The sequence below is a fragment of the Prionailurus viverrinus genome, chromosome B3 (genome assembly GCF_022837055.1).
Source record: "Prionailurus viverrinus isolate Anna chromosome B3, UM_Priviv_1.0, whole genome shotgun sequence".
NCBI classification, from domain to species: Eukaryota; Metazoa; Chordata; class Mammalia; order Carnivora; family Felidae; genus Prionailurus; species Prionailurus viverrinus.
The window spans coordinates 27317044-27385608 of record NC_062566.1 but is presented as its reverse complement, the minus strand read 5'-3'; the positions used below and the strand labels follow the sequence as shown (position 1 = coordinate 27385608).

At 54.1% G+C, this 68565-nt stretch overlaps 3 protein-coding genes across 7 annotated transcripts in view; 2 read left to right on the top strand and 1 right to left on the bottom strand.

Moving 5' to 3' along the window:
* Positions 1-4100, top strand: part of ISLR2 (immunoglobulin superfamily containing leucine rich repeat 2) — a 6551-nt gene extending 2451 nt beyond the window's left edge. For all 3 annotated transcript variants that reach the window (XM_047860985.1, XM_047860984.1, XM_047860986.1), the window contains one exon: positions 615-4100. In XM_047860985.1, the coding sequence (XP_047716941.1) occupies positions 615-2875 (2261 nt within the window). In that variant the 3' untranslated portion in view covers positions 2876-4100. The remainder of the gene's footprint in view (positions 1-614) is intronic.
* Positions 4101-35853: 31753 nt separating this feature from the next.
* ISLR (immunoglobulin superfamily containing leucine rich repeat) lies at positions 35854-38961 on the top strand. 2 transcript variants are annotated; one of them, XM_047864673.1, is made up of 2 exons: positions 35854-36159; positions 36962-38961. In XM_047864673.1, exon 2 carries the CDS (start codon positions 36970-36972, stop codon positions 38254-38256), a length of 1287 nt encoding a protein of 428 aa, XP_047720629.1. In that variant the 5' UTR covers positions 35854-36159; positions 36962-36969; the 3' UTR covers positions 38257-38961. The 2 variants fall into 2 exon arrangements, with proteins under 2 accessions (XP_047720629.1, XP_047720630.1); XM_047864674.1 differs by lacking the exon at positions 35854-36159 and adding an exon at positions 36640-36760.
* Positions 38962-41434: 2473 nt separating this feature from the next.
* STRA6 (signaling receptor and transporter of retinol STRA6) lies at positions 41435-65462 on the bottom strand. Of its 2 annotated transcripts, XM_047864635.1 has the most exons (20): positions 65394-65462; positions 63757-63795; positions 61631-61814; positions 58110-58176; positions 57710-57795; positions 56379-56518; positions 55719-55742; positions 55346-55512; positions 53894-54016; positions 51661-51728; positions 51414-51490; positions 51081-51142; positions 49972-50134; positions 46768-46843; positions 45629-45762; positions 44383-44500; positions 44198-44299; positions 43335-43498; positions 42927-43076; positions 41435-42298 (listed from the first exon to the last, which is right to left on the bottom strand). In XM_047864635.1, the coding sequence occupies exons 3-20, from the start codon at positions 61741-61743 to the stop codon at positions 42150-42152; spliced, it is 1983 nt and encodes a 660-aa protein (XP_047720591.1). In that variant the 5' UTR covers positions 61744-61814; positions 63757-63795; positions 65394-65462; the 3' UTR covers positions 41435-42149. The 2 variants fall into 2 exon arrangements, with proteins under 2 accessions (XP_047720591.1, XP_047720592.1); XM_047864636.1 differs by lacking the exons at positions 61631-61814; positions 63757-63795; positions 65394-65462 and adding an exon at positions 58310-58422.
* Positions 65463-68565: the final 3103 nt, after the last annotated feature.

Here is a 68565-nt window from a genome sequence, read left to right as displayed (position 1 = left end):
AACAATGAGGTCTCCAGAGTATAGTGTGTCCATGTCTTTGTGTTTTTGTGCTAGGAAATGTATTGTGAACCCTCTAAAAGTTTGCGGTTGGATGGCAGTGCCCCAGCGTGTGTTTGTATTGCTGTGTGCTGTCTGGGTGTGTGCGCGAGAGTGCTGTGCGTGGGACAAAGAGTTGGAGGAAGGATGACAGGTCATGGACAAAAATACCTTCTCTGATTCTCCTCACGGGGTTAAACGAAGGCTCAGAAACACACGGGGCCAGGGTAGAGCCCAGAGCAGACAGGTGAGCTGCAGAGCCTCTGGAAGGACCACTGCTAGACTGAACGAGCAAGTAGGGGGGTGGAAAGCGAGGCATAAATCGGCTGGAAACGGAAATCAGGGCCCTGAGAGAGCATGCATTGAATCCTGAGATTTCCATTGAGCCCCATTCGTGTGGGAGAGAGACTCCTGAGCACAGAGGAGATTACCGGAACCCCAGGGCCTGCCCTAGATGGGTTTGCGGAGGCAGCGCTTAAAAGGGGAGGAAAGCTGGGGCTCTTAAGTCACCTTCTCCCCTCTTCCCCCCCCCCACCCCCCCCCCACCCCCCCCCCCCCCCCCCCCCCCCGGCTTCCAGCTGCAGGATCCGCGATGGTGCGCCTGCGGGCTCTGTGGCTGGCCTGGGCTCTGCTAGGAGGGGCCGCAGCTTGCCCGGAGCCGTGCGCCTGCGTGGACAAGTATGCACACCAGTTCGCCGACTGCGCCTACAAGGAGCTGCGCGAGGTGCCAGAAGGACTGCCGGCCAACGTGACCACGCTTAGTCTGTCGGCCAACAAGATCACCGTGCTGCGGCGTGGGGCCTTCGCCGACGTCACGCAGGTCACGTCGCTGTGGCTGGCGCACAATGAGGTGCGCACGGTGGAGCCGGGCGCGCTGGCGGTGCTGAGCCAGCTCAAGAACCTCGACCTAAGCCACAACCTCATATCCAGCTTCCCGTGGAGCGACCTCCGTAACCTGAGCGCGCTGCAGCTGCTCAAAATGAACCACAACCGCTTGGGCTCGCTGCCCCGGGACGCACTGGGTGCGCTGCCCGACCTGCGCTCCCTGCGCATCAACAACAACCGCCTTCGTACACTGGCCCCTGGCACCTTCGACGCGCTAAGCGCGCTGTCACATCTGCAACTCTATCACAACCCCTTCCACTGCGGTTGCAGCCTTGTGTGGCTGCAGGCCTGGGCCGCAAGCACCAGGGTTTCGTTACCCGAGCCCGACTCCATCGCGTGCGCCTCGCCTCCCGCGCTGCAGGGGGTGCCGGTGCACCGCCTGCCCGCCCTGTCCTGTGCACCACCCAGCGTGCGTCTAAGTGCTGAACCACCGCCTGAGGCACCGGACAGCCCCTGGCCCGCGGGCCTAGCGCTCCTGCTACACTGCTTCGCGGAAGGACATCCCACGCCCCGCCTGCAATGGCAACTTCAGATCCCGGGTGGCACCGTGGTCTTAGAGCCTCCGGTCCAGAGCGGGGAGGACTATGCGGATGGGGCGGAAGACAGGGAGGAGGAAGGAGATGGGGACGGGCCAACGCAGACGGAGGCCCCAATCCCGACTCCAGCACCCGCTTGGCCCGCACCCCCAGCCAACCCACGCTTCCTGGCCCTCACAAACGGTTCCCTATTGGTTCCGCTCCTGAGTGCCAAGGAAGCAGGTGTCTACACCTGCCGTGCCTACAACGAGCTGGGTGCCAACTCCACGTCACTACGCGTGGCAGTGGCGGCTTCTGGGCCCCCAAAACACGCTCCTGGCTCTGGGGGAGACTCTGATGGGCAGGCCCCTACTTCTGAGCGCAAGTCCACAGCCAAAGGCCGGGGCAACAGCGTCCTACCCTCCAAACCCGAAGGCAAAATCAAAGGCCCAGGCCTGGTCCGTGTTAGCATCCTGGGCGAGACGGAGGCGGGGCCGGAGGAGGAGGAGGAGGAGGCAGGTGAGGGAGAGGAGTCAGAAGACCAGGTCTCTGCAGATCCGGTGGAGGAGCAACGCTGTGGCCACGGGGACCCCTCGCGGTACGTGTCCAACCACGCATTCAATCAGAGCGCAGAGCTCAAGCAGCACGTCTTTGAGCTGGGCGTCATCGCGCTGGACGTGGCGGAGCGTGAGGCTCGGGTGCAGCTGACGCCGCTGGCGGCGCGCTGGGGGTCTGGGCCCAGCGGGGCTGGGGGAGCCGGGCGGCCCGGGCGGCGGCCGCTGCGCCTGCTCTACTTGTGCCCAGCGGGGGGCGGCGCAGCTGTACAGTGGTCGCGAGTGGAGGAGGGCGTCAACGCCTATTGGTTCCGCGGCCTGCGGCCTGGCACCAACTACTCAGTGTGCCTGGCGCTGGCAGGCGAGGCCTGCCACGTGCAAGTGGTGTTTGCCACCAAGAAGGAGTTGCCCTCGCTGCTGGTTATCGTGGCGGTGAGCGTGTTCCTCCTGGTGCTGGCCACCGTGCCCCTGCTGGGCGCCGCCTGCTGCCATCTGCTGGCCAAACACCCGGGTAAGCCCTATCGTCTTATACTGCGGCCCCAGGCCCCTGACCCCATGGAGAAACGCATAGCCGCAGACTTTGACCCCCGTGCGTCCTACCTCGAGTCCGAGAAAAGCTATCCGGCAGGCGGTGAGGCAGACGTCGTGGAGCCCGAGGAGACTCCCGGGGAGGGCCTTGATGAAGACGCGGAGCAGGGAGACCCAGGTGGGGACCTGCAGAGGGAGGAGAGCCTGGCGGCCTGCTCGCTGGTGGAGTCCCAGTCCAAGGCCAACCAAGAGGAGTTCGAGGCGGGCTCTGAATACAGTGATCGGCTGCCCCTGGGCGCGGAGGCGGTCAACATCGCCCAGGAGATTAATGGCAACTACAGGCAGACGGCAGGCTGAACCCCCAGCCTGACTGGCCCGCCCATTCCCATCCCCCACCTTGGGTACCTGGGAGCTGAAGCCTAGGGCTGGCAGGACGTAAGCCTCCCCACCCCCCACCCGCGACCTTCACTTACTCCGCCCCTTTACCAGACCCAACCTTCACTACTGGGGACTTCTAGTGGGGAGTGGGGCAGCTTCAGCAGTCCCAGGCCACCCACTACTGTCATTGTCCTTGTGGGTTCAGTTCCATTACCACCGCAAGCACGGTTACTAGCTGTACCCACGGACTGTGAAGCGAAATCCACACCTCTCCATTCCCACCGCAATTGTTATCTGCCAAATCTGCTCTGCAGCCTGCCCCACCGTGGGCTCTGGAACCAGAGGAAAGGGGAGAAGACGTTGGAAACATCCGGTGGTAACGCTGTGGCAGGGAGTCATTCTGGGACCCTCAGCAGATGTCCCTTTCGTGGACGGCTGTAGGGTCCTGCCTGGACCCCTATTCCGCCCTTTCCGGGGTGCATGTCCCAGAAGTCAGGACTCCGTAGCAACTCCCTAGTTTTAGTTTCAAAGCCCCCTTCCGACTCGGAAACAAACCCGTCTTCCCCCCCCCCCCCCCAATCCGCTTCTGATCAGCTGGAGCCAAGCCCGGTGCCTGGGGCGCCTTTCAGCTGCGCACTCTTTCATATTTTCGTTTTTTGTTTTTTTCCAAAGGACAACGACACTCCGGGCTGGTGCTAACACTCCCTTCCCAGCCTCTGGGAAAATTGGGTGTGTGTGAGAGGAGGGGGAGCGGGAAATCCGTTTTCTCTCTCCCTCTCTGCTAACTTAAGCGCCGCGGAACCGCCCTCCCTTTTAATGAGGAGCGTGTGGGCTTGGTCCCGGGTGAATTTCGTTGTGGGTGAGTTGGGGGTTTCGGAGATCCAAGCACTCGACAGCTCCGCTTCCGCTGCTGCACGTGGCCCAGACCTCGGTTCGACGGGGCGGGGGCGGGGGTGGGGGAGTGTGACAAAGGAAGCCCACTGCGGCCTCCTGGACGCGGTCTGTCTTAAGCGCTTGCACCCTGTTTCGCACAAAGCTGGCGTGTGACAGCGCAGCGGGATCCGGATGGAGAAAAGCCCCTAGGTCCTCCAGTCTCCCCGCCCCGCCCCTCCTTCCACAGGAACAGTTTTTGCCTGGCGTATAGTCCTAGACGAGCGTGCTCTGTAGGAGAAGTCTGTGTTCTGTAAAGTGTGACCGTGTAGTGTAGGGGGGCGGGCGGGCAGGCAGGTGGGCGGAGAGGGAGGGGATGGGAGGGTGGACGCGGCGCGGCGACTGGGGCGGGGGGGGGGGGGTACTTTTTTCGTTCTTGAAGGAACGCGTCGGGATTGGGTTTGGGGGGTTCGGGCGTCGAGACCGCCCCTGTCCACGAAGCGCAGCACAAGTGCGGCCCGGGGCGGAGTAGCCCCCCTGGAGCCCGCGCCCTTTTCTAAAGGCGTCTGTATGTAAACAGTCAATAAAGCAATCGATTTGAACTGGGCTCGGTGACTCTTTGTCGCGGGACAGTGGAAGGAAACCTGGGGGGGGGGGGGTTGCTGGAGGAAACCGCAGAAGGAAGGAGCCCCTGGATCCTCTCACTGGGATCCTTTGTGTGATTGCCTGTCGGTTTGACTGCCCTGTTGATTTTGCCAGGTGTCTACACCCGGCGCCTGCTCTTTCTTGGTGCCTCCAACTCCGGGATGGAGGGGGAGAAACCACGTGGGATGGGGGAGGCTGGAAATGAGTGGAGAGGGCTTGCGGGGAGGGTGGGGTGGGTCTCTGCAGACTGAACAGGAGGGAGCCCCGGGGTGTGTGCATGAGGGTGTTGTGCAGGTGCAAAATCCTCCATGGGTTGACACTTTTACTAGGATGGGGTGTGGTTGTGCGTGTGTGAGAGAGAGAGATTGAGAGAGAGAGAGGACTGTCTCATTTCTGTCTCAACTGTCTCAACCAGTCCCTCAGTTCTCTGAGAAGCCAGTGGGGCATTCCTAGGGGCCAGACTGCTGTGGCTGGCACAAAAGAAGTCACAAATAACGCAAACTACAGAGCAGGCAGACGGTGGAGAGCAGAAAAGGGGAAACCAGGCAGGATTGGTTGCACAGGACAAGTTGGCACCTTTAGTGGAGGAGCCGTGTGTGCATTGCCAAGTGCACGCCGTGGGTGTGCATGCGTTTGGGGAGGGGGTGCCTGTGGGTGTGCATGTGTTTGGGGAGGGGGTACTCAGTGAACGATGGACAACTGACAAGGTCCGTGAGTCTCTCGGGGTGGGTTGAGGTGGGTGCACATGTAGAATCAGGGTTGAAAGCACACTGATTTAATAGTCCTAGAAATGAGGCTTCTTGTGTGGAGAACAGGGGAAGAAACAGAGGGATCAAGAGTGCTCCTGACCAGCCTACGGTCCTGGGGTTGGGCTGACAGTGTTTCAGCTGAATCTCAACCCCCACACACACCCCCCCCCCGCCCACCCCAAACAGGGAGTGGCCAGGAAGGGAGGTGTAAGAGGAAAGAAGAGTTCTTTCAGCTTCTCTGTTCTTTCAGCTTCCGATCTCTTTTCCTCCGTCACCCTCTCTGTGAGTATTAAGTCTTCCTAATTGGACCAGTCTAGGCTGGAGACTGGGCCCAGGTCCAGACACCCTGTCTCCCATCCTCGCCTGTCTCCTGGCAGAGGCTGTGGCTGAGATACTTCCCAGGGCCAGAGCCCTGATTGCCCGCTCAGACTGGCAAACCTGTGTCCAAGAAAAATTCCTCTCTGAAGAGTGACAGCTCGAGAGCCCTGCCCCTGCACCTCACCCCACTGTGTCAGAGACGCCCCTCAGAAACACAATCTTTTATTGTAAAAGCTTTGTTCTACTTGAAAATGCTGCCTTTGAGCAGGGGGCAGGGACTGGCCCAATTTCTATAACTGGTTCAGGAATCCACCCACATGATTGCATTTGGCAGAGGCCTGACTGGGCGGATGAGTGCTTAGCAGTTTTGGTCTAACCCGATCCTTTGGTCATGGGTATGGAGGGAGAGGGAAAAGAAGGGATCCTTCCTGCCCTCTCTGCCTGAGGATTGGGGGTTTTCCTGCAGATCCCCTAGGATCCTTAGTGCCCCAGAGGATGTGCCGAGTGGCTGAGAGTTCTGCCCCTCCTTTGTCCTGGGCCAGGCTTCCTACTGGATGAACATATGCTGCTCAGCTGGGCCTTGTGCTCTCAGGGCCAGGCCAGGCCCGAAGTCTCGGCTCTCAGGACAGAAATAGGTGGGTGCTGGAGGTGGAGGACCAGGAAGGGTGCTGTGACTCTGTTGACTGCCCGTCAGGATACCAGCGCCCTTAGGCTCTTACCAGCTTCTCTCTGTACTAACTCAGCACAGGAGCAGAATGGTTTCCAGCCTCTGGCCTTCTTTCCCGTCTCTTTCAAATTTTATTTCCATTTCCTCCCCATCTCTCTTCTCTCTTCTCTGTTCTCTTTTTTTTTTTTCCTTCTTCTCCCTGATTTCTTCCTCAGAGAGTCTCATAAAATCCCAGGGTTGGAAGGGACCCTGAAGACTTGCCTATTTGAGGCTCAATTCTTTTCTACAGAGCCCTCGTCGGGTGGTTGCAGGACCTCCACTCGTGCTTATCCAGAAATGAGTGTGGTGTCTAAATGGCATGTCTGCGCCGATCAGATGAGGGTCCCTGAATGTGGGATGATGATCGGGTGGCACCCAGTGGTGCGGGAGGTGAAAAGAATCCACCTGAGGCAGAACAGAGGAGATAGAAGTTTATTGAACACACTGCAAGGGAGCTGTGGACAGGACCGCAGAAGAGAGGCTGCAAGGAGGCAGTGGGTGTGGCTGTTTTTAAAGAGGGAAGATGAGGGGGTGCCTGGGTGGCTCAGTCGCTTGAGCATCCGACTTCGGCTCAGGTCATGATCTCGCGGTTCGTGAGTCCGAGCCCTGCGTCGGGCTCTGTGCTGACAGCTCGGAGCCTGGAGACTGCTTCGGATTCTGTGTCTCCCTCTCTCTCTGTCTCTCAAAAATGAATAAACGTTAGAAAAAAATTTTTAAAAAAAAAAAGAGGGAAGATGAGGAGGTAGGACCATGTATGGAAGTTCGGGGCTCGAACTCACAACCGTGAGATCATGACCTGAGCCGAAGTCGGACTCTCAACCGACTGAGCCACCCAGGCGCCCCCAGATTTTTTTTTTTTGAGTGTCTCCAGCTACTGTGATAGCTTAGTCCTCTCTCCTGTGTGTTTTGTAATAAAACTTACCTGGATGGGACGTGGGAATGGGGTCCAATAAGTTGGGGAGTGTGTGTGTGTGAGCGTGTGTAAGCGTGTACTGGGGGGACCTGGAAAATGCTCAGAAAATGCAATATGACAGCAGTAGCCTTGGAACTCAGAGCAATTTATCAGGAACAGTAATTCTTTGAGCTACAGAAACCAGATGCCCAGGATGTGGCCTTGAAGCAGATTGGAAACCTGTCTGCAGAAAGGTGATTTGAAGGGAGGGCCCTCCTCCCCAAGTGTCTCCTAAAGATCAGCTGGAATGAGAACCCTCTTGAAGATGGTTAGAGAAAGTCCATTAATACAAAAAGACAAAGGGAGGCAGGGCTGCTTTGAGGAAGAAGCAGGCAGTGCAGGGCAGGGGTGGGAGTGGGGTGGGGGTAGGGGTTCAGTGTTTCCTGATATTGTGTTTGGAATGCAGTCCTCTACCCACGACATTGGAATAACAACCACAACTAAAGCTAACATTTCTAAAGATTAGTTGAGTCAGTAAATGTTTGGACAGTGACTCCCTGGTGGGGAGGCTGAACTTGATTTTCCCTCTTCCATCTCAGGGCAAAGCACTTTGGTAGGTAAAGGAAAGGGGGTGGCATCTTGTTATGGCTGTCTTCTTGCCCCAGATTCCTTAGTATGAGAGCCCCAGTTACGATATACTCCGCAGGGAAAGAGGGCTCTTCTGCATAACAGGAGGCATCATCTGCAGAGAAAGAACCATGATGGTTGAGCCACTGAGCAGGAGAAACTCTGGGACCTTTACCTTTCAGGGATGAAGTACATTCTCTGCCGAATAAGCCCAACTCAGGGACTAGGATGTAGGAAAGGTCCCATGCAGAGGCCATAAACTGTGAAGTCTGACCTACCAAATACCTTTACCTTGTAAATCGCCGACATAAAGATATTGACAAGAGCAATTCTGTTGGACAATTGGGGATGGAGCAAGGAGAGCCATTTCAGCTGTAATGTGTCAATTAATTGATTGCATTTGCAACGCACCCACCCACACATGTGTGTTTGATGACAAGATTTTGCCTTAGGACTCAATAGAGAATAACACACTGAAAACGGGAGATCTGCTGTGACTGGCATATAAAAGAGATTGAATTAGAAAATGTCTTACAGTATTAGCATTTAATTCAAAATATGGCCAGTGTTCCTAATGAGACTTGATATGGGTTTTTTAAAAAAGCCATCCCAAGACCCCATGATGGGCAGAAAATAAAACCAACTCGTTGGGTTAAATTAGTTGGAAAGACTTTGTATCATCCCTTGGTTGAATAAGTAATTTAGGTAATTTGAAGATGATATGATTTTTTAAATTGTGCTAATTGCACGTGCTTTGTCTGGACATGTGAATGTGAGTTTAATAATTAAGTTTCAGCCCGCATGGAATAAGGAGAATAAATGTTTACATTTTTATCAACTGTTTACTGCTTAAACATGTCCCCTTGTGGATTAGGAGTTAATTTGGTTTTGGCAAATTAGATGTACTTTCTCTTAGCAACATTCTAGCAAACTGGTTCTTAAATTGAGTCTAAAAGCCATTCAAGGCGTCCAGCCATCTGAGAGAAAAACTGCCACAATCATACACATCAGAAAGGAACTTCATAAGAATTGATCAGTGTTGAAATAGGGAAAGAACGGGAATGGAGATTATCAATTTTTCTTTTAATAGAAGTGGCTTATTATGTATTTAGACAGGCTAAACATGCTAATGGTCACCAAATAAATATTTAGTTAAAATTAATTGAAATTATATTAAATTAATATTAATAATACCACCAACAACTAACATTTATTAAAAGCTTGCCATATTTCAGGCACATACTATGGAATTTATAAGCATTCTTTTATTAATCCTTACAATGATCCTGTGCCGTAATAATATTATTATTCCAATTTAGGCAAAGAAAACAAAGAACAGAGAGGGTTAGTAATTTGCTGAAGGTCACATAGCTGTTGGTTTGCAGGGCTGAGGTTTTTGATTGTCTGACTTCAACAGAGCTCTTCACCACAAAGCCAAACCTTCTTCTGATACCTGTATGCATCAATTTAAGTGAAGGATAATATATTTCATATATTGTTAAATTTGCTGCCGATTATGAAGTTCGTCTAGAAAGAGTTTCTCTTGCCCTCTCTTATATCTCAGAATAGCAAAATTTTCCCCACTTATAAAAGTTTTATGCGTGATTTTTTTTAAGTTTATTTATTTATTTTGAGGCAGGGAGAGGGAGAGCATGAGATTCCCAAGCAGGCTCTGCGTCATCAGCACAGAACCCAAAGAGGGGCTTGAACTCACGAACCATGAGATCATGATGTGAGCGGAAATCAATAGTCAGATGGATGCGCGACCAACGGAGCCACCCAGGCGCCCCTAAAAGTTATGCGTGATTAAATGTAAATGGGTATGGCCACTTTGGAAAAACATTTGCCACTATACTAAGGTGAAGGATACATTATCTCTCATGGCTCAGCGATTTTGCTCTTGGGTTGGTACCCAATAGAAGTGAGCGCTTATGCCCAGCAAAAGACAAATGACTCTTTCGGTGGACACAAGGGCAAAAATGTTGGTAATGGCTTTATTTGTAATACCCCAAATTGAGAGTAACCCACGTATCTGCCGAGAGCAGAATGGGGAAAAAACTGTGGTATATTCATATAATACGACACCAGACAGCAATGAAAAAAACCAAATGACAACTACATACGACCACATGGATGTCTTAATGTTGAGTGAAGAAGCCAGGCACAAAAGAATGTGTAATGTGTGATTTCAAGGCAGGCAAAATTAATTTTTGGTGAAAGAAGTCAGAATAGCGTTGGACGGTACTGACCAGGATTAGAGAGGGTGCTCAAAAGAGTGTTCTGAGGCGCTGGAAATGTTCTCTGCCTTGCTCTGGGTGGCGGTTTCATGGGTGTATACATATGTAAAAATTATTCAAACCATATATTTAAGATTTGTGCACTTTATTGTACTTGTTATACTTCAATTGTTAAAAATGGAAAAATAACATAGGGCGCCTGGGTGGCTCAGTCGGTTGAGCGTCCAACTTCAGCTCAGGTCATGATCTCACGGTTTGTGGGTTCGAGCCCCTGTCGGGCTCTGTGCTGACAGCTCAGAGCCTGGAGCCTGTTTGGGATTTTGTGTGTGTGTGTGTATGTGTCTCTTTGCCCCTCCCTCGCTCACACTCTGTCTCTGTCTCTCTCAAAGATAAACATTAAAAGAAATTTTTAATGGAAAAATAACCCCAGGAAATAAAGCAACCAAGTAATATGTACTCAGTATAGAACTGTACTGTCCAAGGGCTCCTGGGTGGCTCAGTCGTTTAAGCGTCTGACTCTTGTTTTCAGCTCAGGTCACAATCTCACAGTGGTGAGATCAAGCCCCACATAGGGCTCCGCGCTGACAGCGTGGAGCCTGCTTGGGGTTCTTTTTCAGCCCCTGCCTTGCTTGCACTCTCTCTCTTTCTCTCTCTCTCTCTCAAAATAAATAAATAAACTTAAAAAAAAAAAAGAAGTGTACTGTCCAATACAGTAGCCACTAGCCAGTATGGTTATTTAAATTTAAATTTTAATTAACCGAAATGGGATAAGATTGAAAATGTAGTTCCTCAATCACGCTAGCCACATTTCAGGTGCTCAGTAGCCACACACGGCTAGTGGCTACTATATATTGAGCATCAGAGATACAGAACATTTTTGTCACCACAGGAAGTTCTACTGGTGGTATTGGTATAGAAAAATAAAAAACACAAAAGTGTGTAGAAAAAATGATCTGTTACTTAGATAAACCCCATCCAATGAAAACCAGAGTTAACATTTTATATTCCTCTCAGTCTCTTTCTTCAGAAGTTTTACTGAATTACACGAGTAGCATATTCTTATCCTAAGATAATCAAATACTGATTAACGGAAACTTCCTTGACCACCAACCTGCATTCCCAGAGCTCTCCCCAGTGGTAATCACTCTTACCAGGGTAGCATGTATCTTTTCAGACCAATTTTGCCCGCATTTATAAATATGCACGTATCTGTATGGAAATAGAAGCGGTGTCATTAACACCGCCCCAGTCTAGGCAGCTTCCATCTGGTTCAGTTTAGCCTCCCCAAGTGAATGTGAAGGGTGTTATCTCTGCCATCCGCACCCCACCGGGGGCCTAGGACTCTACTCCCCTTCATCTGGCCCAATGTGGTCCTGGGATATTGCAAGAACTGATGTCACCGGGGACAAGACAGACAGGGGACGAGGCACAGTCTCCGTGCAAGGCTGACAGGTGCTATTCCTGTTGGGTGCTCCTGGAGCACGGTGCTGACTGTAAATTAAGTGGTTTACCCCATACTGACCGTATGGAGAGCTAACCTGTGGCCCAGGGCCAGCCCAATGGTGATGCTTGCTTAGGGTGAAGTCTGGGAGGTGTGTGGGCATGACTCAGCTCCCCCTAGAAACTCACACAAAGGTCTTTGGCTGCTTTCACGCCACAGTGGAACACATATAACTCTTTTGTGAGGTTACCCAGAATCCTGCTGGTACCAACATAATAATTTTCTCTCTGAGTAGCACTGCAGGGACTGATGGCACGGGCTCCCTCTGACTCAGACCGATACAACTCCCCATGTTTACTTTTTGAGTTCAGTCCTTAATTCATTAATTTTTAAACTTTATTCATTTTAATGTATGCCTTTATAGCTATTAATGTCCCCTTAAGTGCCATTTTAGCAGCATGCCCCAAGTTTTGGTACGTAGTGTTTGCATTGTCATTTAGTTTTAAATATTTTATTTCATGAGATTTGTTCTTTGATTCATGAATTATTTAGACACATGCTTTTAAATTTCCAAATGTATGTGCTTTTTTCCCCTGCCACTTTTGTTTTTGAAACTAATTCAGTTGTATTGTCAGAGAATATGGACTGGATGTTATTGGTTATTGGTTATTAAATCTTGCTCTGGGGAATCGCATGTAGTTAATTTTTGTGAATGTTTATGTATGTTTGAAAAGAATGTTTGCTCCTGAATTGGGTTCTTGATTATATGTTCAGTAGATCAAGTTTGCTAATTTTATTGTTTATATCTTCAATTTTTTGTTCTGCTCTCTCTAATAATTTCTGAGGAAAGTGTTTCAAATCTCCTTCCATGATTGTGGATTTGTCTATTTTTTCCTTGTCATTTTGCTCGTTTTGCACTGTATATATATTTAAAAATTTTTTTAATGCTTATTCATTTTTGAAAGAGAGAGAGAGAGAGAGAGCATGTGCAAGCAGGGGAGAGGCAGAGAGGGGGACAGAGGATCCAAAGCAGGCTTTGTGCTGACAGCAGAGAGCCCGCCACAGGGTCAAACTCACAAACTACGAGATCATGACCTGAGCCAAAATCAGACGCTTAACCGACTGAGCTGCCCAGGTACCCCTTCAGGTCTATTTTTATTGAAGTATAACATACATATGGAAAAGTATTTTCGCAAAGAGAAAACATGTACAACCAGCACTCAGAGCACCAAAAAAATGATGAGTACCATCATCATTCGTGTTCCCTTCCCTCACTCTCCTGCCTCCACTCTCTTGCCTTCTAACATCATGGATTAGTTTTGCCTGTTCTTACATTCTGTTTGTGAGACTCATCTGTTTTATTGCATATATCACATTACATCCTTGTTTTGCATATAGCATATTGCACCTTTTTATAGCATATAGCACATTGCATTCTTGTTTTGCATAGAGCACATTGCATCCTTGTTATTGCATAGAGCACATTGCATCCTTGCTATTGTACATAGCACATTGCATCCTTGTTATTGCATGTAGCATACTGCATCTTTGTTATAGAATATAGCATATTGCATCCATGTTATTGTACATAGCACATTGCATCCTTGTTATAGAATATAGCTCGTTGCATCCTTGTTATAGCATAGAACACATTGTATCCTTGTTATTGCATATAGCACATTGCATCCGTGTTATTGCATGTAGCACATTGCATCCTTGATATTGCATGTAGCATATTGCATCCATGTTATTGCATAGAGCACCTTGCATCTGTTATTGTACATAGCACACTGCATCCTTGTTATTGCATATAGCACACTGCATCCTTGTTATAGAGCATATTGCAACCTTGTTATTGCATGTAGCATATTGCATCCATGTTATTGCACAGAACACATCGCATCCTTGTTATTGCATATAGCACATTGCGTCCTTGTTATTGCATGTAGCACATTGCATCCTTGTTATTACATAGAGCATATTGCAACCTTTTTATTGCATGTAGCATATTGCATCCATGTTATTGCATAGAACACATCGCGTCCTTGTTATTGTACATAGTACATTCCATCCTTGTTATTGCATATAGCACATTGCATCTGTTATTGTACATAGCACATTGCATCCTTGTTATTGCATGGAGCACATTGCATCCCTGTTATTGCATATAGCACATTGCATCTTTGTTATTGCATATAGAATATTGCATCTGTGTTATTGTACACAGCACATTGCATCCTTGTTATTGCATATAGCACATTGCACCCCTGTTATTGCATATAACATATTGCATCTGTGTTGTCCCACATGTTGTTCATTCTCATTTATTGTATAATGTTCCATTGTGTGAATATACCAATCTCATGTACTCCTACTGTTTTTAGACATTTATGCCATTTCTAGTTTGGGGCTATTAGAAATAATGCTGTTGTAAACATTTCTGTGTTTGTCTTTTGTAGAATTTATACATTTTGGGGGAATGGAATAACAAGGCAGTACAGTATACATATGGTTAGCTTTGGCAGATACTGCCTAACAGTTTTGCAATATGTACCAACTGACCCTTGTGCCAGCAGTGAGAGTCCTCATCAACACTCAGCATTGTCTGCTTTGGGTTGTAGGCATTCTGTTGGGTGTGGAACAGCATTTGCACTGTGGCTATAATTGACATTTTGCTGGTGATTAACAAATTGAACACCGTTGTTTACTGTCCATCTGGATCACCTCTTACACAGTGTCTTTTACTCATTCATCTATTTGGAATAAGAATCCTTTTCTTATTGATTCATAGGCATTCTTTATATTTTCTGGAATATGAGTCCTTTGTATTTAGAATGTCTTTCCTCTCACTATAGCTTCCTTCTCTTTTCTTTTCTTTGAATGGTTTGTTTGCTTTAAAATTTTTCAATGTTTATTTATTTTTGAGAGAGAGAGAGACACACACACAAAGAGCATGAGCAGGGACAGGTCAGAAAGAGAGAGACAGAGAGAGACGGAATCCGAAGCAGACTGCAGGCTCCAGGCTCTGAGCTGTCAGCACAGAGCCTGATGCGAGGTTTGCACCCACAAACCGTGAGACCATGACCCTAGCTGAAGTCGGACCCTTAACCGACTGAACCACCCAGGCACCCCTGTTTGGTTTTTAATAAAAAGCTGTTCTTGGGGCTCCTGGGTGGCTCAGGGTCATGGGATCGATCCCCATGTGGGATTCTGTGCTGAGTGTGGAGCTTGCTTGGAATCCTCTCCCTCCCTCTCCCTCCCTCTCCCTCTGCCCCTCCCGCACTCACGTGCTCGAGTATTTTCTCCCTCTCTTTCACTTGTCTTTTCACCTCTCACCAGGTCTTTCACAGAGCAGAAGGTTTTAATTTTGATGAAATCCAGTTTTCAACTTTTCCTTATATGGATCATGCTTTTGGCATCAAGTCAAAGAACTCGTTGCCTAGCCCTAGATTCTGAAGATTTTCTCCTATTTTTTTTCTAGAAGTTTTATAGTTATAGGTTTCACATGTACATCTATGGTCCATTTTGAGTTAATGTCTGTGGAAGCGTGAGGTTTAGGTGGAGAGAGCATTGCCTATGGATGTCCAATTGGTCCAACACCTTTTGCTGAAAAGGCTATTCTCCCTCTATGGAACTGCTGTTGCACCTTTGTTGAAAACTAGTTGGGCACACTCGTATCTATCTCAGGGTCCTCTATTCTCTTCCATTGATTCCTTCACCAATACCGCGCTGCATGGATTATTGTGACTGCTTTAACCAATAGAATGTGGCAGAAGTAACATGTGACCTTGGAGATTAGGTCTTTGGAGGCCTGTAGCTCCCTGTTTCACCCTCTTGGAACCCCTGATTACCATGCCGTGAGGAAGCCCCGTCTAAACTCCTGCAGGATGAACCACCACATGGAAAAGAACAAAGGAACCCCAGCCAACAGCCAATACCAGCTGCCATACACGTATTGAGGACATTCTGGACTCTCCAGCCCCAGTCAAGCCATCAGCTGACAGCAGCCACGCGAGTGATTCCAGGGAAAACCAGCAGAAGAACTGCTCCGATCGCCAACCCACAAGATCATGAAATAGGAGAAATCATTTTTGTTTTCTTTTTTTTTTTATGTTTATTTATTTCTGAGAGAGAGAGAGAGAGAGAGAGAGAGCAGGGGAGGGGCAGAGAGAGAGGGAGACAGAAGATCCGGAGCAGACTCTGTGCTGACAGCCGAGAGCCCAACGTGGGGCTCGAAATCACGAACTATGACATGGTGACCTGAGCCAAAGTTGGACATTTAACTGACTGAGCCACCCGGGCACCCCTGATTTGTGTCTTTAACCATGACACTTTGGAGTGAATTGTCATGGCTCAATAGATAAGTAAACACTTGCAAATCACACATAACTGGCCAGTCTGAACGCCTTTCTTTTCATTGGTAACAATGTATGCACAATTTATTGTACTGAAGGATATGTTTGGATCTCTTTCTAACACCTTATTTTGAGTTTCCTCTCGCTTTTTGGTTTCTTTTTCTCCTCCCCTCTCTTGCCTTTTGTGAGGTAAGTCAAGTTTTACTTACTGTATTTCTCTCTCTCAAGGTCTGGAAGTTACAAATTCTGTTTTCATTCTTCTGGCTTTTCTGTTTAGGTAACAAAGGAATGTATCTGAACCTGTCTCTTCATTTTTCTTTGGCCATAGGGTGTGCTGTGGGTGTAATTAAGTTGGCTTTTACCCACCAGAAGGGCAGCTACTCTTCATGGCCTGGAAAAAAATATAAAATATAGAGTAAAGCAATCAGAATCACCACAGGATAGGAGCCCTGTGGTCCGTCTGTGTGTGGGCGTGGGCGTGGCTGGTTACCGGGAAATAGCTGAGGGATGCGGGGCCCCAGCGGTGGCCTCATGTTCACCCCTCTGACACTCATCAAAAGCATCGGTTTCTAGAGATTGACCAAGTGCCCACAATTGCCCGTTGCTTACTCCCTGCTTTGCCTCAAGAACAGTTCAGGCAGGCTTCCCTCTTTCCTACAGGCCCTGAACTCTGCTTTCTTCCCAGCCTGAGCAAGCACAAAATACAGGGAATGCGCCCCTCTTCATCAGCCTCTCATGGAAACTGGCTGATCACAGTGAGACACGTTTTTGGTCAGACCTCACTGGCATTTCCCCTTGCTCCTTCAGTGTCCCCTCCGAAGATTCTGCTCATCTTTGTTCGTCTCCCGCTACCCTATAAAAGAAAAAACATTTTCTGTTTGATTTTAAGACACTTGCACATTTCTGAGATGGGAGCGTTCTTTCTCCCTATCGCAATAGTGTTTCTTTCTAATGAAAGCCTCTCCCTGTCTAAGGCTGGATTTGCGTTTGTTTGACAAGATATAATCCTTATTTTGGGGACTGAAAACTTAGATAACCTCAGAAACCAGGAGGGTAGCCTCCTTTAAGGGAAGGAGTGCCTTACCTCTTTCCTAGAACTTGAAGGCTGCGCTTGAAGCATAATAGGTACTATGTGTTTCCTGAATGAATGAATGAATGAATGGACAGTTGCTTAACTCAGGAGACGGAGAAGGAAGCTGGGGGCCCTGGTGCTTTGCCCCTCTTTGCCCTAGAAGCAAGGTGCTCCCCGTTTATAGCTCCAGCTACAAGAGATTCTGGAAACACATCATCCTGCCTTGGGAGTATGTGAGCCGCAGAGCAGGAAGCTTTAAGTTACTTTTCTCGAAGAGCTACATCGTTTAGAACCTGATCTCCAGAAGTCCTTGCTCTTGCAGGAGTCAGTGACTGGGTGACAATAATGGAGTTCACACTGTTAACTGTGGTGGTCTTGTACAAAGCTGTAACAACTGGTTGGAAATAGAACACATTTTGCCAGTTACTTGAGTTCCCTGACAACCCTCGCCTTGCTTTCCCTGGGTTTACCTTCTCCAGCTTCTTGCAACTGGATGTATACACGAGTCTCAGCAGCAGCCTCGCCCCCAGCATGACTGAGGCAGGAAGTTGATCTGTTCCGCTCAGTTGCTCTCGATAAAGCCAGGTCGACTAAAATCTGTTCACCCTTCCCCTGAAGCTGCTTTTAGGGCCCATCCCCATCCCCTGGTGGCTTTGTCAGCCTTGTATAGCTTTTCATCACATTTGACCGGCTCTGGATTATTTCCGGATCCTATATCTGTCCTCTGACAAATCCCACATCTCTGCCAGCTTCCTGGTGTCTATAACTCTGAGAGGCATGGAAAAACGACATTGTCCAACAGAACCAGCATCCCACTGTGGCAAAAATAGACTCGTCAAAAGCAATTTGGGCACACATGAATGTCCCCAGTCCCTGAACAGCCCTGATTTTCCCCATGGAGAAGTCCACCTTTAAGCATTTTTGTGGTCTGATTTTTATTTTGATGGATTTCTCTCCCACCCTTTTGTTTAAAAAAATTTGTTTTAAACATTTATTCATTTTTGAGAGAGTGTGAGTGGAGGAGGGGTAGATAGAGAGGGAGACACAGAATCTGAGGCAGGAGCCAGCACTGAGCTGTCAGCACAGAGCCCGATGCGGGGCTCAAACTCAAGGAACGCAAGATCATGACCTGCGCTGATGTCGGATGCTTAACCAACTCAGCCACCCAGGGGCCCCTCTTTCTTCCCTTTTCTTGAAAAAATCACATAAGCCCATTTTTAGCTGATTACTCCTTCTCTGAGCCACAAGCTCAGAAACAATGTAACTACCCAACAGTAAGAGACATTCCCCTCCACCTGGCGTGTGCTCTCTGGTGCTCAGCCAAATCTTAACTTACCTCCTCCCTCCTGGCCTCCTTTGTGGCTCACCCGTAGTCTGATGGCCTAGCTCTCAGCCTTCCCCAGGAATCCTTTCCAACCAGCTGACCTCTGCCTGGTCCACCCCAATGTGACACAGCACCTGCTTGTTCCCGGGGAGGGGGGCTGAATGGAGCGGGTCCTGCCCACAGATAACCGATGACAACGGTCTGTCTGATCTGTGCACCCAGCGTGCTCCCTCTTCCACGAATTAGGCGGCATCCCAGGAGCTGCATCTGCTCGCTCTCCTCACCCCTCCCCAACGCAGAGAAGTGAGGCTATCCTCCCCTTGCTCCCGGTTGCCTAACACTTGCCCCCTCCCCCACACCGCTCAGTCACTAGAAGGCCACGAAACAGTCATGATGATTACAGCATCAGCTCCTGCCTTTCAGCTACACAGTTGAAGAGCTGTGCACTGGTCTAGAAAAGTCACCCTGAAAACCAGAGCTAGTAAGGGGTGGTGACACGCTCTTGTTTTGTTCCGAGAGACGTTCTTCTGCCATCTTTGAACCAGGGGGAGACTCCTGGGCTGGGTGCCACAACCAGGCTGAGCGGGGAGGGATCTGGTCACCTCATAGGGAGGCCGAATCTCTCACAAATCCAGATGAGACAGGTATTTCTAAATCAATCAAGATTTTTCTTTAAATTTTTTTAATGTTTTATTTATTTTTGAGACAGAGAGAAACAGAGCACGAGCAGGGGAGGGGCAGAGACAGAGGGAGACACAGAATCCGAAGCAGGCTTCAGACTCTGAGCTGTCAGCACGGAGCCCGATGCGGGACTCGAACCCACGAATGGTGAGATCATGACATGAGCCCTGAGCGGGGGAGGGGCAGAGAGAGAGGGAGACACAGAATCCGAAGCAGGCTCCAGGCTCTGAGCTATCAGCACAGAGCTCGACACGGGGCTCGAACTTACTGACTGTGAGATCATGACCTGAGCCGAAGTCGGATGCTTAACCAATTGAGCCACCCAGGTGCCCCATCAAAAAAAATTTTTTTTTTAAATCTCCCTCAAAGATGCTAATGCTCAGTCAAACCATGGCAGCTACTGAATTCGCCCAGGTACATCACACAAACTCATTACCGCGTTGTGTCCTCGATTGCTTTATGAAACTAAGTAATGTTTCCTGATTCAGAGGTTGCAACTAAAATATCCTGTAGGGAAACAGAAGGGGCAGTTTTGCTAACCGATGTGCCAGCATTTCAGAGCGCAGAACTGATTCTGTGAGCTACTCCAGCAAGCATACACGCCATAGTATTTCAAGCAATGTGTGGAACATGGCAATAAAAACATGTCTCCCTAGGCTTGGGTATTTTGATTTGAAAAAAGGAGCTTCAAATTGTTTTCCTGACTTTTAAGAAGATCTTAAGGAAATCACAGAATCTATGAAATCAAAGATTGTTGATATCTTTTCCAAATGTAAATGAGACTTTGCTCATCTGTCTGCATTTTTGGCAAACGGGGCAAAAGAAAAATTTGGAATATTCTATTCAGTCTATGAACTTCTCACCAAAATTTCTTTTTTACGAATCTTACCAGCTGAATGTCCTGCTTACCTTTTCCATAACAATACAAAGAGGTGTGATTTGCTTACCTGTGATATTGAGACTTTCATAACAAAATTTTTGGTCACTTTTCAGTTTTCTCAAAGCTTGCAGAAGCACTTAATGAGATTTTTTATTTATAGAAGCGGAAGGAGATAGCCTCCTTAGACATATGCCTACAAGATGTCTTGTAGAAAAGACGTGAAAATGTTGGCCTGCTATAACATGGTATTTTCAAAGTGTGGAAACTTCTCTAATTTGGAAATACATTGCAGATGAGAATGGAGAAGGGGGCTGCTGTTAAATGGAAATTTACATGCTGTTTCTCCAAAGCTGTTTGATGACCTTTGGAGAGGCCATGGAAACGATGAACCAAGTGCACCTGACTAATTCCATTTTGGTTTAGGTGTGACAAAACACCACCCAGTGGGGAAAAAAATGACTCATTTCTTGGAAATAAGACTGCTTCAGAACGCAAAAAATTATCACCAGTAAAGGACAGCCAACTTAACAGGACTTTCTGAGTTTCTTTAGTAAAACTGTAACTTATCGGGGCGCCTGGGTGGTTCAGTCGGTTGAGCGTCTGGCTTCGGCTCAGGTCATAATCTTACTGATTGTGGGTTCCAGCCCCGCATCGAGCTCTGTGCTGACGGTTCGGAGCCTGGAACCTGCTTCAGATTCGGATTCTGCTTCTCCCTCTCTCTGCCCCTCCCCCACTAGTACTCTGTCTCTCTCAAAAATAAATAAACATTAACAACAACAAAAAACTATAACTGTTCTGAAAGCCACTTGAGTTTCACAAGTCCAGATTACCTCTGTGTTTTAAAATGACTTTTTTCCAGAGAAAAGGTTAGCCTGTGAAGACATTTGATGTGCTTCAAATTTAAAATGAGGGCCAGGTTAGGGGCGCCTGGGTGGCTCAGTCGATTGGGCGTCCGACTTCCGCTCAGGTCATGATCTCACGGTTTGTGAGTTCGGGCCCCGCGTCGGGCTCTGTGCTGACAGCTCAGAGCCTGGAGCCTGCTTCAGATTCTGTCTCCTCTCTCTGCCCCTCCCCACTTGTGCTCTGTCTCTCAAAAATAAATAAATGTAAAAAAAAATTAAAAAAATAAAATAAAATGAGGGCCATGTTAGACACGATAGCTTCTACGAAGGATTTATGAATGCAGAGGACCCGATTGACACACAGTGGGTCTACCAAGCCTGGCAGCACAAGAGAATGGGCCTTTCTGGAGAGGTGGAAATTAATTCCTACAGGTCTAAAAAGCTGCGATTACCTAAGTAAAATCTTAAGTATTCCACGCTCAAACACTTTGCTTGAGAGGATATTTAGCATGACGTCATCGCATTGAACTGACTCTAGGAGCATGTGAAATGAGGGCTTGAGAAAAGCAGAGTTAATTTTACATTTGTCTCTGTCTGCATTTACCACGACATGAAAGAAAAGGATATTCTAAAAGCTGCAGGCAATTCAGAGAAGTATTATCAAACAAGGAAGCCAAAAGAGTAAAAATATCCACCTGCAGCATAGGACAGAAGGAAACACGTCATCGCCATTTTTATTAAATATAGATAATCTCTGTTCAGTTGATAATACTATGTTTACATTTTCCTTTTTACAAGCCTTACATGTGTGTATCTTAAGAATTCGGGGCACCTGGGTGGCTCAGTCGGTTAAGCGTCCGACTTTGGCTCAGGTCATGATCTTGCAGTTTGTGGGTTCGAGTCCTGTGTGGGGCTCTGTGCTGACGGCTCGGAGCCCGGAGCCTGCTTCAGATTCTGTGTCTCCCTCGCTCTCTGCCCCTCCCCCACTCACACTCTGTCTCCCTCTCTCTCAAAAATAAATAAACATTAAAAAAAAAAAAGAATATACATTATAAGGGGTTCCCTGAGTGGCTCAGTCGGTTTAGCATCCAACTTTGGCTCAGGTCACGATCTCACAGTTCGTGGGTTCGAGCACCATGTTGGGCTTTGCGTTAACAGTCTTCTCTGCCTGCTTCGGATTTTCTGTCTCCCTCTCTCTCTCTACCCCTCCCCCACTTGCATTCTCTCTCTTTCTCAAAAATAAACATTTAGGGGCGCCTGGGTGGCTCAGTCGGTTAAGCGGCCGACTTCGGCTCAGGTCACGATCTCGCGGTCCGTGAGTTCGAGCCCCGCGTCGGGCTCTGTGCTGACAGCTCAGAGCCTGGAGCCTGTTTCAGATTCTGTGTCTCCCTCTCTCTGCCCCTCCCCCGTTCATGCTCTGTCTCTCTCTGTCTCAAAAATAAATAAACGTTAAAAAAAAATTTTTTTTTAAATAAACATTTAAAAGTTTAAAAAAAGAATATACATTATTGTCTATAAAATGTAAAAATCTGGGCACCTGGGTGGATTCTCTCTCTGTCTCCCTCTGCCCCTCTCCCCCACTTGTGCTCTTTCTGTCTCTAAAAAAAAAAAAAAGCAAAAGGAAATATCCAATAGAATTTAAAAAATTTAAATAAGTTACAGTATTGGGGGATCTAAAGAGTATATAAAAATAATATATTTCTCTCATACATATTACATATTCATTAGTTCTACTATTAAATAGTATTAATTGCCAGTGTTAATTGTTGTTTTGTTTCAATAATAGCATTTATGTAACAAAGTAAACAATACAGAATAAATGTAACTTCAGATAAACACCTATTTTCATATTTGTATGGTATATTTTTATTAAAGTAATAGCACATATGTGTATAATTATTTATTATATATTGTATTGTGGATTTTTGTGGTCTGGCCTGGTGTGGCTGTGTCTTGGATTGTCTTTCTAAAAGTTGTTCTTCCTGGGGGCTCCTGGGTGGCTCAGTCAGTTGAGCGTCTGACTTCCGCTCAGGTAATGATCCCACGGTTTGTGGGTTCGAGCCCCGAGTCGGAGTCTGTGCTGACAGCTCAGAGCCTGGAGCCTGTTTCAGATTCTGTGTCTCCCCGTCTCTCTGCCCCTCCCTTGCTCACGCTCTATCTCTGTCTCTGTCTCAAAAATAAATAAACACTAAAAAAAAATTTTAAAGTTGTTCATCCTGTTTGTCACTCAGCATAACGCTTCTGAGAGCTGTCCATGTTGTGTGTATCAATAGATCTACTCTTTTTATTACTAAGGAGTATAGTTAATAGGATGGATGTACCACTGTTGTTTTTTTTTTTAGTTTTTAAAAAGTGTTTTATTTATTTCTGAGAGAGAGAGAGAGAGTGCAAGCCGGGGAGGGACAGAGAGAGAGACGGAGACATAGGCTCCAGGCTCTCAGCTGTCAGCACAGAGCCCGACACGGGGTTCGAACTCATAAACTTGGAGATCATGACCTGAGCCGAAGTCAGATGCTTAACTGACCGAGCCACCCAAGCGCCCCTTCCATTGTTGTTATTTTTAATCCATTCACTAACCGATGTGTTCAGCTTTCGGCGATTATGTGCATGTAGGGATTTGTATGAACGTATGTTTTTATTTTTCTTGAGTAACTACCTGGGCGTGGAATTGATATGCTGTATGATAAATGTATGTTTCACATCATGAGAAATCCCAAATTGTTTCCCAAGGTTGCGGTGCCATTTTGCATTCCCCCACCAGCAATGCATGAGTTACTCTACGTCCTAGATAGCATTTGATAATTGGAGTCCAATTTTTTCCCCCTTTTTCGGCCATTCTAGCAGATGCTTAGTGATATTTTGTTATTTACAAATTTCACAGCAGCTATCTTGATGGACATTCACAACTGTCTCAAATGGAACTGAGACAAAAAGAAAACAGAAAGAAAGAAAATTCCTCCGGTGAAACCGGAGAGTGGAACAGGTGTGTCGAGGGTCCTGGGAATGTGTGACACTGAGCATATTCTGGGTAAAGAATCTGTTTTTGGCTGAGCTAGTGTAGGGGTAGGGGGATCACCCAGACTCTCCCCTCCTCCGGAAGCTCACACCAGAGCCCTGAAAGTTCTCAAGAGGAAAGGAGGAATGGAAGAGGGGAGGGGAGACGCTTGCTCAAAAGTTCATTCTCAGAGGGTGGCATCCATGTGAGCTCCATGATCGTCTGCTGTCAATCTTGTCCCCTGCTCTGTCCCCAGAACCTGGCTCGCTGCCTGCTTTGTGACGGGAGCCCAAGAGAGCCGAATGAATGAAGGAGTGTTGCTACACTGCAAGCGTTGCCCGTTGGTGGACGTGACCATGGAGCAGTGACTACTTTCCGCCAGCCGGGAAAGCCCCCTCTGCTCACCCTAGACCCAATTTGTGGCCCATCTGGTCACTTCCTCATACCTCTCACAGCTGTCTACCCCACTCCTCCTCGCATCTGCACTGGCTCCCCAGTGCCCACAGGAGAAAAGCCAGTGGGCAGTCTGGCCCTGCTCGCTTCCTACATCCCAGCTCTTACTGGCCCTCTGCAGGGCTTGGGATTTTGGTCAGACTCCACCTTTATGTCTCCTGTCCTGCCTTTTTTCTGCTGACGCCACATCCTATGCAGCCTGTGAGGCCCCTCAATGGAATGGAAGAACTAAGGCTTGACAATCAGACATAGGTTTGAACTCCAGTCCCCTCGTCTCCTAACCAAGGGGACATTGACAGATTCCTTAACCTGAGCCTCAGTGTTCCATCCTCCAGAATGGGTGATAAAAATATCTACCTTTTATGTGGTTGGAAGGAGATGGGAGTGTCTAAAGGGTCTGGCACAGATATTTAAAGAATGGCAGATAATATTTTGGGTAATTTCTGCCTCTAGTAAGAAAGAAAAAGAGGCTAAAAATAGGGATAATTAATTTTTTTCCCCTAATCCCCTCTCAGCCAAAACACTGGGGGATACTTTCCTAAAAACATCACCTGGAAGAAATAGGGCTTCGTGTGTGGCTGCTGATACCTTTGAGAAAAGTGTCCTCACCCTGGCATTTGGGGTCCCCTCACCCAGCCTAATAGCTTCTGTACCCCAGAAGCTGGTCAATCAAGCTGCTCCCCACTACTCCCCTCTACCCCCTTCCTACCAGCTGCCCAGCCTTCCTCCTTGGGAGAGAGATGAGATAAAAGGCCCAGTGCATGATGGGAAGAACAGGGAGACCAGTCAGTGAAGGAGAACTCTCGTTCTCCAGCATGGGCAACTGGGGTCGTCTTATGTGGGAGCCTTATAAAGGAGGAAGACAAAGAAACCAACAGAATGTGGTCCTGATTAGGCGCTCCCTGAGGGCAGTCACTGAGCCAGGAACCGCCAGAGGGGGGACCAGAAAAGACAAATGTTGGTTGGAGTTCTGTCAGGAAGGGGACCCTCAAAACTTCTCTAAAGCCATGGGCCTCCTTGGAGCAGAAGTTCCCCAGCACTGATAGTAGGAACATTATGATCGTGTGCTAGGGAAGAAGGAGCATGATGCTTCAAATGGGCTCTTTGATGAGATGCCCTAGCAAGGCCAGCCTCGTTCTGGGTCCTGCAACTGAGAAGTCTTTGGGATTTCCAAAGGCTTTCAGCTGCTCGAAAAGCACAAATAAACAGAAGATGCTCAAACATCAACACTGCAAGCAATTAAGGAAAGTAGGGGCTATAAACACCAGACAACGTCAGTATAAGAAGATGTGTACAAAGCTGGGTCATTTTTAGTATTTGGTGAAGGAATATTATTCTTTTGACAACAATAATAAAGAAAGCAATTAGAAACTCCAAGAAAATACAAAGCTGTACAAAAAGCCATGCCTGCAAAAGAAACATGACATGCCTTTGAGCAAGGCTTCGATGGAGCGTGAGAAAATTGAATACATTTGACCTTGACGTGTTCTTAAGTCACCCTTCCAAGTAGCCTGGGCATTGTGACACTGGATCAGAAAAACAGGAAATGTAATTCTTAGGTACATACTCCTTGGCTCCATACTCATACAGGCAGGAGAATGTAATATTGGTTTATTGCTTTTTTTTTTTTACTTTTAAAATCTATATATGGACAAAATGCAACTGTCATAACCATGACTTCAAAACAGTACTTAAACATTATCATCTTCTGAAGAATTTTGTTAATGCTGGTTTATTTCTGAGAAAGAGAGAGAGAGAGAGAGAGAGAGAGAGAGAGAGGGAGAGAGAGAGCAGGGGAAGGGCAGAGAGAGAGGGAGAGAGAGGATGTGAAGCGGACTCTGTGCTGACAGCAGAGAGCCCGACGCGGGGCTGGAACTCACGACCTGTGAGATCATGACCTGAGCCCAAGTCGGACGCTTAACTGACTGAGCCACCCGGTGCCCCAACATTATCATCTTTTAAAATATAAAGGCAAGATTTACAGACAGGCTGAGAGGTAGAAGAGTTGGGGGAGAGGAAAGATGGGAAGGGTACATGTCTCATGTTATACAGTGAGTGGGAAGTCATTAGATAGCATCTCCACTCTAGGGATCAGTAAGTAAGGGGCATTTAAAGCACAAATGTAACCAATAGAAGAACTGAGAACATTTTAACTACCAAAAACCAGAAGGAGGAAGGGAGGGAAGAATAGAAACACGTTAAGTGAGCTAAAATCTTATTTTGTAGAAGAGTGTATTAGTTTCCTGGGTGTGCCATAACAAAGTACCAAAATCTGGGTGACTTAACAGAAACTAATTCCTCTCTAAAGACCCTTTTTCCGAATAAGGTCACATTCTGAGGTAGTGGGCTTCAGGACTTCAGCATATTTTTTTGAAGGGAATGCAATTCAACCCATAGCAGGGGGTGAGTAGATACTGTCTAAAGTTTCCACTAAGACATGGTAGTCTATGCATATAATTGAGACTTATTCAGGTCAAATCATTTTACTCCAGGTGAGGGGGGGGGTCCCTTCCCGGAGCCCCGAGTTAAAATTTTTTTTTTTTGTAACTTTTTTTTTTTAATTTTTGAGACAGGGAGAGTCAGAGCATGAACAGGGGAGGGGCAGAGAGAGAGGGTGACACAGAATCTGAAACGGGCTCCAGGCTCTGAGCTGTCAGCACAGAGCCCGACGCGGGGCTCGAACTCACGGATCGTGAGATCATGACCTGAGCCAAAGTCGGATGCTTAACCGACCGAGCCCCCCAGGCGCCCCTCGGACCCCCGAGTTTAGAGGGCTCTGCTCTGACCTTCCCTTTGGCCTAGAGTTGCCAGATTTAGTAGAATTTCAGATAAACAATGAATAAGGGTTTGTTGTTGTTGTTTGTTTTGTGTATTTGTTTGTTTTTAGCATGAATATACCCCATGTAATAGTTGAGATATACTAAAATGTATGGTTCTTTCTCTGAAATTCAAATTTAACGGGTGTCCTGTATTTCATCTGGCAATCCTACCCTGACCATGCCTTTCCAAGGGGACCTTTCTACTTAGAGCCTATATCCTTCCTCTGGAGCAAGCTTTGAGGATCTGGGACCCTGGAATTCTCTGCCTAAATGAAATGGCCTGAGCCTGCTTCCAGGGCCTCTGAAAACCTTTTACCCTGACCAGACCTCCCGAGGGAGGACTGTACCAAGTTGTGTGCTCCCCTGGGTCTGAGTCAGTTTGAGGGAGGTTGGGTATGTGGACAGAGCTTGGGGTGTCTCCCTACTTACGCACAGGCCCCCCGCGCGGTGCGGGACAGAATGGGGTGGGGTGGGGTGGGGAGAGAAATAGGACAGCTGTGGGTGGGGGGCTGGGGACTGGGGGCTGCCTGTCTGTTTCTGGCAGGGGCCTCTGAGGAGTCCAAGAACTCTAAATTTGAACTTGGCCTTCAAGTGGTTATGAAGCACATTTGTCAAGATAGGAGAATGAAACATATTACACAGTTTGTAGGATTTATAACTTTTAAATATTTGGACGTATGGGATGTGTGCCTCCAAATGTCCTTTACCCCAGGCTCTGCAAATGTTCTGGGCAGGCCTGATATGTGTAACCGCAGCGGTACTAAAAACAGAAACCATCCCAAACTGTTGCCCCTGGGGAGTGGACGGCGCAGGGGGCGAGGGGTGGGGGGGGGGGAGGGAGGGACAGAGGGGGAATTTGATTTCCTGTGTTAACGTTTGCATTCTTTACTTTGTTTTGAAAATTAGTCAAGTTTCCAACCCCTCTCTCAAGTCTTCCTGACCCCACCTCTCTCTCACCTCCCTTCTAGGAACTTCTGGAACCTTCACGGGCTGTGCAGCTTTCTGTCCGGCCCGGACTGCTCTCCCAGAGGCCTCTGCAGCCGAAGTCACCTCCCCAGGCAGACTGGCCGCCCGTCTCCTCTTCTTGTGTCCCCCGAGAGGGGGCCTCGGGCCAAGGTCCGAACGGCCTGTCGCCTGCCTTCCCCATGCTCAGCAGCCATGGCTGAACAAGCCCCTTCAGGACTGAGAGAAGTTTGGGGACCTGCGGGCTGGTCCTTTCCGGTTGGTGGCATGCAGCGGGGTTGCGTGGAAACCGCGCCACAGCCTGACCTGTGGATGAAAAGCAGGGACCACACGACTCTGCCATCAGCGAAATGCTCAGCCCTGCTCCTGGCCGTCCCCGGCCTCTCCGATCCCCGTTCTCTTCATGTGTCGGTCTCTGCCTGCTCCTCTCTCTCTCCACCCCGCCTCCCTGCTTCTCCTTTCGTCTCTCCGCATCCCTCTCTAGCCCTCTGCCCACCGCCTCATTTCCACGCCGCCGCGGCCACAGGGGTGATTGTCACCCTCCCATTCACACCTCAGACCCTGCTTCACTGACGGGTTACACTACCCTCGCCCCCACCCGCTACACCTGCACCACATCTAGTCCTGGTCTTTCCAGCTAACATGGGCCCTTGGCCCATGCCCCACAGCTAACACGGGGACTGGGATCCTGACCCTGTAACTCTGGTCCCAGTCTAGAAAGAACCTTAATTCAAACACCCTCATTCCTAACACTCCCGATCCTACCTCTCGCCTTTGGGAGGGGCTGGGGTGGAAAACTGGAATCTGCTACACGCCCTGGGTTGTGGCCAGGGTCTGGATTCCTGGAAACTGTGGGATCGGCCTGGGGGAAGAACAAAAATAATTCCCATGAAATATGCCCGGGTTAGTGCTGCTGCTAAAAATGGCCCTGCAGACTAAGGGGAAGTTCAGGAGAGGGCAGCAAGGTTGGTGCCAGGGAAGGAATCAGAAATCCTGGCTGGTGAGGGGCCGCTGAGAGGGAGGGCATAGCCACGTGGAAGGGAGGGGCTGGTGAGTCCCTGGGCAGCTAGGAGGGTGGGGGGCAGAGGCTTCCCGGTGGAAACCCAGAGGCCACTTTTTCATCCATTCGTTCAACAAGGATTTACTGAGCACCTGCTCAGAGCCAAGTGCCCACCCGTATGGAGCTCACGTTTGGATTGGAAAGATGGATGAAATGGATGAGACATACACTCACAGATGGCAGGGGTGGGTCTTGGGAAGAGGGACAACTAAACTGTGTGTGGACACTGAGAGGGGCAAAGCCTTTTTATTTTTATTTAAAAAATTTTGTGTTAATGTTTACTTATTCTTGGGGCAGAGACAGAGCGTGAACAGGGGAGGCGCAGAGAGAGGGAGACACAGAATCGGAAGCAGGCTCCAGGCTCTGAGCTGTCAGCACAGAGCCGGACGCCGGGCTCGAACCCATGAACTGTGAGATCATGACCTGAGCCGAAGTCGGACGCTTAACGGACTGAGCCACCCCAGGTGCCCCACAGATCCTTTTTACATAGGCTGGGCTGGGAAGGCCCTTCCAGGGAGCAGGCATTTGAACAAAGTGTCCAAAGACAAGATGGAGCGGGCCCCGCAAATCCAAGGGGGACAGACTCCAGTTTGAGAAAAGAGCAACAGGGGTGGCCCCGAGATGGGAGCAGCTGAAGTGTGGACCGGATTCGGTGAGCCGAGCTCGGCTGGAGATGAGGACGGAGGTAGAGTCAGAGGCACATCCTGGTTTCCAAGGTGGGAGGGATTGAGACCCTCACGTCTGAGTGATGGGAAGGGTGTGTGGAGAGGAAGGTGGAGAGCGGGCGGGGCGGGGGGGGGGGGGGGGGGAGGCATGGGAGGGAGGCACCCTCTGTAGATCAGCCTGGGGCCAGGCCACCTCTGCCCGGGCTGGGCCTCTTGGCTGCAGCTGATTTGGGGGGAAAAGATGAGGCCCGCCCTGCCGCCGCACGCACAGCCTCAGGGGCACGCAGTGAGCTTATGAACACACGGCCGCACGGGCCCACACGTGTGCACGCACCCACCATCACATACGCAGACCCAGCAAGGCTCACGCGCACACAGCAGCACTGACTGCGCACGAACACACGCATACGTGCAGACTCCTCACGTAGACGTAAATGCAGACGTTCATTAGAACGGCAGGGCTGAAGGACCTTAAGCCCTTTCCTCCATCTCCCACGCAAGACAGAGGAACTGAGACCCAGGAAAGGGAGGGACTGTCTCAAATCCCATAATCTGATGGTGTGGGCGGATCTCAGTCCTCCGCAGGCGCACGCACACGCACCTGCACAACGTTCCTTCCGTAACCGCACCTTCTCAAGGGCCCAGGCTGGCCTCTCCCTCCCAGGAAACCCCCGGGAAACTTCAACCAGTCCCCCCATGAGCTGCTGAGCTTCCTCCCAATGATCCCGATGAGCCGTGGAGGGAAGGCAGGGTGGGACTGAGACCCCCCCCCCCCACTGTCTCCTCCCTCATGGAGCCCGCTTCAGGGCCCATCGGACCCTCTTTCTCTGTCACTCTTTCTGGATCTTGAATCCTGTCTCTACCTCGGATCCAGCCCTGGCTGTCAGTGAGCACCTGCTTTCTCTCACTCCCGTGTCTGTCTCAGTTCCTCCCCAGTCCTTTCTCTGCCGCGCTCTGTCCCTTTCGCTCTATTTTCTTTCTCTCTCTCTCTGGGATCTTTTTTGGCCTTCCAGGAAAAGCTGACGTGGCCGCGCCAGCAGCCCCCTGGTCAGCAGGAGTGAGGCCCCTTTGGGGTGCAGGAGTCACCAGCTGAGCAGCCACAGCTGGGGAGGGGTAGCAGCTCCGTGGGAGGGGGTGCAGAGGAAAGGGAAGAGAAATTCTGGCCTCTGCCAAGGGCAGGGGGTGCAGAACAGGGAGCAGGAAAGAAAACCTCTGTGGGAAGAAGCGGGCACGTCCCCTGCCCCAGTGACCAGCATGCCTGGGACTGTCAGGATTTTAGCACCAAAAGTCTGGCATCTTGGAACACCCCCTCAGTCCTCGGCAAACTGGAACAGTTGGTCATTCTATGATGAACTACTGAGGCCCACAGGAGCCAAGGCTGGGGTAGGCAGGAAGGGCTCCCAAACCTGGCCCCTGTTCTCCCCCTCCCCACTCCGCAATTCTTCCTTCCACTGCGGTGGGGCTCTTGAGGATCAAGGGATGGTGGAGGGGTTTGAGGGCCTGAGAAGGGCTCTCCAGTCCTGGGGAACTGAGCCCAGCTCAGAGGAGGCCAGGACTGGGAAGATGGTGGCCCAGGCTGCCGACAGGGAGCTCCTGGGCTACGAGGAGGTAGGAGGGCCAACCTCAGGCTCGCCTCCCGCCTGATCCCATTATCTCTTGTGGGATGGGCTTTGGGGGAGGAATTTTCAGCCTATGATAGCTACGAAGAGATTAGAGGGGGCTGCCTAGGAGGTAATAAGCCCCCATCCTTGGAGGTATGTGAATAGCTGGGGGCTGTGTGCGACCCTCCCTCAGGTATACAGGGGTGGTCAAGTACCCTGGAGGCTCAGATGGGTTTGGGTTGGGGCCCACTTGGCCATGGTAGCCTTTGTCTTCTCATCCTTTCTGGAGGAGACGGGGCACGGCTGCACCCTCAGGCAGGGGTGGGACCTGGACAGTGGGCAAGAGTCGTCAGTGACCAACGCGGGTAGAGTCAGTTCTGCCCAGATAGGCGAGTCCCTGTTACTTTTTCTGCCCTCAGCCCCCAATGGCTCCTCCACAGTGAGGTTCCGAGGGCCGACTAGTGTTCAGCTGTCATCAAGGCCTTCAAGGGTGGGGAACGGGGGTGCAAGGGCTCCCCTCCTTCAGGAAGGCTAGTAACGTACTCAACCACCTGACAAGAGTGCGGCTCTCCCACGTTGTGTGAAATGTTCCTCAGATGTCCTATCCAAAGGCCCCTTTGGGGACATGTAACCTTGGACACATCCCTGTCCCCGTCTGGACCCTGAGTGCCTATCTGTAAAATGCGGAGGTAGAGGAGGTGGCCTCTATGGTATTTTCATCTCTGGCATTTGATGACCACCCAGTTGGCCCGTTCATCGAGTCAAGGAATATTTAAAATTTTTTTTTTCAACGTTTATTTATTTTTGGGACAGAGACAGAGCATGAACAGGGGAGGGGCAGAGAGAGAGGGAGACACAGAATCAGAAACAGGCTCCAGGCTCTGAGCCATCATCAGCCCAGAGCCCGACGCGGGGCTTGAACTCCCAGACCGCGAGATCGTGACCTGGCTGAAGCCGGACGCTTTAACCGATTGCGCCACCCAGGCGCCCCAAGGAATATTTATTGAACATCTTTTCTGTGCCAGAAATTAACAGCAACTGGGGAGATGAGATGTCTGCCTTCAGTGCACTTCCTCTCTAGTGGAGGGATCTCACATTAAACACATAGGAATACATTTCTGCCGAGTGAATTACCTGAGGAAACCGTGAATAGGAAAGACAGAGTCCAAACAAGCAAGCAAACAAGGAGACAGGCAGTGCAGACAGAAGGAAGCCTAAACAGAAAAGAGAGACAGCTATAATCATCTTCACAGAAATAACCTACAGTATCCATGAAACAAGAACTGGGTACAACATACATTAAAGAGAACAGTCAGCAAATTAAAAGGAATCTTTGAAATGTAAAGCTTACAAATCAAACACTCCATTAGAAGGGCAGAATGGTAACATAGACGAGACTTCCTAGAAACAGCGACGGGAAGATACAGAAGTGAAACAAAGGAGGGGAAAAATGAGGACGTTAGGGGTTCCTCCACGAAGCACAACATCTGGTTGATTAGGGTTCCAGAAGGAGAGAACAGAGAAAATGGAGGTCAGGAAATCATAAAGCGGTAAATCAAAAACTTTTCCAGGGCTGAAGAACATGAATTTCTGATTTGGAAGGGCAGGCCCTCAGCAAGGCGCAGCATAGTGAATCATCACCTCCAAGCTTCCAGAAAGACAAATCCCAGGCGGCACACACACAATTGATGCCAACACAGTGGTGGAGCCCCCCACACCAGCCCTATAAGCAACAACAGAGCAACGGCTTTCAAGGGAGGGCCCCTGTAAAATTCTGGGGAAGAGATGTCCATCTGGAGTTCTCTACCCAGCTAAACTATCACTCAGAGTGACAAAGAGTCTTCAGACAGGCAGGTCCCACAACACCTCTCCTACAAACCTTTTCCAGAAGGTACTGGAGGGCAGGTTCCGACAAAGCGAGAGTGTAAACTGAGAAGGGGAAGATGTGGGATCCAGGAAGCAAGAGGCCCAAGCCCAGAGAGCTGAGCAATGGACCCCTGAGCAAGGGAGGTGGGCCATCTCTGTGTGACTATAGCACAGCCAGGGTCCAAATAAACTGAACTGGAAGTGGCTCAGTTGGTTAAGTGCCCAGCTCTTGGTTTCGGCTCAAGTCATGATCTCACAGTTCGTGGGTTTGAGACCGGTGTCAGGCTGTGTGCTGAGAGCGCCAGAGCCTGCTTGGGATTCTGTCTCTCTCCCCCTCTCCCTGCCCCTCCCCTACTTGCTCTTGCACTCTCTCTCTCTCTCTCTCTCTCTCTCTCAAAAATAAATAAACTTAAACGAATTGGAGCAGGTCAGAAGGCTCAGGGAGAGATTTCTCCAAGATAAAATGGATAGAGTACATTATGGGTTTATTTACGTTGAAAGGAGATTCACCCAGCTGGGGGAGAGTGGGGAATTGAATTAGTGAGAAGCACTAAAAAACCCAAAACAACAAGCCCCCCTTCCCCACACCCAGATGAAGACAACTCCAGGGAAAACAAGCGTCCTCGAGAAAGATGACGGTAAGAACTCTGAAGAAAGGCCAGGGAGGTCTATGAGGACAATTAAGGGGGGGAGCCTGTTTTAGCTTCGGTGGTCTCTGAAGAGCTGCTCTGATGAGGTGATGTTTAATGGAAGCCTGAAATGCCAGGTTCCAGCCACAGCAGGAGGGTCTGAGGGCTGGTGGGGGGAGGGATCTTCACACTCTGGGCCTGTGTGCTTTGGAAGGGGGAGCCCGGGGGAGAGTGTGGGCTCCTGAGAGCGCCTCAGAGGCAGCCCCCTGGAGTGGGTGAGGCGGTGTAGGCGGGTACAGCAGCACAGCGACGCCCCCTCCCCCAGGAAACCCTCTGTGACTGGCACTGAGGTCGCTGAGTCGCCCCTCTGGTTACCTGAACTCCCGATGTATGTGCTTCCAGCCTCTAGTGGGCCTACCGAATTCAGGACTTTTCCTCCCAATTCCCCAGCACAGCAACGACGGCGCCAGACAAGGCTTCACCTGCAGTGGGTCGGAACTCGGACTGCGAGAATGTTCTCAGTATCAGACTGAGGGGCTTTGCAGGGGGCACGCGGTGCTTGCAGCCCCGCTTGGTGACAGGGGGATGGCGACATGGTGCGTGCTGGGATGGAGGGCTCCCCGGGGATGCTTTCATCCAAAGAGGATACCTGTTTGTCCTTGGCCCTGCCAGGAGGGTCAGGAGAGTGCCGAGCAGAATTCAGCCAGGTATATGGACAGGAGGAAAAGGAAGGCTGGGGCAGGGGGCTGAGGGGATATGAGTAGGCTTGTGCTGTGGAGGGCAAAAGTATCCAGTGCACAAAGTGTTTTCGAGGGGTTCTCTCACCTTTTGGTTGCTCTTCCGGCTCTCTTGTTTGGGGCCTCTTTCTCCTCCCCATTCTGACTCCTCCGGGCCCTCCTGTTTGGGGGGAAAAGCTCAGATATACCCTCACCCTGGAGGCATATGTCCTTCCCACACAGTTAGTGCTGGGAGAGCGGGGCCCAGAGAGCAGTGCAGCCTCCACAGACAGGCAGCTCCAGTGGTGGGATTTCAAGCAGTGTGGGAGGACACAGAGAATATTCCGGAAGGAGCGAGACCCTCAGCCTCACCTCTGCCTGCCGGGTGGGCAGTCCTGGGTGATGGAACTATCTGTGTGAGCCTGGGTCTCTCAGAATCCCAGTCAGGGAAACTGAAGTCCAACTGATTCGTGTCCAAGGCTCTCTGCTACGGGGTTCGGAGCCTTGTCATACATACCTCTGCCCGCCTCCCTGATCTCTCCCCTCCCGGGCAAGTGGGGAGCCAGGTCTGGCGCCTTGGCGCCTGGGGACCTCCCTGGACCACATGTGCTTAGAGCAGCCTAGCCTCAGAGCCAGCAGGCAGGCCTGACACAGACGAGGAAGATGTGTTTTCTTACAAAACCAGGACTAACATTTTGGCTCCTCGCTGGGGTGTTGGAGCCTGGTGGGGTTTTCATACACTTGGGCCTTCTCCGCTTTTCATTGAAACACAGCATCACTGGGGCGCCTGGGTGGCGCACTCGGTTAAGCGTCCGACTTCAGCCAGGTCACGATCTCGCGGTCCGTGAGTTCGAGCCCTGCGTCGGGCTCTGGGCTGATGGCTCGGAGCCTGGAGCCTGTTTCCGATTCTGTGTCTCCCTCTCTCTCTGCCCCTCCCCCGTTCATGCTCTGTCTCTCTCTGTCCCCAAAATAAATAAAAAACGTTGAAAAAAAAAATTAAAAAAAAAAAAAAGAAAGAAACACAGCATCACCCACACAGACACATGGACACCAAGACACACACTTCTACACACACACACACCCCCTCCCAAATACACACACTCGCTTGTATACACCAGACAAACACAGAGACGACACAAAACGACGCAGTCTCACACCTACACGAACACACGTTCAAACATTCCCAAACACACACAGTCACACACAGTCCCACACCCACATCCACACAAACACACATACACACTCATCCACGCCTAGAAATGTCGCACGCATGTGCACACACACTCATACGGCCCCAGCTTGGAGAAGACCCCCCCCCCCCCATCTTTCCTCTTGTTTGAAGCGAGGTTAGAAGTTTCCCACCTTCCGGGAGACTCAATTCTCACTCTTCGCTCCATAAAAATCCTCCTAGCCCCATCTTTTATTGGGTGCTGTCCAGCTAGTGCTGTGTCTTTAAGGAAGTTGAAGCTGCTAAAAGTGAGTGAGAGAGAGGGAAAAAAAGAAAAAAAATTTGGCATCTCTTCCCCCTCGAGTTTCTGGTGTCACTTATGAAACACGGGTCCTTGTTGCTGCAGAGAAGCAGTTGTTTTGCTAGAAGGAGGGAGTGTCCGGGCTGTCTGGGCTCCCTTCCTGCAGCCTGCTCTCAGCGAGGCCCCAAGCACCCTGTCTGGGGAAGGGCGGGCACGGGCGAGCAGTTCGAAGGTGGGGCAGGAACCAGGGTGCCCCTTCCTCCAGCCTCCGCATCCTCCCTGCACGCCCGGTGGCCCCGCAGCCTGCCCTGGGCCAACTCTGTCCTTTGTTGGTCTTTGGTTCCATCTTAGAAGTGGATCCGCTTGGCTAGGAAAGAGTAGTTTGAAGGTAAGCCAGCGGGAAAGGGGGAGGCCTGCCGGGCACAGAGGCTCGACTGCCTGGCACTTTCCCGTTGGTTTGGGGTGCTTGGGACAATCCCTTATTTGGATGTGTCCAGGGGGCGTCTGCCCCTCTAGCAACCGCATCCCCGGAAATCCCGGCAGCATTTGGGTTGAACCACTGGCCTCCCCCAGGCCAGCTGAGAGGTCCTGGCGGGGGTTTATTTAGGCAGCTGCCTGGCGTAGTCTGAAAGGAACAGGCCACGGGTGTGATTCTGTAGAAAGGGTTTGGTGTCTGCTGTGGTCATAGCCTGTAGGAGCGGGAGGGGGGCGGATGGGGTGGATGGGGGCGGTGTGCACTGCACAAGGGGCCTTGTCTGGGCCGGGGCAAAGCATACCTATGGGGGGCTCCGGTGGGAGGGACTGTGGCCAGGATGTGGGAGGGCAGGAGGGAGGTTCCGTGGAGCGCTGGGGGAGGGGGCGGCTGAAAACGGATTTCAAGTCATAAAATCAGCTCGGAGCTGGCCGAGGCAGGGAGAGCTCTCTGCTTGGAGGAGGAGCTGGGGTCCTCTTCCGTCCCGTCTTCGCCCCTTCTGGCTGCGTGACCTCGGGCAAGTCCTGGCCCTTCTTTGGGCCTCAGTTTCCCCTTCTGTAGAATGGGCAGGGGGGCTAGGTGGTGTTGGGTCTTAGCCGGATTCTGTGGGGGCAGGGCCTTGTGAGGGGGAAGAGCTCTGTCTGGCTGGGGTCCCGAGAGGGACGAGTGCCTTGCACGGGCCCTTGGGGTCACAGTGGTGGCGTGTCCCTCTCTGCAGGAGGTAGGATGCAGGAGCTGCGTTTGCTCTGCTGGGCGGTCCTCCTGGGCCTAGCACAGGCCTGTCCTGAGCCCTGCGACTGCGGCGAGAAGTACGGCTTCCAGATCGCCGACTGCGCCTACCGCGACCTGGAGGCCGTGCCACCCGGCTTCCCTGCCAACGTGACCACGCTGAGCCTGTCGGCCAACCGGCTGCCAAGCTTGCCAGAGGGCGCCTTCCGGGAGGTGCCCCTGCTGCAGTCGCTGTGGCTGGCGCACAACGAGATCCGTGTGGTGGCCGCCGGTGCCCTCGCCCCTCTGGGCCAACTCAGGAGCCTGGACCTCAGCCACAACCTCATCTCCGACTTTGCCTGGAGCGACCTGCACAACCTCAGTGCCCTCCAGCTGCTCAAGATGGACAGCAACGAGCTGACCTTCATCCCCCGGGACGCCTTCCGCAGCCTTCGTGCCCTGCGCTCGCTGCAGCTCAACCACAACCGCCTGCACGCACTGGCCGAAGGCACCTTCGCGCCTCTCACCGCTCTGTCCCACCTGCAGATCAACGATAACCCCTTCGACTGCACCTGCGGCATCGTGTGGTTCAAGACGTGGGCCCTGACCACGGCCGTGTCCATCCCGGAGCAAGACAACATCACCTGCACTTCGCCCCACGTGCTCAAGGGCACGCCGCTGAACCGCCTGCTGCCGCTGCCTTGCTCGGCGCCCTCGGTGCAGCTCACCTACCAGCCCAGCCAGGACGGTGCCGAGCTGCGGCCGGGCTTCGTGCTGGCCCTCCACTGCGACGTGGAGGGGCAACCGGCCCCCCAGCTCCACTGGCACATCCAGACGCCCGGTGGCACCGTGGAGATCGCCAGCCCCAACGTGGGTGCCGACGGGCGTGCCCTGCCCGGGGCCCTGGCCGCCGCCGGCCGGCCTCGCTTCCAGGCCTTTGCCAACGGCAGCCTGCTCATCCCAGACTTCGGCAAGCTGGAGGAGGGCACCTACAGCTGCCTGGCCACCAACGAGCTAGGCAGTGCCGAGAGCTCAGTAAACGTGGCACTGGCCACACCGGGCGAGGGTGGGGAGGATGCGCTGGGGCGCAGGTTCCACGGCAAAGCGGCTGAGGGTAAGGGCTGCTACACGGTTGACAACGAGGTACAGCCCTCAGGGCCGGAGGACAACGTCGTCATCATCTACCTCAGCCGCGCGGGGGGCCCTGAGGCTGCAGCAGTGGGAGGAGGGGCCCCTGGGAAGCAGCCCCCCGGCCTGTTCCTACTAGGCCAGAGCCTCCTCCTTCTCTTCCTCACTTCCTTCTAGCCTTCCCCCGTCCCCACCCCCCCTCCCTCCCCTGACTCTGTGGATGTCCCTTATAATAAGCAACACCTGGGTCTGAGGGTGGCAACTCCCAAGGCCGGTGTGGGGGACTTCACATCTTCCTACCTCCCTTCTCACCTCTTCTGGAACCCTCACCACCCCCGACTTCTAAACTTGCTCAAAGCTAGTGACTAGACCAGAATTTGATCCCACACTCACCGTGTGCGGTGCTGATTGCTGCTAACCACATGGCCCGTGCTCCCCCATCAGGGCAGCTCGCTAACAGGGCGATGCCCTAACCCCCTGGGGGGGAAGCCCCACCGATGGAATTGCAGGCACTGGGTCCAGCCAGCTGGCAAAGGCTGGGGGCACAGGGTTGGGGCTGGGGGCTTGGCAGGGAAGTGACCTGAAGCAGACAGGGAATAGGGTCTCGGGCGGTGGCTGGCATAGCTTTGGGCTCTTGGTGACCCGCTTGAGTTCCCGCTGCCTCCTGGCATTCCCTGATGATCGGGGGGCTCGGGAGTCTGTGCCCTGATCTCAGACAGGATCGGAGGATCCGGGATGGCCTTCATCTCCTCCCGCCCTGTGCCCCTCCACCCCGGACACCTATCCTGCCTTTCTCTCCAAGTATGCATCTGTAGCCTGCCCCTCCAAAGAGGCTAGCCGTCCCAGGGGGCGGCCGAGAAATAAACAGCATTTCTGATGCTCCCTTGCGTCTGCCTGGCATTTTGTCTGAATCTAGGGTCCTCCCCCGCCACCCCATCCCGGTTGGGGACAGGATAGGGAGTCGGAGGGTCAGGACAACCAGCCTGCTTGTCCACGCGTGACGGGGCCTGTGAGGCCCGCACAGACTGTGTAGCAGGTAGCACAAGGGGTTGGGCCGGTGGGCTCAGCGCCGGGCCTCAAGCTGAGCTGAAGGGCAGATCATCCCTGTCCTCAAATGAGCCCACAGGACAAACGGGGGTGTGGGCCTGATGAGCATCCCAGAGGCTTCCCTTGGGTCCATGGCCCTGCACAGTGCTTCATGCCAGCAGTGGCCTAAGGAGGCATTGCGGGGGAGGGCAGGGAATGGAAGCACCCGGATTGTGGCCCCCCCTTCCCGGTCCTATTCCTGGAAGGGATGTTAAGGAATGGAGAGGAAATGGGGACAGACAAGGCAAGATGGGGAGGAAAGAGAAAGGGGGAGATGGGACGCAGGGTAGGGGCGAGAAGGGGGGAGAGGAAAAAACACCCAGAGAGTGAGAACAAGAGAGCATCTTTGAGGGGGGAGCCCAGGACACCAACGGTGCTTTCCAGGAAGAGGAAATGGTGTTCCTGGAGGAGAAGCCGGCCCTGGGCGTCTTCCCCACACAGCAGGTGGGTCGGCGACTGACCTGGGGGGTGGCGAGGGCCTGGCAGCAGCCTGAGGGTCTCTTAGAGTGGGAAGCATGTAGATGGAATCAGAACCTGGAGACTAATCCCCACATCCGTGCCGAGTCAGTGATGTGTCTCCCTCCCCACCCATTTCCAGAACGAAGGGGGCTACACATAGGGACACGGCCCTGTGGGAGAGGCTCTGCGGCCTCCCAGGTTCTGCACTCAGGACTGTTGAGCCCAGCAAAGTGGAGGCAGGGAGGCCGAGGAGTCTGGCCAGCTTCCCTTCCCCCTCCTCCTGGTCCACACGCAGCACCTCCCCGCCCCCCTCAGCAGCTTGCAGCTCCTGCTGAGCTGATGTCACCAGCAGCACATGTCAGGGATGTCTGCACATCTGGTGGGAAGCAGCAGGGTGGAGCCAAGTCCCCCGTGCTGTGCCACTTTGGGTAAATCACTGCCCATCTCTGGGCTTCAGTTTCCTTGGAAAACAAAGGACGAGTAGGATGCTTAAGGGTCCGATGGACTCTGATTATCGAAGGCTTGATATCCTAACTCATCTTGGATCCCTGATGTCTCTGGCTCCCATTCACAGCTGAGCAAGCTTGGCTTTTGGAAATGGGACCTGGGCCTAAGACCTGAGTCAGGGGCAGCTGGGGAACAGCTGTGCTCTGAATGAAACAGTCACTCTCTTGCTTCAAAGTCATCTGTGGCTCCCTGTACCCTCAGAGTGATGCCCAAATTCCCCAGCCAGCCATTCATTGTCCCTCTGCCTGACTCTCTGATGTCACCCTCCCTCCACGTGACTCTCTTGGACCTGCTAATTAATTGTTCCCGTAATAGTCTGTGATGTGTTATCTTCTACATCTTTACATATGCTGTTCCTTTGGTCTGCACACCCTTCCCCTCTTCCTCCCTTGGCTAAGTTGGCTCAAGGAAGCCTTCCTGTGTGCCCCACCCTCTGGCCCCCACAAGGATGGGGTCCCTTCCTCTGGCTCACACAGCCCTGGGTGTCCAGTGTGCCAGTCTGATCACACTCTATTGTGACTGTTTCCTTGTTAAGGGAAGAGACCCAGTCTGCCTTCTCATCCCTGTGACGCTGTCGGTCACCAACACTGGGTCAGAAAGACATTTTTCAATGGGCTACAGTGGGATCAGAGCCCGCCCTCTTACCCACCCTCCCCCGCCCCTCTGGGGCAGCCTCAAAGGCAGGTTTGAGCTCCCTGGCCCCACCCCTAGCTTCAAGTGTATTTGAGGCCATAGTGGAGTGTGGGAATGTGGGCGAGGAGAGAGGTTGTGCAGACATCTCTCAAGGCCCCGCTGACCCAGATCTGTGGAGTGGCCACCTTTCCCCCACCCTCACCAAGCCCACAGTGGGCCCTACACCCTCAGTCATCCATCCCCCACCTCCACCAGTCCCCAGCAAGGGAAGGGACCCCCCCCCCCCACCTCAGCTGCCCTTCCCGGCTGCACACAGGGTCTACTCCTTTTAGGACAGCTCCACCCTGTGCCCCATCCCCCCTCTTCCGCTTCTTTATTCATATTGCTTCCGTCTTCCTGAAATCTCTCTTCCCTAAGTCATGCCCATTCTCAAGGACCCAGGAGAAGTCCTACCTCCAAAGCCAATGTCCACATAGTTCAGAGGTGGCATCATAGGGTCCCCAGTCCCTCTACCACCCAAAAGGATATGGCTATGGGTTCTCTTCTGCCCCGCACGGAGTACCCAGCCCCACATGTGACCAGGATACCCCGACCCCACCCAAGCCCCATACATGATTTACTGGCAGTACGGGCAGTTTTCCCCCATGTACCCTCCTCCTACGGAGGACTGTTTCTCAGGGACAAGTTTATTACAAGGAGCACACTAACCCCTTTCATAATATCTAAAGGCATACCAATTGCAAAAATATCAGGCTCTCAAGTGTGGCCAGCTCGGTGTGGGGCCTGCTTTGAGCCACGACTTTGCTGCCCAGTAGGAGCCCATGGCTTCCTCCTGGGCTGCCTCGCAGGAAGGCACGAGGCCCCCCCAAGAGGAGAGGGGGAAGCTGGAGGAGAGAGGAAGCCCTGTGTCTGGTTCCGTGGTGGTGAGATCCAAGGCTGAGGTGGGGCTGAGCTGGAACGTGAAGCTGTTCTGGGCTGAACCTCACCAAGGCCAGGCAGGAGAAGACCGCAGTGAGGCTGAGACTGGTGGCATTGCCAGCATGGGGAGGGGCCTGGATGTGGCCTCCCTGGTTCCACTGGCTCCCAGACCAAGAGCCTATACCACCAATTACTTCCTCTGGAGCCCTTGCTGGCTTCCCAAGACGAAGGGTGCAGACCAGAGCCCTCTGGAAGCTCCTGGTGTGGGCAGACCTCCATCCAACCACAGCGACCCCTGGCTTCTGGTGCTGGTCGCTGATCCGGGGAACTTGCTGGCAGAGAGGCTGCCCTGGCTGGGGGGCGACGCTGGGGACGCTGGGGAGGGAGTGGGCTGGGAGGAGGGGAGGACCCCAGCACAAACAAGGACACGGTGGCTTCCCGCACCCTCGGGGCTGGGCTCTGTTGACCTAGGCCCCCGACAGGGCCGTCTTCCGGAAGGCCTGCAGGGCCGGGTTGTGCAGCAGCGTGTAGGCCAGACCCCAGCGGGCCCTGCCTTGGCGGGCCCTGGGCCCTGCTCCTCTGGCCACGGGGTCCTTGGTCTGCAGCAGCTGTATCCCTGAGAGGGAGAGACTTCCTGTGAGTCACTCAGCAAACACCCAGCCAACCCCTCTGGCGCCAAACCTGAGCAGTCTGAAAGCCTCATGTGCGTTGTTGGGGAGGCTGGTGACCCCGGGGCTCCAGGGGCCCGCTCATAGGGTGGGAGGTTGGGAGAAGTGTGGGCCGCAGAGGGGTGTTTGTAAAGGCTCAGGGTGTTGTCCCGCAGGGGGCAGGCAGAAGAGAGAGGGGCCAGCTCTATGGAGGGGACTGGAGGAAGGGCTGGGACAGCCAGCTCGGTACCCACCTCCCTACTGCGAACTTCCCGGGCAGTAAGGAAGGGGAAGACCTCTCATTCTCTGCGTGAGAAGGGTGTGTGTGTGTGTGTGTGTGTGTGCATTCTTACGGAACGCGCAGAGGGAGACAGTGTGCGGTGGGATCAAGGAAAAAAATTACCTCGAGAGGCACCAGGAAAATGCTCACTTCCCTTCTCCCGCAGGCAGCGGAGGGAGAGAGGAAGTGAGCATTTTCCTGTGGTTCACTCCATTGTACGTCGTACATACGTCCTATGTGTGGCAGGGGGCGGGGGCATGCCTCGTCCCTCCGAGAAGGTGGGCTCAATTCCCGCCATCCCCAGGGGGAAGGCCCACCTTCTTCTTCCTCCCCGTGTCTGAGGCCATCCTGGGGGCCCCGGAGAGGCTGGGGCCGCTGTGTTCGCAGAAGCAGGTCACAGAACGCTGTCGTGGCTGGATGCAACTGGCTGGCCTCGATCTTCAAGAAGCTGCAGTATGTGTGGTAGCCTGCGGTGGGTGGAGGACGGCAGCGCTGGGGGAGGAAGCCCCCCCGCTCCGCCGCCACCCCTAACACACGTACCGGAAGTGTCCTGAGCAGCCTGCCGGCGCGCCCCCGGCCCCCTGAGCGCACGGCGCCTGCGCTGCCCGTGGGTCCCCCGCCCACACCTGCCACAGTCCCTCGTGGACTAGCTCGGGGCAGAGCCTCCCTCGCTGCTTGCACAGCCTAAGCAACCCCTGCTCCTGGCCCCTGCCCAGTGGCCCTACCGGGGTCGAGATTGGCGGCTCGAGGTGGCAGCAGGCTGAAGTCCATCTGGCCAAGGTGGACAGCATTGTAGAGGGCAGAGAGGAGCACTCGCCAGGCAGCCACCACGGCGCCCACCAGCACGTTGATGGGGAAGAGAAAGAACGTGACTGCGGAGAGCGCTCGCCTGGGGTGGGGGGAGAGAAAAGGCTGAGGCTGGCCCTCCCCCACCAAGCCCCTTCCTCGGGGTCAGGGTCAGACCTAGGTACTAAGCACAGCCACTGTTGTTCACTGCCTATCATTTATCGAGTATACCTTCTAAGCACCCTGCTCTGTGCTGGGCCTGCTCTCTTCCCCCCACCACGCTGGGAGACAGGTGGTGGTACTGAGGCCCAGAGAGACTGGATGGCTTAGCTAAGGCTATCAGTGGCAGAGCTGGGGCTTATGTCCTGGAACTTTCTGTGACCCCAGTGTCCCATCTCCCTCCTCTGCGTCCCTTGTCCACTGACTCCGAGTCTCTCCTGGGGCTGAGGTCCTCCCACAGCCTTTCCATCTAACATGGAAATGTTTCTGTTAACCTGCAAAGAGGGAGACACATGGTTTTGGGGAACACAGAGGGTCCAGGGGAGAGCGGTGCTGATCCCCAAAGCAGGAAAGCCTCATGGAGTATTTCTGGCACTGTGACAGGTGAGCAGAGAGGTATTCTGGAGTCGGCTGGGCCACTGTTCCCTTTCTCTTTGGGAAAGTCAAGCTCTCCTACCCTCCGCTGGGCTTCCCGAGAAAAAAGGGAGAGATGGCAGCGGAGGAAGAAGGACACAATAGGAAAGACCCCGAAGAAGAAGAGGCTGAGGTCCTGAGGAGACCACAAGCCCAGGAGCTGCCTCACCGGTTGGTTAGCTCTGGGTGTCCATGGCGAGTCTCTAGGAAGATCCAGTGGGCTGCCATGTTCTGCAGGACCACGGCCAGGACCAAGGTCAGCCAGAAGGGCCTGCAGGTGGGGTGGGGAGGATGTCACTGTTAGTGGCCCTCTGGGCGGTGGGCCTAGAGCCCTCAGCTCCTTGCTTCTCTCACCATGAGGACTCCAAGGATCGGAGGAGCAGGAGGTTCCTGCCGTGGAGCACGGGCATGAACACCAGGAAGGCAAGGACCATGATCCCCAAGAAGAAGATGATCTGTTGCACCAGGAGCCCTGCAGGACAGGGAGGTGCAGGGGGACAGACATCAGGCTCTGTGGGACCCCAGCCCACCCTGGCACTCCCAGGAACCCAAGGGCTTAGGAATGGGGCAAACCTGGTTCCAGATCCCTGCTCTGCCGCTGCCTTAGCTGTGCCAACTAGAGCACGTTACTGTACCTCTCTGAACTTCGGGTTCTTCCTCGGTCAAATGAGGTCATGGCCCCTACCTCAGCAGGCTTGCTGGGAGGATCCAATGATATAATGTCTGTGGCAACTCTTTGAAAACCACAAAGTGCTTTGCAAACGTTATTTCCCCCCAGTTGTCCCCAAGCCCTTGGGGACAAGATTGCATTTTAAATTAGTGTTGCATTCCTATTGGCCAGAGTCCTGGCACACAGTTGATGCCAGAAACTCGACTATGGAAACAACTGGCTACTTGTTTACACGAGGTCATGTGTCTAAAAGAGCTTGGGAGGTATAAAGTCTACCAAGAGGAGGAATTACAACTTTCTGCACTAGTAATTTCTCTTCTCCTTTGTCATTCTTCTCCTCCTCCCCCGGGGAGGTGAGGACCGAAGGAACCAGCAGGCAGGGAAATCAGGCCCTGGCTTTTGCCACACTGGCCCCAGCCCCCTCCCATTTCAGAGGGCTTTATTCACTGCGCTGCCCGTGGGGAGAATCAGAAACGTGCTAGAAATTAACCTAACCTAACCCTCTCAGGGCAGAGCCCCCTTTGCAGCCCCAACAATGACCACAGAACCCTGCTTGCATACCCCCAGTGATAGGGATCTCATTATCTCCACAAGGCAGCCCACTGTGGCATAACCCACCCTTATGTAAGCAGGAATGTGCCTCCGTGAACTTCCCACCTTCCAGCCCTGGGTTCACCCTCTGTGGAAACACCTGGTGGCAGTGAGGGGCCATCCTCATGTGAGGGGTATCCTTTCCCCAAGGGCTTCTGCGCCTGCCCCTCTCCCTCAACCTGAGTGAGCCTCCAGAAGGCAGAGAAGGCAAGGTGGGTCCCTCTTGTTGATCTCGCCCCAGTTTGCCCCAGCACGGGTAGACACCCAGGGGCAGCCAAGACCTGCTGAGTGCTCTCCCCTCCCCAGCTGGGGCGGGGGAGGGGGCAAGGGGGTGCTCACCAAGGCAGGTAAAAGCAGTCTGGTAGGCACTGAAGCTCATCCAACAGAATATGGCCTGGCGGGAGGGGTGGGGACTCCGGGGCAGGGGGCCCAGGTCCAGGGCAGCCCCTCGGTACAGAGCTTGCAGGTTGACCCTGGTTGGGGGAAGGGGGTGAGGAAAGCAGAGATCTCAGGGAACACACACACTCCCTAAATTCCTCCTCTGGGCCAGTCTCTGGCAGAATTCCCTGTCTCCTTACAACCTATGGCCACAGGCAGGAAAGCCAAGGGCTGTGGGAGCCAGACAGGGCTTCCTGGAGGAGGTGGTATCTGAGTAGAGTCTTAAAGGATGAATGAGTGTAAGTTTTAGTGCAAGGCAGAGATCGAGGGAGATGAGTTCAGGCGGAAGGCTCAACCTGAGCCAAGTCAGAAAGGCGAGGAAACGATTGTAGGAACGGAGAGTGACTCGCAGGAAGCAAGGTTCCAGGCAGGCAGAGGCTTGAGAGCCTTGAACGCCGGCCTAAGTAGGGCCAACCCTGTGGGAAAAGATCCCTGGGTAAACACCCTGAGGCCTGGCAAATGCACACTCTGCCGTTGCTCCCCTTCCCACCCACGCTGCTCCTAACCAGAACCTTCTTCCCCACTCTGCTCACAGCTCACAGTGTGCGGGCAAGCGAGGCAGTCTGGGATTCAATGGCCCATCACAATCTCTTCAGCGCCCCAGCACCAGGCGGGCCACCTCCACAGCCACGCTGGCATGTGGCAGGTTCACTCCAGTCCCTGTTTCTGACACTGTTCCTCCTGCCTCTGGCCACTCTTCCTCCCCCATCTCTTGCCTCTTCCAACCCCCGGCTTTCCCAGGCTGCCTTCCAGCCCACCCAGGTGGTCCCTTCTCAGAGGGCAAAGTCCACACCCCAGCTTGGGGTCTTCCAGCCCTGTATCACTCCCACCAGACAGGAAGCCCGGGAGGGTGGGCACGGCGAGGCCCCGCCTTCTCCACCCACCACAGGGCAGCTGGGCAGGCGGACACAGTGACCACCTGGGCCTGCAGTGGCTCTCCCCTCTTCCCAGACCCAGGGCTTTCCCCACAGGCCTCCTGGCTCAGGGCTCCTGCACCTCTTCCCCACAGCTGCACTGGGGAGTCAGAGCCTGCCACTGACCTGTGTGTCACCAGTGAGCGGATCAGCATGAGGAAGGTGAGTGAGCACGACAGGACCAAGGCCGAGATGTAGCAAACTGAAGGGGGGGAGAGAGAGCAAAGTGGACGGCCTCCCCGGGGCCCCCAAACTGCTGCCGGGGCGGTGCCCAGGTAGGAGTCACCCCTGCCCCCCACCCACGCTCCGCCTTGAGTGGAGACCCCTTGCCACCACCCCACCCCCTGTTCTCAGGCGCAGTGCAAGTCAACGTTCTCAGCGGTCTCCTGCCCAGTGACTTGGCGGCCAGGACAGGGAGAAGCCAGCTCTGAGGCTGCAGACCTGGTCTTCACATCTGTCTTGCTGCTTCCATTGCGGCGTGTTGCATTCAGGCCTAGCAAGGATTGGGGGCCGCAAGCCTCCTGCCCTCCATCAACACCCAGCCTCAGTCTGCACCCTCACAACAACCCCACGGAAGGGGTGCTGGGCTGACCAGGGGCCTGAGGCTCAGCGAGAGGGCCTGACCCACCAGTTGCGCTGCTGGGAAGTGATGGCTCGAGACCTGCAATTGTTTCCAAGCGGACCCAGAATCAGCCTGGCGTGCCTGCCCCCTGATCGCATCAGTCACCCTAGGGAAGCGTTCCTGGTGTCTGTGTTCCATCCAGAGACTGGGGAGCAGGAGCAAACACACAAGGAGAGGCAGGCACTAGTTCCCTGTAGCCTCAGGTGTCGGAGAGGTGGGTCTCTGCACTGACAGCACAGCACGACCTCCCGGAGCTGTTAAAACCCCTCGTGGCCCCGGCTGCACCCCAAGCCAATGAAATCAGAATTTCTGGGTGTGGGACCCAGTCCTTGGCTTTTGAATGCAGCCCGGCTTGAGAGCCACAGCACTGGGGGCTGCGCAAAGATAGAGCCTTAATGATCCATTTCAATCAGCCATTGACTGAAATCAACCAGGCCATCAGACAGGTATTGAGGGCCTGCTAACTTCTTGAAGTTAGGCTGGTGGCAGAATCACCAGGAGGGCTTGTTCAGTCATAGAGGCTGAGCCCCACCCTCAGAGTTTCTGGAGTCTGGCAAGCGGCTTGAGCCTTGGGATTTTAAAAAAAGTTACCAGGTGATTGTCAGGCACAGCCAGGCTTGAGAACAACTGCTACCTAAGAAAGCACTGGGCACATGCAGCTCTGTCCTGCTCCTCTTGCCCTTCAGGAGCCAGCTCAGCACCAACAAGAGGGCGCTCTGGACCACCTTCTGCCAGGTGAGGGGCCTGTCTGTGAGCCTGTGCAGGTGAGTGGATGGGTTAACGCGGCGGGGGGGGGGGGGGGGGGGGGGGCAGCCCCCTTGGCCCCAGGCCTGGCCTTTGATCTTTGTTCATCTACCTCCGCTCCTTTCTCCCTCAGTTGGTTCCAAACCTGGGTCTCTCCAAATCTTGGTACCCACAAAATCCTCCTGCTCTCTGCTTCCTCCCCCCAGATAGATCGGTCTTCCCCCCCACTGGGTTGAGGGCCTCAGCGACAAGGCTGCCTCTGTAGCTTTAACACCTGTTTTGCAGTAGGGAAAGTCAAGTCCAGAGAAGTGAAGTGGCTTGCCCAGGGTCACACAGCTTTTAAGCGATGAAGCAGGAGTTCCATCTGAGCTGTCTGATCTAGTCCATGTGACTCAGAGGCAGGGCCCTCTGTGAGCGATGCTAGGCTTATGGTCCAGGTGCCCAGTGGGCAGCCGGAAAATAGGGTCTTGGGGTTCAGCAGACATTAGCTCCTCAAGCTAAGCACAGACCAAAGGGCCCCTGAGCCCGGATATAATCTCAGTCCCATCCCTGGCTTACTGAGTGGCTTTGGACATAGCTCTGGACCCTCCTGGACCTCAGTTTTCCTCATCTGCGGACTAGGAGAGCAAACACTGCTCTGTTTGGCCCCTGAATCCAACAAGATCCAAAGTGGAAGCATTTAGGCTTGGAAGCTGCAGCAGGTGATTGTAAATGACAGTGTGGTGAGTAGAAAAAGTCCACCATCCTGGACATGTCGCCTCCTGCCTCTGAGCCTCCATTTCCTGTTCCTGCGGATTGATGAGGCTGAGCTAACAGGGCTGCTGTGACCTTGGATGTGGGCCGATGTGGGCCACGTCTGCTCCTGCCTGTGGCCCAGCTGACAGCCAACTTAGAAAACCTTCCTGGAGGTGTCATTTTCAGCCCACCTAGAACTTGTCACCCGTCCAACTTGTAGGGCCACATGTCCAGGGTAGCCTCTCGAATGGGAGCAGAGACGCTCAGGAAGGCGGTGGGAGTGGTGGTCAGGGAAGGAAGTGGTAACTGCACACATCTCTGCCCACCCCCACGTCCTGCCCCTTTCCGTGCTCGGCATGCCTGGTCTGCGGGGAGAGGATGATGTTAACAGTCAGGAACAGCTGCTGAGCAGTCACACCTCCACCTGCAAGGCTGGCAGCCTAAGTTCCGACCATCCCATGTTCCTCCTCGGAAGCCAGGGCACTCGTACCAGCCCAGGACCCCCAAGTCATCAAAGGGTGCAGGCCCAGGACTCCTGACCACCAGGCCTTGGCTCAAGGTGGTGGAGACTGTATTACTCTCTTAGCTCCACTCTGCCTGGCTGTGCGACCCCAAGTGAATCCTTTCCCATGCGTCAAGGGGGGACACTTCTCAGTCTCCTCCGCAGGGCTATTGGGAGGGCCTGGGAGGTAGTATAGGTGGATGACAGGACTAAGGGCTAAAGGAGGCATCAGACCCCAGAAGGGGAGGCTGGTATGGTTCCCCGGCCCACAGGCTCATTGTCAAGGGAGGGAAGGAGAAAGGAGATGGCCCAGGAGGATAGGGATTGAGGAAGAGAAAGCATCATCCTGCCCAACCCCACCGGCCCAGTGTCCCACGTCACTGCCTCCTTTCCTCCTTCCCTACCCTCAGCAAGGCTCAACCGGCTGTCCCTTCAGCCCACACATCCAAGGCCTTGCCCATCTCCAGGCCCAGAGAGCTGCACCCTGGAGCTGGGGTGGGAGACACCACACAAGCTGACAAGGGGCTTGAGATGACTCCTTCAGGTCTCAGAGACTTGGAACTGGACGCTGCAACCAGCCCAGTTTGGAGGGGAGGCAGTTGAGACCCACACAGAGGAAGAGACATACCCATGAGCACCCCGCATGTCCCTGGCAAGCTGGGACTGAGCTTGGGTGTCCGGCTCAGGTCCCCCCAACGGGCCCTCAGGGACTCCGGGGAGGCCTCACCTTCCAGAGCCCACAGCTGATGCTTCACCAGCCCCACCACTTCCTGCCTGTCCTCTGAGAGCACGATCCCAAAGCCGGCCAGTAGGTAGGAGGCGTCCGTGGTGATCCCCGCCCTCACCTTCTGGATGGTGGGTACCACGCCCACCAGCAGCAGCAGGGCCACCTGGAAGAGCCCCAGAATGAAGGTGCCAGGACCTGGCCGTGCTCACACCAGGCGGCCATCCCAGGAGAAGCGTTTTCTGAGCCAGCAGGGAGACTTCGGGGGAGAAACTGCCGCGGCACACGGCTGCATCCACAGGGCCAGCACCCGCCAGAATTCTTGTCTGCCCCGAGAGCGGCGTCCTCCTGCCCCTACCCCTCACGCCACGAGCAGATCTGACTTTGGCCTAACAGGCGGCAGCCGTACTTCCAAGCGGCACAGCTGTGCACATCTGTCTCTCGGACAACTGTCTAAACCTCAGAACATGAAATTTCCAATTTCCCATGTTGGCGAAAGCCGCGTCTCATACGGATGAGCCCAGGCTCACCGGGGTTCACGTTTTGGCTATCGTGAGGTATTAGCAATAGGAACTTGGCCAAGTCAAATCCACCTCTCTGAGCCTCAATTTCCCCCATCTGTCAAATGGAGAAAAAAATCCTGCCTATCTCCCAGGATTTGGGCTTTTTGGTTTTCTGGGGGTATGCTGGGGGGGGGGGGGGAGGGGAGTATTTCTTAAACACATATTCCTTCCTAACTGCCCAAATCTGCCTAAAACTTCCCAAATGCTCAAGGAAGAAAGTAATTCTATTTCCTCTATTTTACAGCTGAGCTAATGGGTTCAGAGATGTTGAATAACTTGCCCAAGGTCACACAGGAGGCAAATGATGGAGTCAGGGTTTAAATCCATGTTTGTATGACTCCAGAACCCATGCTCTGACTCTATCTGAGCCCAGTAGGAGTTGACACCCCCTCTCTTCTGGGTCAGCCAGCATTCCCAAGATGTCCAGAAACAGCTAGACAGGATTGTAGTTTGGGTTTTGGGGGAGCTGAGCTGGGCCTGCGCCATCCCAGGCTTGGGGGTTGGGAGCAGGGGTCCAGAGGCAAATGGCACTGCGGGGACAGGACATACCTGGTAGATGGCTGTCCCCGTCAAGGTGGCCGAAAGCACCAGCTTCAGAGGGAGTCGGAATCCTGCAGTCGCCAAAAGGAGGGATGTGGGAAGCCCAGCACCACTCAGGCCTGGGAGCCCCCACCCCTCCCAAAGAGCCCAGAAAAAGGGCCAGGACTTACAGGACCCTAGACCACCAAAGCCAGGCCAGGGGCTTTCCCCTTGTCCCCAGCTGGGGCTGTTTCTCCTGACAGGGGTTCTGGGGGACGGGAGCTGGCCTCCCACTGCAGCTGTTTCGTGCAAGGAATGGGTGAGGTCACCTGCCACTCTTGACCTCAGCTCCCCACTCCATACCTCGCTGTGGAGTGTAGATGTAGTTTCCGTAGCAGATCCAGACCCGGGACAGGAAGCCGTGCTTGGAGGTGTGGGAGCTGCGGAAAGACCAAGGCAGGCAGGTACCCTCAGGTGAAACCCCTGCCCTGAGCCTCAGCCCCAGAGTTTGGCTTATTCCTCACTCTGCCCCACCATGCTGCCCAGGGACAGCCTCTAGCCTGCCTACCAGCTCTGCCCACTGGCCCACAGGCAATGCCTAGGACCTCACCTTCTTTCCAGCTTCTTTCGGCAAAGGAGGGTCCTCAGATATTCCTCAGAGTAACTGCTCTGCAGCCCCTGTGGAGACAGACAAATGGACGAGCAGATGAGACCTGGAGATGGCCTGGAGCCATCCCTGGGTCCCTGGCTCAGGGAACCACAGTGGGCTCCACGAAAGCTTCTTGCCTGTAGTAGGGTGCAGAGGACTGACCTGGGGGGGGGGGCGAGGTCCGTGCCCCCTTAAGTTGCCCTTTCTCCTCCCTAAATATGAGACTATCAGTCTCCTAAAAATACTCAGTGTGAGCAGTTCTTGAGGTCTGTCTCCAGCTCTCTCCTGCTTTAGCCACTGCTCACTGCTTCCCTCCTGGCCCACAGGTCTCTGCCGGCTGAGACTGGGGCAGAAGGGAACCTATGTCCCACGGGCACATCCCTGACCAGGACACAGGAGGGGGCCATTCCAGGTCACATCCCCCAGGCCTCTCCTCCGACTCCAAGGAGATCACAAGGGTCACGGGATTTGTCTAAGCCCCATCCCAGGCCTTAAGCGGCCTGCCAAGTGGCAGAGGCCCACGGTAAGATGGGGTTAGCCCCTGCCCCTGATCATGAGACTGCAAGCCTGTCACAGGTTGCCATGGCAACCCTGAAACCCAGGGGAAGTGTGGGTCAGCTGGAAGCTTGACTGGGTCCTTTGAGGCTTAAACCTCCCTGACCCAGGGCCAAAGAGAATTTTACTTCTCCCAGGACTTCTCAAGAGGAAAGGCATGCATGGAGGGAGAGGTGAGGCAGAGAAGATCCCTGGAGGGGGAAGGAAAGGGACTAGGCAGGGTAGAGACGTGCCCAGTGTTACCACGTAAGAGCCAAACCCAGAGTCGGGTGGGCCCACGGAGGACCCAGGGCGGCCACTAGAGAACCTGAGCCCACCCAGCCTCTCCCGCCTCACTCCCCTTCTGTCCTTGGGGACCTTGGCTCCCTGTCTAGCTTCAGTCCCAGCCCCTCTCCAGAGCTCCAGGCCCGTGGGCCAGCTGCCTGCCACACCCCCTTGACCGCACCCCATCCCCTGCACACGCGCGCACACCCACGGTCCGTATAGCAGCCACCTCCCTACTGTCTCTCCCACGCGCCGCCTCAAGCCTGGCCTTCACCTTCCCCAACTAAAGGGTGTAACCAAGCCCTTTCGGCATCTGAGTCCCCAACCTTTCCTGAGTCTGTCCCCCTCCCCCTGAGGGCCTCTGTGGGATGGTTTTCTTCCTCTCCTCCCCCACCAGGAAGAGTCCTTGACCCCCCCAGTTCCAAGCTAGCCCACGGCTGGGGGATGGGCCCCGTGCTTCCCACATTGCCCTGTGAATCTTCGTTGCTGCCTGAATCCCCCCCAGGGCACTGGGAGCTCCTGGAGGTCAGACACAAGTCAGTGGCTCTGAGTCCAGGGTACCTCGCCTGGGGCCTGACACTTGGTAGGTGCTTAGAAAGCTTCCTAATAAGATTGCCTTGTTTTGTAAGAATTCTCTCTCGTTATGATGTACCCACCCATTGATCTAAAAACTTCACAAATATGTGTGGAGTATCTATCGTGTGCTGAGACCTGGCCAGTGCTACAAATTGTGTGTGAACGAAGCAGACACAAGCCATCTGTGCCCCTTTACTCCTCTTTTCCTACACCTGCACACCTTCTCCTTATTCTCTCCCTACTCCAAATCCTTCCTGTCCTTCAGGGCCTCTACTGAAGCCTACCTCCTCCAGGAGGCTCCTCACCAACCCCCCCCCAACCCCACCCCGGCCTCAGTTCTTCCAGCCCACCCCTTCATCTGCCTTTATCCAACCATATCCAACCTAGAACTGATTCACGAAGCGACCCTGCCCTGGGTGTTTCCTGAATCATGTCGGCATCTGCGGGGCTCCTAGTGGGCACACGGCCTCTGGCCTGTCTCATTTCTCCACCTGGAGCCTCCGTGTCTCAGAAGCAGAGCTCTGACTTCTGCCTTCTGGTCCACTTCCCTTTGTTGGGTCCCCATTGGGCGTCCGGTGGGGTGCCCCAGGCATCCTGGGTGCCAGCTGAGGGCCTGGCCTAACCTTTGCCCTGGGAGGGGGGACTACCCAGTCGCTTGGTGACTCAACAAATATTTTCTGAGCACCTGCTATGTGCTATGCCCTACACGAGGCGCGATTGCCCACAGGGCACCAACAGACATACAGGAGCTCAGGGTGTCGGGCGTGACCAGAAGCCCAGCCCGGCCCTGCCCCTTTACCTCAGAGCCCACTCCTGTCCTGTGGCTGAAGCTTCTCACCAGCTGCACCGGGTACCAAATGCTCAGGAATCCGAGGCCCAGAAGCAGAGGCAGGGAAGCCAGCAGGGAGTAGTACTTGTAGATCTAGGCAGACAGACAGACAGATTTCCAGACACTCTAACCTCCTGCCTTCCTCCCCCAACAGAAGGCCAGGATCAATTTCCCTTCCCATTTCACTCCCACCTGCCATGAGGGTGGCCTGAGGCCTCTGGGTCTCTCATGCCCACCCCCTACCTGGGCCACTCAGCACCAACACTCTCGCTTCCCCTTGTGAGGCCCTGTGGAGATGCTCACCCTCCCCCGGGTTCCCGGACTCCCACAGCCCTAGGAGGAGCCAAGAGAAGAAGCTATGTAATCCCCTCCTCCTTGCAATGGGGTCTGAAACCGGGGACACCCGCTTTCTACGTTCCTTCGTTCCTGGGCTTTGGGCACAGGCCCCTGAAAATTAGAAGAGGGCCTAATTTTGTCTGTGTACAATTGCGACCTGGGCACCGGGGAAGTACATGCCCTACCTCCCGGCCCCGAGACCTTCCCCGGGTTGGGCTCCTTCTGTATTCACTCACTTATTTGTTAGTTCAATACGTTTTTACCGGGAGCTCAGTAGGTGCCAGGCTCTGAGTGGTGAAAAAGACCAGTCAAGTCCCAGCTCTCAAAGAAAGCAACCAATCTGCATCTCTGCCCTGAAGGATTGGTGTTATCAACTCCGTTTACAGGGGGGAAACCGAGCCTCGGACTGGTGATGTGGTTTCCTCAAAACACTTAGCATCACCTGGCATCATTTTGTATATTTACTTATTGTGTCTTCCCTTCCGGAATGACAACTGTTGGGATGCCAGGGACTTCGTCTGTCCCGTTCACAGCTGTGTTCCAGTGCTTGGAAACATCCCTGGCACGGAGTATGTGTTTCAAATATGTTTGTGGAAGGAAAGGAGGGAGGAGGGAGAGAAGAAGCTGGGTTCAAGCTCAGGTTGTCTGGCTCCACCCTTGGGGCTCTAGATGGGGCAGCGTCACACCCCCAGCCAGCAGCCAGTGAACCAGGTTCTGAGGTTCTAGAATTCTCTTTTTACCCTCCAAGACCATCCCCCTACTCGGGGCTTGTCTTCCTCCATCACTCCTCGCCCCCACTCCAGCCTGACCAAAGGAAGGCTGGGGAGTCAATAATGGAGGGATTTCAGGCTCTCCCTTTCCCCTCTCTGTCCCCTCCTAGACGGTGCTGAGGACAGGCCCAGTCTCGTCCCCTGTTCTTCCCACAGAAGGCCCAGTGTGGAAGGGCCTGTGTTTACAGGAGTGGAGTTCTGTGCACAGTGGAAGGCAGCAGAGAAGCCCAGCACATAGATAAGAGGAGAGGAGCCATGCTGGCTCATGCAGCCCTCCACGCCCCTCTGCCTCAGGCTGCCGTGAGTCCGCGGTTACCTTGGGTGCCTGGGGGCACTCTACCCTCTGCCACACCTGGACCCCGAAGTGAGCCCAGGACAGTGTGCTGCCCAGCAGGTGTGCGGCTCCGTGCCTGACCGTGGCACAGGCGGCCAGAGGGTAGTAGAGGGCAGGGTAATAGAGCAGGGCGAGGATCTTCCAGGGCCCTGGAAGGCAAGAGGGGCAGAGGGAGACACGTGCTGGAAAGGCAGATGTGGGGCCTGGGTCCAGGCCCCCCCCCCCTCCCCCCCCCCCCGCCAGGCCGCTCTCCTGCCTCCGCCTTCTGAGCCCCTCAGCTGGTTCAGTGAGCCAGAGGCCCACATTCAAATTCACGTTCTGACTAGTACCGGCGTTGTGATCTCGGGCAAGTTACCTCTGGGAGCCTCACTTTCTCCATCTGTAAAATGGAAATGGTGGTAGTATATTAGCAAAGACATCATGAGAAGACACAAGGACGGCGCTTAGCACAGGTGCCTGGTCAGCTGTCAATAAACTTAAAGTTGCTACTTTATTACCTTTCCCTTTCCCTTCCCGGACCCTCCTCAGGGTCCTCCGGTGTGAGATGGGGCTACCACCCACCCTTTGCAGGGTCATTGTGAGGACTGGTTGATCTGAAGAGATCAGGTGGAGGACAGTGGCCCCTCTTGCTGGCAGCTGCCCTTTGCACCCTCGCTTCCTTGAGCCCAGCTCTCAATTCTCCAGAACCCCTCCTGCTTTCTCCCCACTCTCCTCCGTTCTCGGAGGGCCGGGCTGCCTGGGGGATTCAGCCTGCGCTGTTCTGGGGGTGCGGTTTGCACAAGAACAGAAGAGGCGGACAGGGCGGTAGTGACCCAACAGCTGGGACCCACAAAGGGCAGGTTTCATGCACTGTGGGAGCAGCTGGGAGCTTAGCGGGTCAGCATCTTCCCGGCAGCGGCTCACGACTCGGATGGGGACTACCTGACTCGCTACAGAAGGGCCCTGCCCCATGCTCCGAATTCCCACCCGGTGCATCCCACCGATCTAGCCCCAGGGCCTCAGCTGCACTGGGTACCTCGGCTAGTGGGTGAGGCCAAAGTCAGGAAGGGCAGCGGGTCCTCGGCGGGGAACAGCAAACACAAGGAGCTGAAGAGGACCGTGAAGACAGCGGCAGGCACCATCCAGGTCCTGTCCCCAGCCAAGAAATCCACAGGGCTGGCACAGAGACAGGGACAGGACAGGAGGGAGTCACTCAGGCCCTGTACCCCCACCCCCATTCCCTTGTGCCACGTTCCATAAACCGGGGAGGTAGAGGTGGAAACTTTCCCGATGGAAACTGAGGCCCCATCACCCATTCATCCCACACGTATTTGTGGGGTGCCTACTGTGTACCAAGTTCTGGGCCTTGTGGCAAAGGGACTCCAGGACATCCCGCCACACCTGGACCCCGAACACAGTAGGAACAAGCCAGAGCACCTCCCTCCGCCCACCCTGGAAGCTCCGGGAAACAGCTGCCTCCACACAAATCAGTCTGTCTGGGCTGGCAAACCTTCAGAGAGCTCGGAGAGTCACAACATCCTTGTGCAATAGCCACCGCCCCGGCCTGGGTGTGGCCTGGGGCAGAGGGCAGACAGCGGGCACAGCCGTCCCAGGCCCTGGCCCTCTGGGTTCAGGGCAGGCCTCTCAGACCTTCCGCTTCTGTCATCCAGCTTCACCTCATGCCTCGAGAGCTCCGTCCTGATTCCTTCTTCCCTCCAAGCCCACAAGCTCTTTCCTGGGTCCACCAGTGACAGAAACCCCAGGCTAGTCCTCCCCAAGACCATCATGGCAGGACCCACCTGGGTGTGTGGTCTGGGCCTGGGAACGAGGCTGTCTACACTGGGGCTCCCATCACCACCTCCCCCAACACTTTGTTCTCTCCCGTATAAGCCTGCCCAGGCCCATCTCCTCAGGGCCATCCTTGTCCCAGGCTCTGGGGTCGCAGGACTAAAGGAGATAGGGGAAGAAAGTTCTAGCCACAGGGACTGGAGATCAGCCTCTCATGATCTGCCTTTAAACATCGGGGTCTGGTGATACCCTCAAGAGAAACGAACCCTCATGGGCATCCCCTGTCCAGACCATGGGCCGTCTGAGGAAATATATCCTGGAGCCGGGCCCTGTTGGGTTTGTGTCTCCCTGGGCCTGGAACAGGAGCAGGTGGGCCTGAGCGGGTCCCCCCCTCCTCCCTCTGGGGCTCCTGACTAAACTGAGAACCAGGTAGGTGTAGGGAGAGCCCCCAGGCTGAAAGGATGGGGACGTCACCGAGACCTGAGCTGACGTCTAGGTACCTAACAAACCACCACGCTCCCAGAGTGGCTCCTGTCAGCCGGGCCACCTGAGTGGGAGTGCCCAGGCCTTGGCACCAACCTGGGCAGTCCAGGCCTGCCGTGCCCGCAGCGGGGCCAGAGCTGGCGGCGCCTCACAAGCACAGCCAGCATCAGCAGCACAAGGATCTGAAAGGAGAGCACAGAGCAGGACGTGGGTGCCCAGACCTTTCCCTGAGGGGCTGAGTCTGAGGGCTTGGCCTCAATGCCCGGGACGCCCCCTCCCTCCCCTTCCCCCAGGGCACAAGCATGAGGCATACTGGGGACTGGCCAGAGAGAGGTGGCCAAAGTCTGCGAGGTTGGACTTGGCTGCATCCTGGTTGGGGTCCTCACCCTGGGAGAGCTCCCGGGGTCCCCCCTCACCAGCCTCAGCAGGGAACGCAAGAGCCCCTGCCCGGCCTGGCAGTCGGTTGCAAGCCAGTCCGGACTCAGGTTGGACTCACCGACAGCACAGCCAGGCAGGCGTGGAGGAGGCCGGACAGCACGCTGGGGTGGCAGGAGGGGACTTCCCTGCAGAGCGGGAGGGAAGGCTGGGTCAGGGCCGTGTAGGGACTCCCTTGGGTGTGCAGCCAGGTTCGGGGTCCCAGGCGGTCTACCCTGGGGCTCCACCCACCACCCCCCTCAACCCTCCGGTCTCTCCTACACAAGCGTGCCCAGTTCCACCTTCTCAGGGTCACTCCAGGGTTTTCACGCCCCTCGTGGTGTGCCAGCCCCGTGCCAAGCTCTGAGGTTACAGCGCTGAAGGAGACAGGGGGCTCCCAGGGGAAAACATGGGAGAAACAGAGTGGGCCAGCTGGACCTGGACCCCTCTTCTTTCTCACCCACATTCTTCCTATCCTTCAAGGCCCACTTCATTCCTCCCTCCTCCAGGAAGCCTCCCTGACTGCTCCAGCCCTCATAGACCATTGCCTGGGTCAAGCAATCAAGTGTTTGGCCCTATGGTTTGGCCCTTTGATTTGAGTTTACAAGATGGTTAGCACCTGCTGAGGCAAAGAAGGGGAAAAGTAGCTCCGTGTAGAGGAAGGAACATGAGGCAGCCGACCGTGTGGCCGGGGCCAGGCACTTTCAGTTTACAGTCTACAGCGGGGAGGGCAGGCCAGAAGCAGGTCGCAGCAGGCCTGAGAGGCACTAGGGAGCCACTGAGGGTGTTTGAACAGGGTGGTTGTTCTGGATTTGGGGAGATTTCTGTGATTCAATTTGAATCACAACAGCAGCAAGTAATACTTACAAAGAATTTGACTAAGTGCCCGATGCTGTCTGTTCCCTGTCTTAACTCAGGCGTTACCTAAGAGGTGGGTGCTATCATTATCCCCCTTGTTCAGACAAGGAGACCAAAGCTCAGAGAGGCTAAGTATCTTGCCCAAATCACACAGTTAGGAAAGCAGCAGAGCAAGGATTCGAACTGAGGTCACCTGGCTCCAACGCCCACGTCTGACCAGGCGGGAGAGGTAAGGGGCGTGAAAGGCAGTTTGAAGTTGAACCGTATGAAATGGTCATTTCCGTACATCAAAAATCTTTGAGAATCGGCATTTTCAAACAGTTGAGCACAAGCCGTGGCTGGGGAAGGGGGATGGCAGGGTGCGTCTCAGAGGTGTGTAGGAGCAAGAATGTACATGCCTGGAGACAGGAGAGTAGAAGGAAGGGGAGTTTCCAGAATGACCGCTGAGTTCTAGGCCTTATTCCAAGATGAGAGGTGAGGACCAGAATCACATGTAGCCAAGGAAGCCCGGGCTCGGTCTCAGACACTCAGGGACAGAGGTCAGAGAGCAGTGGTGCGGACACCGAAGCAGAGAGGCAAGACCGCTGTTCCTAGACGTTAGGCTCTGAGCCTACAAAGGGCCCCACTCACAGGGAAAGGCAAGCACATCTCTCTGGGTTGGGAGGGAAAGGCTGGCTGTCTGATGCGGGGGGGCCTGATACCCTCCCCCCCACCGCCACAGCAGAAGGGCCTGGTGTTGGCCTCTTGCTGGGAGGCAGGCCAGGAGGGAAGCCTCCAATTCCCCTTTGAAGTGAGGGGGCGGGGGAGGCGAGTGTCATCCTGGACGGCTGCCACAGGCATCTGTGTCCCCAGGCTCTGGCTGAGAAGGTCAGTATTGGTGAGGAGGGGATAACACATGGGCAGATGTCGGGCTGGGCACACAACCTGGTCAGAGGGGCTCCGAGGGGTAGGAAAGGGTCAGCTCGGCTTCCTTGGAGCAGTCCTATGCCCACAGAAGACCCCAGATGACACAGCTCACCCCATCAGACTCACTGCCCACCCCCCAAACTTTTCTACCATGAGGGCCCCTGGCTAAGTGTGACCAGGAGACAGTCCAGCCAGCCACTGTCACCAGTGCCCACCAGCCCCAACCCCAGCCTGTTGGGGCACACTGACGTGCCAAGGGGGACTACCATCAGGAACTCCTCAACGCTTTGCGCGCCGTCTCCCTGGGGTGTCTGACTCACTCAAGGAGAAGTGAGCCCAAGTTCATCTCCTTGGGATTCCCCTGAGCTTCCACCTTCGGGGGTGGGGTTTGGGGGACAAGCAACTAGACTTGGATTGGCCAAGTAAGTCGACTCAAGCAAACCTCCTCCTCATTCTTCCCTGGGGCGGGAGGAGGGAGCTGCAAATCCCAGATGCCACGCACATGACAGGCAGTGCTCCCCATCACGCAGGCCCTGCTATGTACCCAACTTCATTCTGAGCCATATCTGAAGAGCCCGGCCCCAACCAATCCCCCCGGGCCCTGAGGCTCCCAAGGACTCAGCTGCAGATTAAGGTCTTAACCCAAGTCAGGATCCGTGCCCTCATGGGTTCCTGGGCCCCTCCCCGTTCTGCTACTTCTCCCGCCCCCCAAAATATGCAGCAGGGACGAGGGGAGCCCACAGGCTGTCCAGATCAGCTCGGGAAGGGGGTGGGAAACCCCTTGCTGACGGCGGAACTGCTGACCAGGTGGCCAGCATCCTGAGTGCTCCAAACAACAGCAGCCTCCCCCAGGCCTGGGTGGGGCCTCTGTCCCTGCTGGGTGACCCAAGCCTGGCCCAGCCGCAGCCCCAGCCCCTGGGGAGGCACACAGGCATGTCTCCTTCTCCAGTTTCCACTGTTGATGGAGAGCAGATGTGTATACATCTGGCTCCGCACCCCACCCCCCCAGCCTCACCTTTCCAGTACTGTAAGCCCTCAGACAGAGGAGGGGGGGGTGGGGGTTGGGGCCAGGGCCAGGAACAGGAAGGGGAGAACAGGGCTCTGGGGCCCACACAGGCGAGGAGTCCTCGGCGGCCTGTGGGGCCCAGGGAGCCCCGGCCCCTCTGCCGGGGTGCCCAGACTCAACAAAGATAGGGGCTGGCAAGTCCTCTGGCCGCACTTGACCGCGCTGTGGTTGCCCCCTGCCCCTGGTCTCGCCTGAGCACTCCTGCAAAAACGAAAGGACCCCCTCATCTTCATGGAGACTCAGAGCCAGCCAAAGGCAACAGGGTGGTATGTTTCCTCAAAGACTTTCTTTCCTCAGGTCTCCCCCTGCCCTCGCCTGCCCAGGGAACCTGACACTTGCGAACACCACGCCCCAGATGGTCACCACAGGAACCAGTAACCCCTTGAAGGCAGGCCCAACTTCCCTCAACCACTCACCCAGCACTCACTCTCCAGCCCAGCTGGAGTCACCCAGGGAGCCGCCCCAGACTGGCAGGATCTGAATTTGCAGGGATGGGGCCCAGGAGGTTGTATTTTTAACAAACCACACGGGTGCTTTGTAAGTGACCGTCCAGCCCAGGTCCCCCTCAAGTACCAACATCAGGGCAAGGGCTGTTATTCCCACGTAACAAGGGTCTGGAGCCCAGAGAGGCTGTAACTTGCCAAGGGTCACACAGCAAATGAGCGACATGGTTCATCTTAGCAGTCCTGGCCCAGGGGCTTCCCCATCCCCCCACCGGTGACCTCGGCCACACCCCACTCTCCTGGGGGACAGAGCCAGGGCTTCCAACTTACCCCTCTGGCTGGAGCTCCTGGCCACCCTGGGGCTCGTCGATGTACCAGTTGCCATAGGAGTAGTCATCCGTGGCTTGAGAGGAGGTCTGGTTCCCCACCGCCTGGGACGACATTCTCTGGCCTTTCTCCTTGCCCCCGCCCCCAGACAAGTCAGGGAAAAAGCCACCACCGATATGAAAAGAGGCTTAGGAGGGGGGGAAAAAAGGGAAGAAAGAAACCCAAACAAAAAACGTTTCTCTTTAATCCTAAAGGTTAGTTTCTTGCTTTTAGCTCTCTGGAAAAGTCTGTCTGGGAGAGAGGGCCAGGGCAGGCTGGCACGGGAAAAGGGGAAGGGCTTTTTGCGTCCCTTCCCGTCCCTTCCCGCCCCGTCTTGCCCGTTCCTGCTGGAGATAGTTATCCCCTTGGGAAGAATGCGCCCCTCAGGGTCCTTAGGTTCTTGCTGGAGCACCTGTCGGTCTGACCCCCAGCCTTTGTGCAAAGGACCATTTTCAAAGAAAGTTTGTCCAATCCAAGCTGCCCACGGAGACCCCCCCCCTTCCTTCCCCCTCCCCAAAGCCACCCAGACTGACCCACAGACACACACTCAAGGAAGGGCAGGGAGGAAGGAGCTGCAGAGATGAAAGGGTGGGCGGGCAGCAGGCAGGCCTAAACAGCCTGGACCCTCCCAGCCGAGCTCCAGGTCCTTTCTGCCCTCGGGGGTTGAACCTAATCCCCCTCTTTGTTTGGGCTCCCTCGAGATACCCCCCCCCCCCCCCCCCCCCCCCTCCCCGCCCAGCCTTAGCTTGCCCGTCGGGGCCCCAGCTGCACCCTGCAGGGGTGTGGCCAGGAGGGTCGGGCGGGCACCTGGCTACACACACATACCTGCCCCCAGCGCCTGCCCTGAAGCGCCCACACCTTTGCCCACTGTAACTGCAGCGCGCCAGTTACACACAAGTCCAGCGTCCTGCAACCCAAGGAGACAGCTGGAGCTGGGCTAGGGGCAGAGGCGGGGAGGGGGAGTCTAGCCATTCCTTCTCCTGGTGTTCCATGAAGGAAGCAATATGTGTCTCACTGGTAAACCCTTCTAGTTTCTCCAACTTGATTTCACAAGGAGATAACTCACCCCCACAAGGCGGAGATTAGTCCTTTAAACACAAACCAGACCCACGAGTATGCGAGTATGCGAGAAGGGTCCCTCCGGTCTCCTGCTCCTCCCAGGCTGTGGGGTGAGGGTAAGGGAGGCAGGGCCTGGCAGAGGCTGGGGCTTCCTCTGCATCCTCCCTCCCCTGAGAGGCTGCACCCCTGGTCAGCTCCCCTCCCCCTCCTGGCCCCAGCTCAGAAGGGAGACAAGATGTAGATAAAGACAGAGAACAGTTCTCAGGCCCCTGTCCCAGGGTGGGGGTCAGGCCCTCTGAACCTTTGAAGGTCCCTGTCTTTCCAATACCCCAGAGGGGCCCTGGGACATGGCCCTCCCCAGCTAAGGTATTCATTCAACAGGATTTTTTTTTTTAAAGGCATTCATCCATTTATTCTTTTTATTTTTTGTAAGTTTATTTATTTTGAGACGGGGAGCGGGAAGGGGCAGACGGGGGGGGGGGGGGGGGGGGGCGGGCAGAGACAGACTGAATCCCAAGCAGGCTCTGCACTGTCATCACAGAGCCCGATGCAGGGCTCAAACTCACGAACCTTGTGATTATGGCCTGAACCAAAATCAAGAGTTGGACGCTTAACCAACTGAACCACCCGGGTGCCCCCATCCATTTACTTTTTTTTTTTTTTTAACATTTTCATTTTGTTATTGAGAGACAGAGAGAGACAGAACATGAGCAGGGGAGGGGCAGAGAGAGAGGGAGACGCAGAATCCGAAGCAGCTCCAGGCTCTGAGCTTTCAGCACAGAGCCCAACGCGGGGCTCGAACTCACAAGCCGAGAGATCGTGGCCTGAGCCAAAGTCGGTGGCTTAACCAACTGAGCCACTCAGGCACCCCTCATTTATTCTTTTAACAAAAATTCATTGAACAATGACTAAGTGGAGGCACTATTCTGGGCCCTGGGATGTGAGAGTTTACAGTGTAGGGGGGACAAGTGGGTATGGAGTCTGAGTCTTCCTGTCTACAAAGGGAAGGTACAGAATGCTCTGATGCGTACCAGAGGAAACTGAATTTGGTCCGGAAAAGTGGAGGATTCCTGAAAAAAAAAAAAACAAAACCTTTCTGTGGAGATCTGAGGGCAAGGAAAAATCAGTGAGCGAAGGGTGGGGGTCTTGAGGGTGGGAGTGGGGGTAGAAGGAAGTGTGTTCCTGATAGAGTGAACAGCCCTGGGGGAGGCTCAGAGGAGACAGAGCTTGAAATCCTAAAAGCTCCCCCATGTAAATTTAATAGCCAGGCCCACAGGCTTTTCAGGATTAGGGCCCGAGTTCTCTGTCAGCCTCGGTTGCTCCCCCTCCTTCCCCAATGGCCCCTCTTCCAGGAAGACGGCTCAGAACTCCCGCCCCACCCCACAGAGTTGTCAGTGTCAGCTGACGCAGAACAGAGTCGGCACTTTGTGTGATGTGATGAGGGAGCCCACACTTCCTGTCTGATCCCAGGAACCTGGGGTGAATCCAGCCTCCCAGGCCTGACTGTGACGTCCTGGGGGCAGAGCTCTGCCTCAGTTGCTTCCTGCTCCCTCATTCTGCTGATGCACAGTATGGGGCTCTCTGGTGACAATGCCTTTATAAACTGGGTTTGCAAAGCCATGGCTTGCTCTAGTGACCGTCACTCCCCCAGGGGCCTGTCCGATACGGGCCACTATTTCTCCAGCCAGGCTTTGCAGAACTCTCTACTCCAACACCAGAGCCCCGCACTCCCTTCACTGCTGAGGAGTTTTGGACCCCCAGCTTAGAGATCAACTAAGTCCCATCTGATCTTAAATCCCCATGATGATACCTCCAACAATTGGAGTCCAGTCTGTGATGGGGAGCTCATTCTCTCTATGTTCATAACTGGACCATCTTGCCTGTCAGAGACTGTTTCCTTCCCTGGAGGGAGCCTCCCCAGTCTGCTTTGTTCATCCATTCATTTAGCCAACAAAGGTGGATTGCATGCCAATTATGTACCGGGGAAGGTTCTACAGACTGAGGATGTAGCAATGAGCGAGACAGGGAAGCCAATGTGTACCGGGGCAGTGGAGAGACGGCCGTGTCATGAGTGCTGAGAGGGAAAATAAACTGGGACAAGAGAAGAGACACAGACAGGAGTTGGCTGCGTTAGGCTGGATGGTCAGGAAAGCCCTGGTGAGGAGGTGACATTGGAGCAGAGACCTGGAGGAAGAGAGGGGTACCCAGCTGGGCACCTGGATGGAAAGACATCCAGGCTGCCTGAAGGAGTGTCTCTCAACCTCGGGGGCTGCAGCCACGCTGGCAGGGAGGGGCCCTGCAGAGCCCAGGCCTGGTCCCTCCCCCACAGTACCTCTCCCCTAACCAAACCCTGCCCCCTCCCCAAGAGGGACTTCCAGTTAATGCCTTCCAGTGGCCTCTCCCCACCAGGGCTATTCCAGTGCCCATGGTATCACCTCCCTCCTCACCAGGGAGATGCAGAGGCCGTCTTCAGGGAAGCCCTAACCAGAGGTGAAGAAGTTGCGAGCTTTGTCCCTCTCCTTGGGTGTGGGCACAGCTGACAGAAGGCAGCCTGGTGCCCAGTACCTTGATCAGGGCCGTGCTGGAAACAGGCAGGAGCAGGCCCAGGAGGAAAGAACACAGTTTCTATATAGCAAAGAGAAATGCCCTGGTTGGGGAGGCAGCCTACCTGAGCCCTGGGGCTGGCTGTGTGATCCTGAGTGTTCTCTTGGCCTCTCTGGGTCTCAACCCTGCCTCTGCCCCAGCAGGGGTGGGGCTACCAGCCTGGAGATTCTTTGACTGTGGGCTCTCCTCTCCCCAAGGCCACTATTCACTGCTCTCAATGACTTCATGGCCCAAGAATGTGGAGCTAGCACACGAGGCACTGGCTGTATCAAGAAGGTCAAAGCCACAGAGGCTGTGACTACCCAAGTGTCCCCTGTTGTCTTCTAGCCACCCTCCTGGTCCCCAGCCTCTCCATGCACTCTGGTGGGGGTAGAGAGGGAGGCAGACCGGGTCGAAGATCCATGGTTACTGGGTGGCCACATGGCTCAGGCTGGGAGAGGGACCCCACTCCTTGAGCCCAAAGTACCTCCTCGGCTTGGAGCCGGAAGAGCTTGTCACTTGCATCTGTAAAATGGGAGGGTTGGCTCCAAGATGTTAGGAAAGATGTCACCTGACCAGACTGCAAGCTTGCCAGGAAATGTAATGAGAAGGGAAGGATGGTAATGATGTGCTCCTGAAGAATTTCTCCGAAGTCCTGGTGGCAGAGTCCACAGCCTACCCACCGGAATTGGCTTTTTAAAAAAAAAAAAAAAATGTTTATTTATTTATTTTTGAGAGAGAGAGCACAAGTGGGAGAGGGGCAGAGAGAGAAAGAGAGAGGGACAGAGTAGGCTCTGAGATGTCAGTGCAGAGCCCGATGCGGGGCTTGAATTCATGAACTGTGAGATCACGACGTGAGCCGAAGTCAGATGCTTAACCAACTGAGCCACTCAGGTGCCCCTAGAGTTGGCTTTATAGGGTGACTCATACCCAGAAGAGTCAGAGACGGGCACTTGCCATCAGGAGAGAAGGGGCTGGAGAGTGGAGGCACTTCAGAGACAGACTGCAGAAGCTCAGAGAAGAGAGGTAGGGAGGGGGAATAAGGCTATGTCTTGGGCAGTCTTGGAGGCTTCCTGGAGGAGGGGGCTTGGAGCAGGGTCCTGAGGTCAGACAGGGTCAGCAATGAGAGTAAGAATGAGGTGTCTTAGTAGAGCTGAGAAGGGGAGTCTGGAAGGCAAGAAGACAGGGCAGGGGTCAGGGCCACCTAGCTGTGACCTGCATAAGCCCATGTGGGCACAATCAGATAAGGCTGATGCAAATACCTAAGGGGCAGCCCAAGCCAGAGCTCCCAGCTGGGCACAGATTGGGGGGTGGCTAAGCCCTGTTCACTGTAGGAGGGTCACGAAAAGCTTCTGCGCTCTGGGAAGATAAGGGCCATCTGCTCCCTGGGCCTGGCACAGGGCTGCCCTGCACTGCCCCGAGGGCTGGAGCTGGCCCACGAAGGCCTTGGGACCTTGGGACGACAGGGCTTCCTTCCTCCCCATGTTTTTGTTCAAGTTGATTAAATCTCAGGAATGTTTGCATCCAGGAACAGAGGCCCACATGTGTGCCTTCAGCAGCCTGTGGCTATCAAAATCCTCAAAGGGCAAAGTACTAGGCTTAGAGGGAGTTGACAGTGGGCCAGAGGGAATAAGGAGGGCCAGCAGCATCCCCCAAATCACAGAAATACCCCCAAGGATTCCCAGGTCCTCCAGAGCACCTCCAGAATCTCAGTAACATCCTCAGAATTCTAGTAACACCACAAGAACTCCTGGAACCACAGAATCACCCCCATGAACGCCCAGAACTTCAGTATCACACCGGATCCCAGAACCTTGGCCACAATCCAAGGACCCTGAGACACTGGCAAATCAAGCACAGGTTGGTCAGAACCATGGTGAGCAGTTGCAGAAGGTCCAGAGACCCCAGTGCCCACGACCCTCCCATCCTTGCTCTGGGCTCTCCGAGTTCAACTGCACCCCACAAAAGTTCCACAACACCCAAACCTCAGTGACAAGTCAGAGCCTCAGCAACACCCCCAGTCCCCAGCAGCACAGCAGAGAATGCCCAAGGGGTGTTTGGCCGGGGAGTAGGGAGTGGGAATGTGCCTGCCTGTGCAGCTGGGCCCCGCCCCCGGGGTCCCCCGTGGATAGGCAGCCAGCGCAGGTTCAACATTATGCAGGCCCGTGAGCTCTGGGTCTGTTCTCACAGTGCCTGTGTATCGAATTGCCCTTGACACACACAGGTTCATAACCTGGCCCCAGACGGAGCCTGACCCCTTTCAGTGGCTGGAGGGCATGTTATCAGCTACTAAGCTCTTGGGGGGAGAGTGTGGATGGCTCTCTACCTCTTACCTCTCTACCTCCTACCTCCCTTGCTATGTGGGAGCATCAGAAGCATCACCTGATATGCCCTTTCTGGAATCCTCCCCTCCCCCTCGCCAACAACATCATCATACATGAGGGACTTCGGCCAGCCTGCTCTGGTATGAGTGTAAACCCGGGTGAGAAGTAGGAGGAAGGTAGCCGGCTGTTGCAGGGAGAGACATGTTCTTCCCCTCCCGGAGCGCTAGGCTAGAAATGACTCAGAGAAGGGAAGCTAGAGGGGCAGCTTTCAGCTCAGGACAAAGGTAGCTTTCTTACCATCACAGAGTAGTGAGTCCCCTATCAGGGGAGGCAAACAAGAAGAGGCTGGTCACATCAAGATGCTACAGATGGTTTTCTGCCTTCAAAGGAGGACTGGCCACAGGGCCGTGAAGATCCCTCGGCTCTAAGAGCCCCGATTCTCCCTTCCAAGCACGTGCTCCCTGGAGTGGTGCCACCGTGCTCGGGCCTTGACACATAGACTTCGTGCTGCCTGCCTTCTTCACTGAGGAACTGACTCTGGGCAGGTCCCCTGAGTTCTCTCCCTCTCTCTCTCTCTCTGAGCTCTCTCTCCTTGTTCCCTGCTGGCCATAGGACAGGGTTCTCCATCAATCTCTCACAGCAAACTGCACTCAGACACGACTCTACTGATGTCTCCCTGTCTTTAGAGCCAGCTCCCCAGTACAGCCATCTCCAGGTCTCCAACTTCATCCCTCAGAACTGTTCTACCCTACCATTCCGGCCACCTTCCTGCCTCCAAGCCTTTGTTGGGGCTCTGACCCCCCCCCACCCCCGACTGAAGTACCTTCTCCCTGTTCCCCCACCTCTTCTGGTCTTACCTGGCCCGCAAGGCTTGGCTCCAGCCCCAGGGTGCTCCCCAACAACTGAGGTCTCCTCCTCTGAGAGCCAGCACCA

Coding starts and splice junctions, on each gene's coding strand:
- STRA6 (XM_047864635.1), bottom strand. CDS start 61,743: ATGTCGTCCCAGGCGGTGGGGAACCAGACCTCCTCTCAAGCCACGGAT. Junction 50,135..51,080: donor CGGGGACAGCCATCTACCAG/GTATGTCCTGTC, acceptor GGGCTCTTCCAG/GTGGCCCTGCTGCTGCTGGT. Junction 45,763..46,767: donor CGCTCACTGGTGACACACAG/GTCAGTGGCAGG, acceptor TCCCCCAACCAG/GGTCAACCTGCAAGCTCTGT.
- ISLR (XM_047864673.1), top strand. CDS start 36,970: ATGCAGGAGCTGCGTTTGCTCTGCTGGGCGGTCCTCCTGGGCCTAGCA.